This window comes from Neoarius graeffei, chromosome 14, assembly GCF_027579695.1.
Source record: "Neoarius graeffei isolate fNeoGra1 chromosome 14, fNeoGra1.pri, whole genome shotgun sequence".
Taxonomy (NCBI): Eukaryota; Metazoa; Chordata; class Actinopteri; order Siluriformes; family Ariidae; genus Neoarius; species Neoarius graeffei.
In genome coordinates this window covers 3,553,049-3,625,137 of record NC_083582.1, presented here as the reverse complement: position 1 = coordinate 3,625,137, position 72,089 = coordinate 3,553,049, and the positions used below count along the sequence as shown (strand labels likewise).

General features: G+C 42.6%; 1 protein-coding gene across 1 annotated transcript; it reads right to left on the bottom strand.

The window, feature by feature from the left end:
• Positions 1-18,362: 18,362 nt before the first annotated feature.
• On the bottom strand, positions 18,363-62,924 carry LOC132898652 (lim and transglutaminase domain protein ltd-1-like). Its single transcript, XM_060940369.1, has 7 exons — positions 62,563-62,924; positions 38,796-39,240; positions 38,561-38,675; positions 33,507-33,624; positions 30,262-30,453; positions 23,046-23,236; positions 18,363-19,666 (listed from the first exon to the last, which is right to left on the bottom strand). The coding sequence occupies exons 1-7, from the start codon at positions 62,922-62,924 to the stop codon at positions 18,363-18,365; spliced, it is 2,727 nt and encodes a 908-aa protein (XP_060796352.1).
• Positions 62,925-72,089: the final 9,165 nt, after the last annotated feature.

Sequence of the window (72,089 nt, the reverse complement as noted above, 5' to 3'; positions counted from 1 at the left end):
TGCAGAATGTGTTCATGGAAATTGGACCAAAATGCACACAGCTTGTGTGATTTCTGAAAAACAAACTCTCACTTTAAACCTTGATTAAAAAAACATGTGAATTTGAGGCTATGTGGTGAAGCTAAATTTACCATTCGCCATTTATGGTGAAGTTCCTTTAGATAGCCCATACTGTCATGTTGACAAAATGCATGTTTTAAATGCTTTTAATGGTTTATACAAATGCTTGAGAATGAAGGATACAATGTGAAACACGTTATTTTAGAGTGATGTTTGCACTTTACATCTTTCTTTTATCTCAGACCTCCTAATTCAGACCATACAGGGCCTTTTTCATACTTTACATGTTCAGCCTGTGTGCACTGTATTTAGGCTCTGAAGGCCCATGTTCTAAGTGAACCTCTGTATTGAGGGTTGGAAGGGCCATGTTCTAAGTAGAAAATGACTGACTATATATATATATATATATATATATATATATATATATATATATATATATATATATACACACACACACTTATTATTCTATTTTGGAGGCATAACTGTATATTGTACCACTTTTTCTTTCTTTTGAGAAATGGCTCACAGGGAAATAAAGTCTGACATTTGCAAAATTGTACATCATGGATTAATTTGAGTATTTAAGTTTTGTAATTATGTAGGACATTGTGAAAATGTATGTATAATGAGAAATTGGAATACCCTCAATTAGCTTTCTGTAGTTATGTGAACAACACCATTTACTGAACAAACAAATCTACATTAGCTGAATAAGGAATTGAAAGTAATGATAATTGACCTAACTAAGAATTCTTAATTGAGACAACAGTGTTATCATAGTTGGGTTATCATGTGGCTAATCATTGACAATATTTAAAATTCTTAGTGCGTAATGTTGCCTTGATTTTTTTTGAGTATTCTCAGCTGTTCTTTTTTTTTACAGTGCATAGCATATCATACTCTTTCTCTATATCAAAGAATGTTGCTAAAACTGATTCTTTATTGACTTGTGCTTTCCTTATTTCATTTTCTAAACATACAATAGGGTCCATTGTAGTACGTCCACTATGGAACCCGCTCTGGTGTGGGGAGACAAGATCTCTTTTTTCAATTTCATACACTAGCCTTCTAATGATCATTCTTTCCATAATCTTACATAAATTAGATGTTAATGCTATTGGCCTATAACTTTTAACTTCAGTTTTATCCTTCCCTGGTTTTCCAGTCGGAACCACTACAGAATGTTTCCAACACAAAGGCAATCTACCTTGCTCCCAAATCTTATTAAAAAAAGACTTAAAATTACATATTTAGCCACGTCATTGACTTCATTTATCATTTTATAACATATACCAGCTTTCCCTGGTGAAGTGTTCCTAACCCTATTTAACGCTCTCCTAAGCTCAAATAATGTAAAACCTTTATCAAGTACTCACTTATTGCCTGCTTTTCCAGTAACCCTTTCTTCTCATCTATTACTTTAACTCTCCAAGACAATTCTTCATCAGTTAAGTTCTGTGAACTATGAACCTTAACAAAACTTTTCGCAAGCATCTCTGCTTTCTCTTGATTAGTTACTGTCTCCACATTGTTTTAATCACAGGTAGAGAAAACTCCCTTCTAATGCCTCCCATCTTTTTAATCACGCTCCAAACATCACCCACTTTGGCTTCCGCCCGTATTTTAGAACAGAAATCACACCAATATTTCCTTTTAACTTCTCTTATAATTCTTTCAACCTTTGAGTGTGATTTTTTGTATTCCATTAAGTTGGTATAGGAATGGTTTGAGTTAACAATTTTGAAAGCTTTATTTCTAGCTTTAATTGCTTCCTTACAATCATCTGACCACCAAGGTACCATTCTCTTTTTCCTCATCCCAGAAGATTTGCCAAGAACCTCTTCTGCTGACTCACATAATATATTTGTAATAATTGAGTTTAACTCATCACTCATATCTGACATTATTCCCATCAGCCTACCGCTTGCCTTCATGATATACTGTATAACCCCCAATTTGCTTCTCTCATTTTCCATCTTGGAAACCAATTCTCTTCAAAGCACACATTTTGATTTATAATACTTAACCAAATATAGTGATTGCTACCAAGAGAGTTTTCGTTAACCTCCCACGCACTTACCCCTGCTATCTGATCAGATACTACTGTAAGATCTATTGCTGATTCTGTTCCATGAGATGCATCAAACCTAGTGTTCCTTCCATCATTTAAACAAACCAACTTATAATCATCCATAAACTCCTCAATAGTGCTCCCATTTTAATCCACCTTAGTTCCTCCCACAGAGTGTTATGTGCATTAAAATCTCCACACAATACTAACTTTCCATTCCCCCCCCCCCCCCCCCCCACACACACATACCATCTAGCATCTCTCTCAAAATTCTTTTACCAGGGTTATAAAAGTTGACAATTTTAATCTTAGTTTTACCGACCCAAATCTCAACCAGAATTGCTTCAACCTCTATCTATATTTAAAGCTCTGTAATTAATCCCCTGCTGAATAAACGTGGCCACTCCACCTCCTGCAGTATCCCTGTCTTTACACACTGCTGTGTATCCATATATTATAAAATCAAGTGATGGTTTTAACCAGGTTTCCTGTATACAGATGTTTGGTTTAACAACTTGTTCTTCAATAAAGTGCTTTAGCTCCTGACCATTCGCAATTAACCTTACTGAACATCCTAGGATTACCATGGTTAACACAGCACAACCCCCACCTTAACTGGGCCAACAACACCATCCTAGGCTGGAGCCATTCCTGCCTAGCTTCCTGCCTGAACTCCGCTCTGCCTCCCACCAAACCACCACAGCCTTCAGCCAGCGAGTCTCCCAACCTCTCTCACGTGCCTCCGGAGTATCTGGACTCGAGTCATGATATTTTTTAACCATATTAACATGCCATTGTTGTGTATTATGCCTGATGTCAAGACTCTCGTCTCTGCGAGCCTACCACACAGATTTAATACTTGTGTCATTTTTAGGGCATACCTAACAACCTGTGTTTTCTCTCCCCCCCCCCCCCCCCCCCCCCCCCCCATCTGTCCCTCTGAGTTACATGTTGATCCTGGGATTGAGATGCTGAGCCTCTTCTGCCCCTCGGACCTGCCTGATCCATCCTGGTGCCCTGTGTCTGGTCAGAGTTTTATCGCATCGCTCCTGTGGAGGACGGCCCCATGAGGACAGTTGAAAGTCACACCTGGAGGACGCTCTGGACTCTTACAGTAATGCTTTTATGGCTGAGGACTACAGTTGACTTGCTAACTTTAGGACTGCAGTTGTCATGAACAGTTTTGCACTCAAGTTTCCATCAATGAAGAGTTTATAACATCAACGAAACTGACTTCATGTTAAAACTGTTAATGTTTTTTTGTGAAGAACTTTTTATTAAACCACTGCAAGTGAACATACAATGACATCCATACAACTTTTATAACATAATCCCGTCCCCCCACCCCCCTCCCCGGTAGCATCCCTCCCTCCCCTCTTGGGTCTCCCCTGGACCAGCCAATCAAGTGTCAAGTGATAGCAGTATATTGTGGTGGGTGGTGTTCCTCTGTTCACAATACAAGTTTGTTCTTTATCAGCGCAGCCGCGCCCGACCACGCCTCCAGTGTGGGGGCTTTGGCATTGTTAATCCGTGCAGTAGACAACTCCAGTAATACTATATCATGAAAGTGGATCAGCCATTTCCTAGTACTAAGATCGTGAGGTGGCAGCCATCTTTGCACTAAGAGTTTTTTGGCAGCTGTGAGGCCGCTCAGCAACAGTTTGCGCTGTTTCTCGCTTAAATGCAGTTGGGAATCATCGTTAAGAAGAAGTAAGATTGGATTGCATGTTACGGTGGTGCCTAGTAATTCAGACAAGACTTTGGCTACCTGGCCCCAAAAGACCTGAACAGAGGGACACTCCCACATCATGTGTCTGTAATCTCCTATAGCATTAAGTTGGCATATAGTACAGTTTGGACTTGTATCAGTTTCATGCGGAACCTAGTAACAGGTGTATAGTAAAGCCTATGACACACTTTAAAATGAATGAGTTGGTGGTTTGGATTCTTGGAGGCATGAAAGATGTTCTCCTAGACCTTGCTCCAGGAAATGTCATCTTCTTTCAGGTCAAAGTCTCTCTGCTATGCTCTGAGCGTTGATAGTCTCTCGTTGTTCGGATAGTTTGGAGTAGACTTTTGATACAAAGCTCCTGCGGGGAAGGAAGTTTATCCAGTCTATCAGGGGGTGTACAGGAAGCTTAGCCCCTACTGGCACACCATGTGCTTTGAGTGCTGATCTCACTTGCAGATAATAAAAAAGGGAAGAGTCCTGTAGATTGAAGCGGGTCTTCAAATCCTGATAGCTAAGCATGCCATTGTCATCATATAGGTCCCCAATAACATTAATACCTTTCAAAGACCATGGTTTAAAGTCAAGTGGTTTGTTTCCAATCTGTATGTTATTATTATGCCACAAGGGGGCATCATTGTGCCACCTAAAGTTCACCTTCAAGTCTTTCTCAACGACCCTGAAATTCCTAATTGTGTTGGCAATAATAGGGCGACAGTGTAACATACAGTGTTTATCTTTTATACCCGAAAATATGATGTCCTCCAATCTCCGGGGGTGAACTAGGTTCTTCTCTAAAGATTTCCATGAGACAGATGAGCGGCCGTCGAGCCAAGCCATGACAGGTCGTAGCTGGAAGGACTGATGATACATTTTGAAATTTGGAAGGGCAAGTCCGCCCTGATCTTTAGACCTCTGTAGCACTGAAAACTTAAGTTTTGGATGGCCGTTGTTCCAAATATACCAACGTAATAATTTATCAATTTTGACCCAGTAGTCTGGATATGGAGAGAGCGGAATCATCATGCTCAAGAAGTTAATGCGAGGCAAAATGTTCATTTTAATTACAGATATGCGCGTCTGCAACGAGGCAGGTAACTTAGTCCAGTTTGTAAGATCACGTTCTGCTTCCTTAAAAATTTTTCCATAGTTGCTCTTCACTGTTTTCTGAAGCGAAGGATATATTTGTATGCCCAAGTATCTAATTTGGTTTACTAAGGGAATCTGGCTTGATATTTTGACATTTTTGGCGGCTTCATTTAGCAACATCAGAGCTGATTTTGACCAATTGATTTTAAATCCTGACAGCTTCCTATGTCTGTCATATATATGAGGATGTCATCCGCAAAAGCCGACAGGGTATGCAAAGTCTGTCTGACTCGGATAGGGGACATGACTGAATTTTGCCTAAGGTGTTGAGCAAATGGTTCGAGAGAAAGAATGAACAGGCTTGGAGAGAGACCGCAGCCCTGTCTCGTACCATGGAAAATGGGAAAGGGTTTGGAATTCAATCCGTTTGTGCTGACCATGGCCGAGGGGTTTACATACAAAACCTGAACCATTCTGATGTAAGCTTCACCTAGTTGAAATTTTTGCAATACAGCCCACAAATAGTCCCATTCTACTCTGTCAAAAGCTTTGGCAGCGTCAAGTGACAGAATGGCGCACGGCACACGAAGCTCTTTGGATTCTTCTATTACATGCATTAAATGCCTGATGTTATCCGCGGCTAGGCGGCCCTTCAAAAACCCAGCTTGGTCAGGGTGAATTAATTTATCCATATAACGTTCCAGCCGTAATGCCAGCAACTTGGAGTAGATTTTCAAATCTGCATTTATCAAAGATATGGATCTGTAGTTAAAGCATTGTGACAGATCCTTGTCCTTCTTTGGTAACAATGAAATTAAAGCTACATTGGTATATTCATGAAATGCACCTTTCTCTAAAGCAGTCTGGATGGAGCTCAGAAAGAATGGTCCAAGAATGTCCCAGAAGTGCAAGAGCACTTCAGGTGGTATCCCATCAGGACCGGGAGATTTCCCTCTTGTCATCTTACTCAGTGCAGCTTTTAATTCTTGCAAAGTTACCGGGCGTCCCAAGTCCGCTGCCTCTTCTCCTTGTAGGGTGGGAAGGTCCACCCCTTGTAAAAAACTGTTACACGCTTCTGGGTCGAAGCTGCCAGACGACGTATATAAGTTCTCATAGTATGTCTGGAAGGTGTTATTTATCTCTGCTGGATTAGAAACCAGACCTTTAGTAGGGTGATGTATTGAATCAATGGATGCCTTTGATTCACACTGTTAATTTTAGAGCCAGAAGTCTGCTGGGTTTGCTTCCGTTACAATAATTTTGCCTGGTTCTGTGTATGATGAATTCCGCTCGTCTCCGTAGTAAATCATTCAGCTCTTGTCTAACAACCTGCAGCTCATCACTGACTGTGTTAGAATAGTTCCTCTTAAGAGCCCTCTCCAAACTAGTCTGGCTAACGTGACTGCAAAGCTCTACGAGGCCCTCGTGTTGCGTCACGCTTAGGATGGGCGGGCCCAGGCTATCTCCAAACATGAACATTTCTCCTCTAATTTTTCGATCTTAAGATTCCTAACCTTTTTCATATGTGATGCATACGATGTTGTAAAATCGCGTATAAAGCCTTTTGTCGCCATCCACACCAATCTAGCGTCCTCAACGGAGCCTATATTTTCTTGGAGAAATGTGGACACTTTAGTTCTAAATTTGGAGACAAATGCGTTATCATTTAGGAGTGACGTGTTGAAACGCCATCTCTGAGATTTTTTGGATTTGAAGCTAAGATCAATGCAGAGCACTAATGGGTTATGGTCGGCCAATGTGGCTGGGAGGAATTTAATGGGTGTTACACAAACCTCCAACCCACGTGACAACAGAAAATAATCAATCCTTGAGAACGACTTATGATATGCGGAGAAGCAAGTATAATCTCGACTGCCTGGATTTTGTGACCTCCAAACATCAAAGAGGTCTAAGCTGTCTATCATTGTATTCAGAGCCGTAGATGCTGACTGTGTGTAAATGAACTTGTAGATCTGTCTAAATCGAGGTTACAGACCGCATTCATGTCTCCTCCCAGAACTAATTCATAATCTGCGAGATTCAGTAATTCCTTTGTGAGGTCAGGATAGAAATTGTCCTCAAAAACCGCTGGTGCATAAACCAATATAAATGCTACCTTTACACCAGTGGCGGCTGCTGGTTTTTAAAACAGGGGAAGCCCATTTTACGTATTCATCGTAAAACCTGTAGGCCGGATATCAAAGCATAGAAAGGTGTGCCCCATTAGCATAGTGAACTAGACAACCCCACCTAGTGGCAGAAAGTATTTTTGCTTGTACATTTCATGTTATAGTCTGGCTTGCCAGGCTAGTGCCTCATATCCTTAATCAAAAATATCAAACATCCAAAAATCACTGGCTATTCAACGAAGAGCCTTGAACAATCATACCCTGATATGCAACACAGAGTCTTTAACACAACACCCAGCTGTGCAACACATCCTTGAACATCTTCTGCAACACAGTCTGGAAATTCATAACCAGGTAGGCTATGCAACACACAGAACCTTGAATATTATACCCAGGCATAACCTATAACACAGAGCCCACACTGCAAAAACCTGGCTTACAAAAACAAGAAAAAAAAGTAATAAAATTAGGAATATTTTACTTAAAATAAGCAAAATTATCTGCCAACAGAACAAGAAATTTTGACTTGGCAAGATTTAAAAAAAAACAAGTAAATATATCTAGCTTTAGAAACCCCACAGATGTCTTAAAACTAGTGTATTTATACTAAAAACAAGTAAAGTTGTACTACTCATTTTAACATGCTGGATACTTTGTCCCCCAACCAACAGTTTGACTATTTCATCTGGGCATATTGGTGTGCTCTGTTTAAGTAAGTGTTTATACCAACTGAGACCGCCAAATAAGTCAAAATCAAAACAACAAACCAATCCATTTTGTAGCCTATTTTTGTTGCCAGATTGACAATACAACAATTCATTTAATTTAGTTATCTGTTATGTGTTAAGAGATTAAAAGAAAGGATAAGATGCTTGAAATAAGAAATTCTGACTTTGACAAACTTGTCATGGTTAATATAACACCGATGAAATTATGGTAATTCTCATTTTAAGACAGAACTTACTCATAACCAGTAATAAAATCTCAATAACAAGTTATAATACCTTATTAAGATAATTGAGGGAAAAAATGCTTAAAGTAAGTGAAATACTCTTACACAAAACCTGCCTGGAAAGGAGAATTATCTTGGCAGACAAATAACAAGCATATTTTGTCTTGATTTAAGATATTTAATCTTGGTTAGATTTTACTTTTTGCAGTGCACCATTCTCTTAACATTACTGAACAATATACACACTTCAGATTCATGAACATGAACACTATTTATGCACAAATTCTGCCCTCCGCTCCTTTTCCAGAAAATGGTCTGTGACCCTGTCATACCAGCTGGTTGTGCTTTCCAGAGACTTCACCAATTTCTGTTAGCAGCTAGCACTGCAGATCCCAATAAGGCTCAAGCTAGCCTACAACCAGATTGAACTACAAATGAAATAAACGAGTGAATTCACGAATGATCAAACTGATAGAATGGATGAAAGTTAACAGAGCACAATGAGTAATATTTACATTTATTTACAGAGTAATGTACAGAGACATCAATGAGAAGAAACGTTTATATGAAAAGAAAGTCGGACAGCACTTTGGCACACGACTACACTTTCTCGACATCCGCTAGGGACTGACTGATCATACTTCCGTGTTCCTCGCCGACGCCGAAGTACAGAGGCCGCCCTCCTCACTACCTCCAATAATCCTTCATCAGCCCGGCTTCTTGCCCCTCCCACTGTCTCGTTTAGTCCCAGAGAAGCCCGGCTTCCCTGGAAGTGACGATTTTGTCGATTTTAACCAATAACAACTAGCCGAAATTGGCTGTTCAGAGCCCTCTCATAGACTGCAACGGAAACCCGGCTGCCAGCCATAGAGCCCATTGAAATAAGAAAGGTTACAGCCAGTGTTGCCAGATTGGGCGGTTTTAAGTGCATTTTAGCGGGTTTTGAACATATTTTGGCTGGAAAACGTCAGCAGTATCTGGCAACGCTGGTTACAGCCTGGCAGCAAAGGTGATTCTCGTAGCGAACTGCAAGTTCGTCAGACATCACTTAAATAAGTTACAGGATAGTTATGAACGTAAATACAATCTTGGGCATATATTATGTTATGCAAGTTATTGTTTTAATGAGAATTCAACGTCATAGATGCCGCAGTTTGGGGAGAGAATTTTAGGGGAAGCTCGGCTTCCCTTGTTGTCTCTGAGAAATCGCCCCTGCTTTACACCATAAATTGATGTACACACATATGCTACTCGCCCAGATGCATCATTACTAGTCCTATCAATTTTCACAGGTAAATTCCTCTTGAACATAATCGTCACACCTTTAGAGCTAGACCCACTGCTCAAGGAGGAGACCACCATGTATTGTTTATTTTGCATCTTCTGGGCGTCACCTTGTTTTAGGTGGGATTCCTGAATTAATACTATGTCTGCCTTTGCTAAGCGCATCAGCTCTTGGCATTTAACCCTCTTAATATTAATGTTTAAGTCCCGAACATTCATACTCAGGACAGTCAACTTAACCATTATCGAAGGTCATTGTGATTGTATTCCAATTATACACTTGACTGTAAACCATGTATTCAAGCATATAGTCCAGTAAGAGACCCACCCTATTGCTGCCATGCCCATATCCCAAAACACGTATTTCTGTGTCACTTGACCACTGCATAGCATGGCTCATTGAGACTCCAAAACTCGGTTGTATCCCACTTCTAAGCTTAACTGACCTGACAGGTACATTAACAGCTGAAACATGTGAACATTAAGGCCCACTGTCAACAAAGTCAGGCTACATCGTATAAAAATAACTGAAATTGTCCTTCTGAAACATAAATATTACTGTGTGGCAGGGTCAATGATGGCCTTGAAACAGTAACCAGCAGTGTAGCCTGAGAAAGGACTAACAGTCCTCAGTGTCATAGTTAGCATGGAACAGCTAGTTGACCTTAACAAACAGAAAAGATCTTACGATGAAACCTGGACCATGAAAACTCTTCGCCTTATCTTCAGGTGTCGGTACTCTCCTCCCACACCATCTCACGCTCCTGCTCCATCATCTCCATTTGTTGGCGAGCTGCCGCCCGCGTTGTCGAAACGCCTCATTGAGAACCTCGTAGAAACTCCTCTGCGTCCTCCGGAGTAGAAAAGCTGCGTTGTTCGCCGTCCAGGGTAATCTTCAAAGTGGTGGGATAAATGATGAAAGATGAGATGCCCTTTTCCCACAGGGACTTCTGTACGCCCGCAAATGCTTTCCGACGTTGACTTGTGTGGGCTCTGTAGTCAACATAGAACCGCAGCAACCTGCCGGCATCTTGTATTGGAGCGTGCTTCGTTGCCTCCCTGGCGCCGTTTAGTATGGCATTGCGGTCTCTGTGCCGGAGCAGCCGTAGTATCATGGTCTGTGGGGTATTCCCCTTCGCGTGCGGGCCGTAAATACGATAAGCTCTCTCTATTTCAATAATTTTGTTACCAAGCGAGGGTATCCACTTAGGGAGCATTTCTTGGAGAAAGGTGACCGCGTTGTTGCCCTCTCTGCCCGTAGTGATTCCTGTGATCCAGACATTGTTCCTCCGGTTGTGGTCCTCTAACAGAGCGAGTTTTTGTTGAAACTTCTCGAAGCTGGTGGTGTTGTCTAATACTTGGCGTTTCATGGTCCATGTGTTGGCTTGTACCCTTTCAACTTTGGACATCAGGCCCCGAACAACATCCATGTGGGCGTCTAAGTCTCTGAAGTTTCTTGACGGAGTCGTTAACACTCCCCACGGCGCTGGTAATAGAGCGGGTGACGACCATCTCCAACTGGTCGCGCTGTTTGGCTAGCGCTAGCGAAATAGTTTCTTCCATGTTAGCATCTGTAGCCGATGTGCTGTTAGCATCTTGTTGTTTACGCTTCGCCGGGGGAATTTTCATCGGTGAGCCAAGTAGTTTCTTCTGGCTTGACATCCTATATGATTCACACTACCAAATATGACACTGTTGAGGTCTTACAGAGCAAATTATCAGTAAAAGTGGGGATATCACACGGGAGCTCTAGAGTCTTCCGACCATCACGCCTGCCGGTCACGTGACCCCCCCCCCCAACTGTTAATGTTATGGTCATGCTGTCTGTTGTTGCCCAAATGAGGATGGGTTCCCTTTTGAGTCTGGTTCCTCTCGAGGTTTCTTCCTCGTGTTGTCTGAGGGAGTTTTTCCTTGCCACCGTCGCCACAGGCTTCATCATTGGGGATAGATTAGGGATAAAATTAGCTCATGTTTTAAGTCGTTCAAATTCTGTAAAGCTGCTTTGCGACAATGTTTATTGTTAAAAGTGCGATACAAATAAACTTGATTTGACTCAAGACTCATTCGCTCCACACTCGCATCCAAGAGGCAGGCCGACAAACGTCGCTCCAAGGCATCCACCTACTGAGTAGGTCAACGAGTTATGCTCTCCACACGCCACCTGCCACTTAAGACCGTCTCTCACAAGCTTAAACCTCTGGTCTCTAGTTCTTTGCTCCAACCCTCATCACTGACTTCCACCGGCAACACCCCGACACTCTTCCTAAAGCGCCTGGAGGCGCTCGTTAAAGGGGGGGGTACTGTCATGCTCCGCCACGGACATCCACTTCGGAGATTACGGATCTCTCATGCCAGTGCCGATCCGGAATGGCAATTCCATATCACCTGCATTCACTTCCTGGTTTTCACCGCTGCTATATATAGGCTGTTCTCAGACTCAAGACTTTGCCAGAACATCTCGTTTGCTTCTCTAGCCATTTCTGTGCCTTCATTGTGTTTCATGTTTTTTTTCTCTTCAGCATTTTTTTTTATTGTTCATGTTTTTTGCACTAGCGTTTTTTCTCCTTGCTCACTCTGATGTTTGAAGTGAAAATTAACTGAAGCTCTTGATTTGTATCTGTGTGATTTTATGCATTCCGTTGCTGTCAAGGGATCGGCTGATTACAGAACTGTATAAAACAGCAAGTGGATGGGTGTTCCTAATAAAGTGGCCAGTGAGTGCACATTCACGAAGGTTACCACCAAACTGACAACTAAAGGCAAATAATCAGTCTTTTTTTCCCTCTCAACTGATGAATGAACAAACTTGTGTTATATTGTCATTGTCCTGTTAAATGCTGCCTATATATATATATATATATATATATATAATATGGGGATAGCGTCAGAGGTTTTTTTTTTAAGATTTAGTTGGTGTAGATATTTTTGCTCAGACCTGGCAACTCTGGCATTCATCAGCATAAGATGCCCCCTTGTTATCAGCCCCTCACACAGAGAGACAGGAATGATGCTAATCAGCCAAGAAAGAGTGTCAAGAAAAGAACAACAGAGCTAATGTTGATGTCTTAGCCAAACATAAACCTGGCTGTGCAGTCTTTGTTTAGGCCCTCTGAAATTACAATCGTTATTGTTCTTGTCAGTGTAAAAATAGCGTGTGCATCTAAGACGGTGAGAACAGCCTTGCATATACTGCCTTGCATAAGTGGTTCAGTTCATATGTTGCTGTACAGTGATATATAGTGTGTGTGAGAGCGTAGCCTTGTCGCTGTACGGTGATATATGGTGTGTATGAGAGCGTGGCCTTGTCGCTGTACGGTGATATATGGTGTGTATGAGAGCGTGGCCTTGTCGCTGTACGGTGATATATGGTGTGTATGAGAGCGTGGCCTTGTCGCTGTACGGTGATATATGGTGTGTATGAGAGCGTGGCCTTGTCGCTGTACGGTGATATATGGTGTGTATGAGAGCGTGGCCTTGTCGCTGTACTGTGATATATGGTGTGTATGAGAGCGTGGCCTTGTCGCTGTACGGTGATATATGGTGTGTATGAGAGCGTGGCCTTGTCGCTGTACGGTGATATACGGTGTGTATGAGAGCGTGGCCTTGTCGCTGTACGGTGATATACGGTGTGTGTGAGAGCGTGGCCTTGTCGCTGTACGGTGATATACGGTGTGTGTGAGAGCGTGGCCTTGTCGCTGTACGGTGATATACGGTGTGTGTGAGAGCGTGGCCTTGTCGCTGTACGGTGATATACGGTGTGTGTGAGAGCGTGGCCTTGTCGCTGTACGGTGATGTATGGTGTGTGTGAGAGCGTGGCCTTGTCGCTGTACGGTGATGTATGGTGTGTGTGAGAGCGTGGCCTTGTCGCTGTACGGTGATATACGGTGTGTGTGAGAGCGTGGCCTTGTCGCTGTACGGTGATATACGGTGTGTGTGAGAGCGTGGCCTTGTCGCTGTACGGTGATATATGGTGTGTATGAGAGCGTGGCCTTGTCGCTGTACGGTGATATATGGTGTGTATGAGAGCGTGGCCTTGTTGCTGTACGGTGATATATGGTGTGTATGAGAGCGTGGCCTTGTCGCTGTACTGTGATATATGGTGTGTATGAGAGCGTGGCCTTGTCGCTGTACGGTGATATATGGTGTGTATGAGAGCGTGGCCTTGTCGCTGTACGGTGATATATGGTGTGTATGAGAGCGTGGCCTTGTCGCTGTACGGTGATATACGGTGTGTATGAGAGCGTGGCCTTGTCGCTGTACAGTGATATACGGTGTGTATGAGAGCGTGGCCTTGTCGCTGTACGGTGATATACGGTGTGTATGAGAGCGTGGCCTTGTCGCTGTACGGTGATATATGGTGTGTATGAGAGCGTGGCCTTTTCGCTGTACGGTGATATACGGTGTGTATGAGAGCGTGGCCTTGTCGCTGTACGGTGATATACGGTGTGTGTGAGAGCGTGGCCTTGTCGCTGTACGGTGATATACGGTGTGTGTGAGAGCGTGGCCTTGTCGCTGTACGGTGATATATGGTGTGTGTGAGAGCATGGCCTTGTCGCTGTACGGTGATGTATGGTGTGTGTGAGAGCGTGGCCTTGTCGCTGTACGGTGATATATGGTGTGTATGAGAGCGTGGCCTTGTCGCTGTACGGTGATATATGGTGTGTATGAGAGCGTGGCCTTGTCGCTGTACTGTGATATATGGTGTGTATGAGAGCGTGGCCTTGTCGCTGTACGGTGATATATGGTGTGTATGAGAGCGTGGCCTTGTCGCTGTACGGTGATATATGGTGTGTATGAGAGCGTGGCCTTGTCGCTGTACGGTGATATACGGTGTGTATGAGAGCGTGGCCTTGTCGCTGTACAGTGATATACGGTGTGTATGAGAGCGTGGCCTTGTCGCTGTACGGTGATATACGGTGTGTATGAGAGCGTGGCCTTGTCGCTGTACGGTGATATATGGTGTGTATGAGAGCGTGGCCTTTTCGCTGTACGGTGATATACGGTGTGTATGAGAGCGTGGCCTTGTCGCTGTACGGTGATATACGGTGTGTGTGAGAGCGTGGCCTTGTCGCTGTACGGTGATATACGGTGTGTGTGAGAGCGTGGCCTTGTCGCTGTACGGTGATATATGGTGTGTGTGAGAGCGTGGCCTTGTCGCTGTACGGTGATGTATGGTGTGTGTGAGAGCGTGGCCTTGTCGCTGTACGGTGATATATGGTGTGTATGAGAGCGTGGCCTTGTCGCTGTACGGTGATATATGGTGTGTATGAGAGCGTGGCCTTGTCGCTGTACTGTGATATATGGTGTGTATGAGAGCGTGGCCTTGTCGCTGTACTGTGATATATGGTGTGTATGAGAGCGTGGCCTTGTCGCTGTACGGTGATATATGGTGTGTATGAGAGCGTGGCCTTGTCGCTGTACGGTGATATATGGTGTGTATGAGAGCGTGGCCTTGTCGCTGTACGGTGATATATGGTGTGTATGAGAGCGTGGCCTTGTCGCTGTACGGTGATATATGGTGTGTATGAGAACGTGGCCTTGTTGCTGTACTGTGGCTCTTAAACTGATTACCAGACCAACTCAGAGCTGATTTGCAGACTTTGCTGATGCAGAGTTTTTTTTTTTTTTTGTATTTATATGCATAAACCTTGATGGTAAAATGAAAAAAAAATGTAAAACTATAATTCTATGTACTATACTATCTGGTCTCGAACTGAAGCATAGATTGGTGCATGGTTTTTCCATTATACACAATAAATACTTAGCTGGTAAAGCACTTTATTTTAAAACAGAACACAAGTAAAACAAGATGATGATACTTGAAATACTTGAAATACTTGCTCATTTTTTAGAGTTTTTAACAATGAATAGTTTTTTTTAAGATTAATCTTTACTCCAGTCTAAAAAACATACATTTTACATGATTTCCTTTCGAATGGCATGAAATATTCAGACTTATAATCAGTAGAAACCTATTATAATTATCATTGTGCTAATCCTGAATAAACACATTTAATGAAATGTACAGCTGGTCCAAAAGTATTTGGACTGACAGTTTTTGTACTTTTGCCTCTGTACACTAAACGATAGATTTTAAATGAAGCAATCAAGATGTGTTTTATGGTCAGTTATGGCTATGATTATTTCATGACAAATTAAGTTCTGGAGTAAAAATAAAAGTTCTGGAGTTGATTCCAAGTATCGAATTTGCATTTGGTAGCTGTTCCTGGGAACTCTCAATATGCAGTCCAAACAGGTGTCAATGCAAGTGAAGGAGGCCATCATTCATCATTTATAAAATACAATAATAAATTGTTTAAAAAAACGGGCGGCACGGTGGTGTAGTGGTTAGCGCTGTCACCTCACAGCAAGAAGGTCCGGGTTCGAGCCCCGTGGCCGGCGAGGGCCTTTCTGTGCGGAGTTTGCATGTTCTCCCCGTGTCCGCGTGGGTTTCCTCCGGGTGCTCCGGTTTCCCCCACAGTCCAAAGACATGCAGGTTAGGTTAACTGGTGACTCTAAATTGACCGTAGGTGTGAATGTGAGTGTGAATGGTTGTCTGTGTCTATGTGTCAGCCCTGTGATAATCTGGTGACTTGTCCAGAGTGAACCCCGCCTTTCGCCCATAGTCAGCTGGGATAGGCTCCAGCTCGTCCACAACCCTGTACAGGATAAGCGGCTACAGATAATGGATGGATCTGAGAGAAAAAAAACAGGGCAAAGCAAACTTCCTGAAATGACATGAGGAAGATACCTTGAGGGGAGCAAAACTCAAAAGAGAACTCATCTCATCTTGGTGACACTGAATAGTGTGATTATACTCATTTCTATAACCATGTGCTTTATGGCCAAAATGTAACTGTAACCAGGAAATTCATCATAGTTTTAACATGAAGTTTATTTTGTTGAAGTTATCAACTGTTCGCTGAGGGACAGAGTCTTCCCCCACCCCAATTTTGTCAGACAATAGCTACCAACCAGGAAGGTGCTTCCTCCAAGGCTCACGATACCAGCCAACTGCCCATACAACATTAGGGGGCAGCGTAACACGCTCCGAGGAAAGTGCTATCTGTGCCAAGTTTCTCAAAAGCATTGTAGCCCAAAGATCATCGTTAAATGGTTAAGTGAGCAGCACAATAAACACACTCACTCACTCTCTCCTAGTTAAGATGCCCTTCGTGTTAAGAGGCTTTTGCGAAACTCACCCCTGACCATTTCCATATGCAGGAGCTCACAGTTGTTAGTGTTACTGTAAAGCCTCGGTCACAACCGGCCGTACGTGCTCCTACGGCCGGTCTACGTGCAAAAAACACAAGTAATGCACGGAGGGCGCGCGTGTGACGTGCTGATTTTCGAGTTGTAGACTGGCTGCAGACCGGCCGCAGAGGTTCTTTGTCATGTCAAACAAGCTCTACGGGCGCTTACATTTTTTTCAGGTTGTAAGACAAACTTACGACCAACATGCGTCTTTCTCCATGAACAAAAAAAACGCAGCGATTTGGGAAACGCCAAAAATCGCACAGCCAAAAAATCGTACATCCGGTTGTGACCTAGGCTTATGTGACAGGGGAGAGAGTAGGCTCTCTTAGGATGGCTGTGACATCGTTGGGATTTGAACTTGCAATCTCTGGGAGCTCATCCAGATACTCTTTAACCTCTTTCTCCATGTCTGATAGAAATTTGTAAGCAACACTCCAAACAAAGCCTTCAGGATTTTTAGTTAATATCACCACATGTCCACGGGGACCTCTGCGATGATCTGTGCTTCCCTCTGAGAATTGGTGACTGAAACCTTTGATAAAACCGATGCACTTCTCAAATGGAAAGCCAACTTTCCAAATGTCTCTCAAGACTTCCCCAAACTTGGTACTTCCCTCTAAAAACAGCGCAAATGACCTGAGATTATAATCAGTTCATTATTTCAAATTAAAACTAGTCTATCAGATGCATCACTATGGCATGGGCATGTATGGCTGCCAGTAGAACTGGGTTACTGGTGTTTATTGATGACAAGACTGCTGATAGAAGTAGCAGGACTAATCCTGAAGTGTATAGAACTATACTTTCTGCTCAGATCCAGTTAAATTCTGCAAAACTGATAGGACAGTGCTTCACAGATGGATAATGACCCAAAACATACTGCAAAGCCAACCTAAGAGCTTCTAAAGGCAAGCAAATTATCTTAAATGTCTGGGTCAGTTACCTGACCTCAACCCAATTGAGCATGCTTTTCACTTACTGAAGACAAAACTGAAGGCAGAAAGACCAACAAACAAGCCGCAACTGAAGGTGGCTGCAGTAAAAGCCTGGCAAAGCATCTCAAGGGATGAAACTCAGCACTTGATGATGTCTATGGGTTCCAGACTTCAGGTGGTCATTGACTGCAAAGGATTTGTATCCAAGTATTAAAAATAATCCTTATATCCATAGTTCTTGACTTGTTCGATACCTTTTGAGCTTGTGAAAATGGAGGGATTATGTGAAAAAATATGGCTGTAATCACTAAATAGTTAATACAATAATTTTGTTAAATCCTTGAAATAAAGCTGAAAGCCTATATGCCAACATCTTGATTGCTTCATTTCCACAGTCCATTGTGGTGATATACAGTGGCAAAATATCAAAAAAATTGTGACTGTTCAAATATTTATGGACCTGGCTATATCTCTTTAGCACCTTGAAGAAAAAAATGTGATACAAAGACAAACATAAATAATCTAGGATATGACGAAGGCTTTATGGAAATTCAAACAAGCATTACAGCTACTGTTACAAATTATGTTCACAGTGATCAGTCATGTTTAATTAAGCATTTCTTTTCACCCTGATTTGAATTTCAAGATGCAGAAATTGCATCCAGACAGGATTCATTCATCTTCAATAATTATTTCATCCTGGTCAGGGTTGGTCCAAGCCTATCCCAGGAATCTGGGAGTGAGGTGCGATCTGGATGGGAGACCAGTCCATCTAAGGATACCCAGTTAGGGTTGAACTGGGGACTCTGGACACGCTGCACCATGTCTGGACTGTCCTACTTCCCCAGTTCTTTTTTTACATCTCATTTTGTGGCTTCAGCACATCAAAACGCATCAGGAAATTCATCCGATTGGATGTTTCCTCTTGGATGGCTGCGAGTTTGATCTGTTCCACGTTCCCTGTGAACACTTCTCCTTCCCAAATGTGACTCTTATTGATTTGCAGATCCACCCTCTGCTCAGCCAGCACAGTGACTCTGTGAGCCCCAGGGACACAGACACGGAACTGAACCCAACACAGTGGCTCAAGTAAGCCTGAGCGTGGCTCAAACAGCACACTGCCCTTCCGCCAATCCGCGTAGGTGTATGGGAATGGGGGCCACGAGCTCTCTGAGCTGTTCTGAAGGATGAAATCACACAGCAGGTTATATTTCTGGTTGGATGGAGTCTTTCCATAAAGACTCAGTTTGTAAACTCCCGGCTCAGGCAGAGCCACACTGAGAGTGACCTTATCGCCATTGTGGGTGAAGAAGACATACTGAGAAAGGGAATGTCCAGATTCTTCTTTGCCATGTTTTAAAATGGCATAGAGGTCCAGATCCCTTGGGTTCTGGAAGGTGATGTTGCATTTTCCCTGCTGTGTGCTCACTATTGCTGCTGTGTGGCTGAACTTTGATAGGCCAGCATCATCAGTTCTGATTCCAGGCCCACAAAAGTGGCTGAGATCTGGAGGAAAAAGCTGATTCAAGTTGACTGGATTGGCAATGCAGTGAAGAAGAAAGTTCCCCACATTCTGGAAGCTGTTTCTGTCACTCTCATAGTCCATGACAAATACAGACAGTCTGTAATAACCAATGTATGGACAAAGAATGTGACAGGTAAGTTTTTCTGCTTCAATTTGGGTGGCTAGACATCTCTTAGACAGGGTGTCATCCAAATCCTTATGGCTTATTTCACACAGCATCTCGAGTGGCCTGCTAGTCTGCAGTACAAGTTCATATGACCCCGATTTGAGTAAAAAAGCCTCACCATCATATACGCATGATTTCACTCCCAGATCTTCAGCATTTGGTGTCAATCCCCAGTACAGGTAAGGGTTCTCAGGGAAATTCTCTGAAGTCTTAGGCTCATAGCACTCCAGTAGAAAGGAACACACCCAGCTGAGACTTCCGGAAGCATGTCCTGGTCGTGCAAACAGCTCGATTTCAAATGTTCCTGAGGATGGCGGCATTAGACGGAGCTTCATGCTGTTCTGCGTGGCAGTGAGTTGACCCATAGAGGTACTCAGCTCCTTCTGTCCACTACTGTGGTGCTGAGAAATCTTATATGTGAAGTCCACAGGCTGAGAGAATCCCAGTGATATGGAAGCCTCACCATCCTCTGAACACAAAAATAGGATAATAATTGTAATAAAGTGCAATATTTTGCTAGTTTAAAAAAAAAACCCACCTTGCTTAATTTCTTATTGAGAATGGGTCTATTGGTGTTTAAGAGTCCACTCATTCATCATTCAACATTAATATCCATAATATATTCAGCATGTTTAATTGTACCAGTGGAATATTTGTCTATTAACATAAACATGATTAGTATATATGATTCACTTTCTATTTTCTTGTAGACTAGAGAGGAATGAAAGATGAATACAGATGTGCATATCCATTAGGTCCATTGAATCAACAAAGCAACAGATGTTTGCCATAACACCAGCATCAGAAACACGAGTCACTACTAAGACACCTTTGAATCCCATTAGAAAATCATACATTTTTTAATGGTTATTAATGATGTTTAGGTTAAAAGGTGACCCATTTATGGATTGTAGACAGATGTATTTAATGTGTATCTACTGGCTTCAAAATTGTCCTCCAAGAGTCTGGTGGTGTCTGATGATCAATACATGTCAGTGAGCTGTTTTCATGGTTATTTATATCACAGCACTATTAAATTCTCAATTCTGATTAATCAGAATGTGTTGATTAATTGGTGATAGCATCAGCTCAGGTGGTATTTCAGGCTGCAAGACAAATCACAAGTTGATATTAATGTACTTTCTCATTAACATCAGGGCTGCTATGATGCAAGTTGTTGTGATGACATTCAACAAAATCAAATGTACAGTGGTGCTTGAAAGTTTGTGAATCCTTTAGAATTTTCTATATTTCTGCATAAATATGACCTAAAACATCATCAGATTTTCACACAAGTCCTAAAAGTAGATAAAAAGAACCCAGTTAAACAAATGAGACAAAAATATTATACTTGCTCATTTATTTATTGAGGAAAATGATCCAATATTACATATCTGTGAGTGGCAAAAGTATGTGAACCTTTGCTTTCAGTATCTGGTGTGACCCCCTTGTGCAGCAATAACTGCAACTAAACGTTTGTGGTAACTGTTGATCAGTTCTGCACACCGGCTTGGAGGAATTTTAGCCCGTTCCTCCGTACAGAACAGCTTCAACTCTGGGATGTTGGTGGGTTTCCTCACATGAACTGCTCGCTTCAGGTCCTTCCACAACATTTCCATTGGATTAAGGTCAGGACTTTGACTTGGCCATTCCAAAACATTCACTTTATTCTTCTTTAACCATTCTTTGGTGGAACGACTTGTGTGCTTAGGGTCATTGTTTTGCTGCATGACCCACCTTCTCTTGAGATTCAGTTCATGGACAGATGTCCTGACATTTTCCTTTAGAATTTGCTGGTATAATTCAGAATTCATTGTTCCTTCAATGATGGCAAGCCGTCCTGGCCCAGATGCAGCAAAACTAGCCCAAACCATGATACTACCACCACCATGTTTCACAGATGGGAAAAGGTTCTTCTGCTGGAATGCAGTGTTTTCCTTTCTCCAAACATAACGCTTCTCATTTAAACCAAAAAGTTCTATTTTGGTCTCATCCATCCACAGAAAATTTTTCCAATAGCCTTCTGGCTTGTCCACGTGATCTTTAGCAAACTGCAGATGAGCAGCAGTGTTCTTTTTGGAGAGCAGTGGCTTTCTCCTTGGAACCCTGCCATGCACACCATTGTTGTTCAGTGTTCTCCTGATGGTGGACTCATGAACATTAACATTAGCCAATGTAACAGAGGCCTTCAGTTGCTTAGCAGTTACCCTGGGGTCCTTTGTGACCTCACCGACTATTACACATCTTGCTCTTGGAGTGATCTTTGTTGGTCGACCACTCCTGGGGAGGGTAACAATCGTCTTGAAGTTCCTCCATTTGTACACAATCTGTCTGACTGTGGATTGGTGGAGTCCAAACTCTTTAGAGATGGTTTTGTAACCTTTTCCAGCCTGATGAGCATCAACAACGCTTTTTCTGAGGTCCTCAGAAATCTCCTTTGTTTGTGCCATGATACACTTCCACAAACATGTGTTGTGAAGATCAGACTTTGATAGATCCCTGTTCTTTAAATACAACTAAAACAGGGTGCCCACTCACATCTGATTTCAATCAATGGGATGACAAACACCTGACTCTAATTTCATCTTCAAATTAACTGCTAATCCTAGAGGTTCACATACTTTTGCCACTCACAGATATGTAATATTGGATTATTGTCCTCAATAAATAAATGACCAAGTATAATGTTTTTGTCTCATTTGTTTAACTGGGTTCTCTTTATCTACTTTTAGGACTTGTGTGAAAATCTGATGATGTTTTAGGTCATATTTATGCAGAAATATAGAAAATTCTAAAGGGTTCACAAACTTTCAAGCACCACTGTAATTATAAAACGGTTAAACGAATATTGTGATCATTGGCAAATTGTGGTAAGAAAGAGCAACAGAACACTAGAAGATGTGGAATATAATCATCTTCAGGGTAGGAATAGTAACTACTTCATAACAAGCTGCTATCGTATTAATATTTGAGAACGGTCTTGTCTGAAGACCACTTTTTGAAGATCTCGTCTCGTCTCAGAATTGACCGCATTTTTACTCAGCCTTGTCTTGGTCTCAGGCATAGAGGACTCAGGATTTTATTTCAATACCGGTTAAGACCACAACTGTGGGGATTTCACTAAATTGCCTTTGCATTGTCTGATTTATTTGTTAACAGTATTACTGTGATTGGATGTAAAACTTCCTGCTTCAAATGTAACCAATGACGTGACTCATTACTAATTTGAAATTTTTGTTACTGTTAACGGCCATCACCCCTTCCCTGCCCCTGCCCTCCTTCACACCCACTGGTCTGGTCCTGATCTTGACTCAGTCTTGTGCTGCCTTGGTCTTGGTCTTGACTTGGACTCAATCCCTCAAATCTTGGTCTTGTCTCGGTCTTGATATATTTTGGTCTTGGTCATGTCTTGGTTTAGGTGGTCTTGACTACAACACTGCAAGCTACATCACACCTCTCTGTCCTTCCTGTAACAGCACACCCTGTCAGGTTCTAAACTTAATAGCTCTAATGGCATTTAATAGAATTTGTCTGCAAGGAAACAAATAAATATTAATATAAAACAGGCAATAATATTTAGAACTGGTAATATTCCAGTTATTAATAACACACTAAATACAACCTACATCTGTAACTGATTTTTTTTTCTTCCAGGCAGGATTATCAATCAGTTTGTAAAACTGTAGAAGTCTGTAATGGATTCATGCTTTCCATGTTTTTTGTATGGTTTTCCAATAGGGATCATGTTATGGAATCAAATTCTTTTTTCTGCACAATTTTTAATACATCACAGGATAAAACTCAATCGTTGAGGCACATTGAAATCTGTACAAGAGTCAGGGACTAACCTGTAACAAGTAAGAATTGTTTGGGGTGGATAAGATTTAACCCAAGCTTGTAAAACTCGGTGTCTTTCGGCACACTCTTCTCAAACTCCTCCAGCGTAATGGGGCTGTCCAGCAGCTGCCACTCCTCCTCATCGGGCCAGTGTGAATCAATGAAGTCCTCTGGATCAGTTAGGAAGTAGAATTCATTATATCTAACATAGAGAACGAAGAATCATTAATTTTTTTGACAATGCTGACAATATTTGAGTGTCCGTACTCAACTTTCAAATGTTGACTTTTTTTTTTTTGTTGGCTTAGTTCTGGAATAAACTTAATGCTTAATAATGACCAACTAAAAAGCATGCCCCCAACTTGTCAGATACATGTCTGGTAGAATTCTACACTGAATTTATCTACTGTTGTTGACATAACTTTAATTAAAAACTTACAGTAAATCTCAAATTAGTAAAAAGGGGCTTTGAAAGTCTGACTGCAATGGTGGATTTTTGGAACTCACACCCTTTATTGTGTCACACAGCCCATGTACACAGCAGGTGTACACAGCAGGTGTGTTCATTTCTGACTCTGAAAATAGAATTGAAGTAAGATACAGGGAAATGAAATGGCTTAGGCCAACCAAATTAGTATTAAACAACTAACTTTAGGGCTGCAGTGGACTTGCTGACTTTAGGGCTGCAGTGGACTTGCTGACTTTAGGGCTGCAGTGGACTTGCTGACTTTAGGGCTGCAGTGGACTTGCTGACTTTAGGGCTGCAGTGGACTTGCTGACTTTAGGGCTGCAGTGGACTTGCTGACTTTAGGGCTGCAGTGGACTTGCTGACTTTAGGGCTGCAGTGGACTTGCTGACTTTAGGACTGCAGTGGACTTGCTGACTTTAGGGCTGCAGTTGACTTGCTGACTTTAAGGCTGCAGTTGACTTGCTGACTTTAGGGCTGCAGTGCACTTGCTGACTTTAGGGCTGCAGTTGACTTGCTGGCTTTAGGGCTGCAGTTGACTTGCTGACTTTAAGGCTGCAGTTGACTTGCTGACTTTAGGGCTGCAGTGGACTTGCTGACTTTAGGGCTGCAGTGGACTTGCTGACTTTAGGACTGCAGTGGACTTGCTGACTTTAAGGCTGCAGTTGACTTGCTGACTTTAGGGCTGCAGTGCACTTGCTGACTTTAGGGCTGCAGTTGACTTGCTAGCTTTAGGGCTGCAGTTGACTTGCTGACTTTAAGGCTGCAGTTGACTTGCTGACTTTAGGGCTGCAGTTGACTTGCTGACTTTAGGGTTGCAGTTGACTTGCTGACATTAGGGCTGCAGTTGACTTGCTGACTTTAGGGCTGCAGTTGACTTGCTGACTTTAGGGCTGCAGTGGACTTGCTGACTTTAGGGCTGCAGTTGACTTGCTGGCTTTAGGGCTGCAGTGGACTTGCTGACTTTAGGGCTGCAGTGGACTTGCTGACTTTAGGGCTGCAGTTGACTTGCTGACTTGAGGGCTGCAGTGCACTTGCTGACTTTAGGGCTGCAGTTGACTTGCTGACTTTAAGGCTGCAGTTGACTTGCTGACTTTAAGGCTGCAGTTGACTTGCTGACTTTAGGGCTGCAGTGGACTTGCTGACTTTAAGGCTGCAGTTGACTTGCTGGCTTTAGGGCTGCAGTGGACTTGCTGACTTTAGGGCTGCAGTGGACTTGCTGACTTTAGGGCTGCAGTTGACTTGCTGACTTTAAGGCTGCAGTTGACTTGATGACTTTAGGGCTGCAGTTGACTTGCTGACTTTAGGGCTGCAGTTGACTTGCTACACTTTAGGGCTGCAGTTGACTTGCTGACTTTAAGGCTGCAGTGGACTTGCTGACTTTAGGGCTGCAGTGGACTTGCTGACTTTAGGACTGCAGTTGACTTGCTGACTTTAGGGCTGCAGTGGACTTGCTGACTTTAGGGCTGCAGTTGACTTGCTGACTTTAGGGCTGCAGTGGACTTGCTGACTTTAGGGCTGCAGTGGACTTGCTGACTTTAGGGCTGCAGTTGATTTGCTGACTTGAGGGCTGCAGTGCACTTGCTGACTTTAGGGCTGCAGTTGACTTGCTGACTTTAAGGCTGCAGTTGACTTGCTGACTTTAAGGCTGCAGTGGACTTGCTGACTTTAGGACTGCAGTTGACTTGCTGACTTTAAGGCTGCAGTTGACTTGCTGACTTTAGGGCTGCAGTTGACTTGCTGACTTTAGGGCTGCAGTGGACTTGCTGACTTTAGGGCTGCAGTGGACTTGCTGGCTTTAGGGCTGCAGTGGACTTGCTGACTTTAGGGCTGCAGTGGACTTGCTGACTTTAGGGCTGCAGTGGACTTGCTGACTTTAGGGCTGCAGTTGACTTGCTGACTTTAGGGCTGCAGTTGACTTGCTGACTTTAGGGCTGCAGTGGACTTGCTGACTTTAGGGCTGCAGTTGACTTGCTGGCTTTAGGGCTGCAGTGGACTTGCTGACTTTAGGGCTGCAGTTGACTTGCTGACTTGAGGGCTGCAGTGCACTTGCTAACTTGAGGGCTGCAGTGCACTTGCTGACTTTAGGGCTGCAGTTGACTTGCTGACTTTAAGGCTGCAGTTGACTTGCTGACTTTAAGGCTGCAGTTGACTTGCTGACTTTAGGGCTGCAGTGGACTTGCTGACTTTAAGGCTGCAGTTGACTTGCTGGCTTTAGGGCTGCAGTGGACTTGCTGACTTTAGGGCTGCAGTGGACTTGCTGACTTTAGGGCTGCAGTTGACTTGCTGACTTTAAGGCTGCAGTTGACTTGCTGACTTTAGGGCTGCAGTTGACTTGCTGACTTTAGGGCTGCAGTTGACTTGCTACACTTTAGGGCTGCAGTTGACTTGCTGACTTTAAGGCTGCAGTGGACTTGCTGACTTTAGGGCTGCAGTGGACTTGCTGACTTTAGGACTGCAGTTGACTTGCTGACTTTAGGGCTGCAGTGGACTTGCTGACTTTAGGGCTGCAGTTGACTTGCTGACTTTAGGGCTGCAGTGGACTTGCTGACTTTAGGGCTGCAGTGGACTTGCTGACTTTAGGGCTGCAGTTGATTTGCTGACTTGAGGGCTGCAGTGCACTTGCTGACTTTAGGGCTGCAGTTGACTTGCTGACTTTAAGGCTGCAGTTGACTTGCTGACTTTAAGGCTGCAGTGGACTTGCTGACTTTAGGACTGCAGTTGACTTGCTGACTTTAAGGCTGCAGTTGACTTGCTGACTTTAGGGCTGCAGTTGACTTGCTGACTTTAGGGCTGCAGTGGACTTGCTGACTTTAGGGCTGCAGTGGACTTGCTGGCTTTAGGGCTGCAGTGGACTTGCTGACTTTAGGGCTGCAGTGGACTTGCTGACTTTAGGGCTGCAGTTGACTTGCTGGCTTTAGGGCTGCAGTTGACTTGCTGACTTTAGGGATGCAGTTGACTTGCTGGCTTTAGGGCTGCAGTTGACTTGCTGACTATAGGGCTGCAGTTGACTTGCTGGCTTCAGGGCTGCAGTGGACTTGCTGACTTTAGGGCTGCAGTTGACTTGCTGACTTTAGGACTGCAGTGGACTTGCTGACTTTAGGGCTGCAGTTGACTTGCTGACTTGAGGGCTGCAGTGCACTTGCTGACTTTAAGGCTGCAGTTGACTTGCTGACTTTAGGACTGCAGTGGACTTGCTGACTTTAGGGCTGCAGTGGACTTGCTGACTTTAGGGCTGCAGTTGACTTGCTGACTTTAGGACTGCAGTGGACTTGCTGACTTTAGGGCTGCAGTTGACTTGCTGACTTGAGGGCTGCAGTGCACTTGCTGACTTTAAGGCTGCAGTTGACTTGCTGACTTTAGGACTGCAGTGGACTTGCTGACTTTAGGGCTGCAGTGGACTTGCTGACTTTAGGGCTGCAGTTGACTTGCTGACTTGAGGGCTGCAGTGCACTTGCTGACTTTAGGGCTGCAGTTGACTTGCTGGCTTTAGGGCTGTAGTTGACTTGCTGACTTTAAGGCTGCAGTTGACTTGCTGACTTTAGGGCTGGAGTGGACTTGCTGACTTTAAGGCTGCAGTTGACTTGCTGACTTTAGGGCTGCAGTGGACTTGCTGACTTTAGGACTGCAGTGGACTTGCTGACTTTAAGGCTGCAGTTGACTTGCTGACTTTAAGGCTGCAGTTGACTTGATGACTTTAGGGCTGCAGTTGACTTGCTGACTTTAGGGCTGCAGTTGACTTGCTACACTTTAGGGCTGCAGTTGACTTGCTGACTTTAGGGCTGCAGTGGACTTGCTGACTTTAGGACTGCAGTTGACTTGCTGACTTTAGGGCTGCAGTGGACTTGCTGACTTTAGGGCTGCAGTTGACTTGCTGACTTTAGGGCTGCAGTGGACTTGCTGACTTTAGGGCTGCAGTGGACTTGCTGACTTTAGGGCTGCAGTTGATTTGCTGACTTGAGGGCTGCAGTGCACTTGCTGACTTTAGGGCTGCAGTTGACTTGCTGACTTTAAGGCTGCAGTTGACTTGCTGACTTTAAGGCTGCAGTGGACTTGCTGACTTTAGGACTGCAGTTGACTTGCTGACTTTAGGGCTGCAGTTGACTTGCTGACTTTAGGGCTGCAGTTGACTTGCTGACTTTAGGGCTGCAGTGGACTTGCTGACTTTAGGGCTGCAGTGGACTTGCTGACTTTAGGGCTGCAGTGGACTTGCTGACTTTAGGGCTGTAGTGGACTTGCTGACTTTAGGGCTGCAGTGGACTTGCTGACCTTAGGGCTGCAGTGCACTTGCTGACTTGAGGGCTGCAGTGCACTTGCTGACTTGAGGGCTGCAGTGCACTTGCTGACCTTAGGGCTGCAGTTGACTTGCTGACTTTAAGGCTGCAGTTGACTTGCTGACTTTAAGGCTGCAGTTGACTTGCTGACTTTAGGACTGCAGTGGACTTGCTGACTTTAGGGCTGCAGTTGACTTGCTGACTTTAGGGCTGCAGTTGACTTGCTGACTTTAGGGCTGCAGTTGACTTGCTGACTTTAGGGCTGCAGTTGACTTGCTGACTTTAGGGCTGCAGTGGACTTGCTGACTTTAGGACTGCAGTGGACTTGCTGACTTTAGGGCTGCAGTTGACTTGCTGACTAGGGCTGCAATTGACTTGCTGACTTTAGGGCTGCAGTTGACTTGCTGACTTTAGGGCTGCAGTGGACTTGCTGACTTTAGGGCTGCAGTGGACTTGCTGACTTTAGGGCTGTGGTTGACTTGCTGACTTTAGGGCTGCAGTGGACTTGCTGACTTTAGGGCTGCAGTTGACTTGCTGACTTTAGGGCTGTGGCTGTCGTGAACGGTTTTGCGGTCGGGTTTCCATCAGTGTGGGGTTTATAGCATCAATGAAGCTGACTTTATTTTGGACTGTTAATGTTAGTCATGTTGTCTGTTGTTGCCCAAATGAGGTTGGGTTCCCTTTTGAGTCTGGTTCCTCTCGAGGTTTCTTCCTCATGTCGTCTGAGGGAGTTTTTCCTTGCCACCGTCGCCACAGGCTTGCTCATTGGGGATAGCTTAGGGATAAAATTAGCTCATAATTTAAGTCGTTCAAATTCTTCTAAAGCTGCTTTGCGATAATGTTTATTGTTAAAAGTGCTATAGAAATAAACTTGACTTGACTTGACTAACAAATACATCTGTTAGTTTCTTCTTGTAGCATTAAGGTTTCCCTTCACTGGAAATAACTGTAACTAGAATGCCGATGTTCTGACGATTTGTGCTGCCCTATTGAAAAATGCTACCATATCGCCAGTCGACAGCAGAGTCCATTGATTTATGCTACTTTGTCAAAAAGTGCTACTGTTGATTATTGGTACAATTTTTGTATATCTCCCAAAGATATAACTTGCAACAAGTTACATTACATATTTATTTAGATTACAAACGAGGTCACGTGTACTGTCAGAGCTTGGCTTGCATGTTTTGATTATGACATTTTTAAAGTAGCACATTTTGATATACCAATATTCTCCATCAAATAATGCTCCCAGCAGATACACATTCTATTTTACACCTCCAGTCACTCCAAGGGCCCTGTCAGAGCATGGGGAACATGTTTTTATACTCTATTTTCATATTCTGAAATATGCATTTAAAGGTAGCGTATTTTGATGGGCATTTGAAGGAAAGTTTAAAGGAAATGTTTCTTCTGCTTTTATGTCTGATGCCACTAACCTTTACGCTCAAACAGTGCACAAACTACCTGCATTCGAGCCTCTGCAACTGCTTGTGCAGATGTTTGTGTTCTGCTGATGTTTCCTGTCTTAAAGTCTTCAGCAAACTGCAAAAATGGCAGTTTAGTTACTAACAATATATTCACAGTTTCTGCTTAAGCCCGTATCTCACTGGGCTGCGACAGCTTGCGACAAATTGCTAACGTCATTCGCGAGAGATTTTCAAAAGTGTCTTGAAACATTCGCGGGGCTTCTCAATTTCCTCGCATGAGTCACTCCATCGTTGTAGAAATTTTGAACATGTCCAAAAAATTCGTGCAACAAAATTTCTCTCAAAATAGCCGCAAATGCATCACTGGTGTCGCAAAGCCATTGCAAACCCTTCTCAAGTCAGTTTCCGTGAGGCTTCCTCTACTTCCCTGCCTGCCGAGGGAAAGCCGGGCTGCGACAGCGCGCAACTAGTTGGAGACACAACACTTGCAGTAAAATATGCAAATATCAACTCAGTGTGAGTCCAAGTGAAAATTTTCGCATTTTATCGCAATTGTTGTGTCTCCAACTAGTCATGCGCTGTCGGAGCCCAGTGAGATACTACCTTTAAGGTTAGTAAACCTTTTAGGACTATTTTCCTTCTTAAATATGACCAAAAAACATTGCAAGGTAGTATGAAATGATGGGCGTGGAAACAGAGCTAAAAAAAAATGGGTCTGCACATGTGCAAAGAAGCAGGTTAGCATATCTTGATAGGTAGCACAGTTTGCTAGCACACCGGCTGTACATGAGACCTTTTTGTTTGACACCAATGCTTGTCTTTACTAATGCTCTTCTGGCTGAATGGGCATGAATCCCACATCCACATTCTCAAATTTATTAGAAAGCTTTCCCAGAAGAGTGGAGGAGGGCCAAATCCATATCAATGCCAATGGTTGTGGAACTGGATATTCAACAAGCACATACTGTGTGGGTATGACGGTCAGATGTGCATATACTTTTGGCCTTAGTGTACATATGGGCATGGTATAACTGTACATGATTGTGTGTGTGTGGGGTACCTCTTTATAAAAGTTTTGTTCTCCATATCGACTACCCCAGCTCCCCAGCAGGCATCCAGCAGATACCAGTGATCCTCCAAACGCACTGCATTCCACGAATGATTTGACTTGGTGCTCTGGTAGCTCTGGCCCAATTTGTATCCAACACCTTTGCCATGGCCATTCACCTTCTTGCACTCAATGCCAACCTCCCTGTAGAGACAGCAGAGACCATGTATATCTTCTTTATATATGAAGCAGCAAAGTTTGTTTGTTTGTTTGTTTGTTTGTTTGTTTGTCTTGAGCTAACGTCGTCATTTCTTGATGGATTTTCACCAAATTTGGCAGGTAGGTCCAGGGATGACCCAGAATTTTGCAGATATAAACAAAATTCATGTATAGGCCCCAGAGAGGTTTCTGGGGGGCACAACATCCACCCACCCCCTCCCTCAATGCCTTTTAAGTTACATTTATCAACACAAACTCTCAACAGATCGTCACTAAACTTGGCACATAGATACAGGAGATAGCCACAATTTGGCAGAACTCAGAAATCCCATATTTGGGCCCCAGGGGGTCCCTGGTGGGCCCCTGAGTGGTGGATGTTTTGGATTTTTGTTTGTCTTGGGTTAACATTACCATTTCTCAATGGCTCTTCACCAAATTTGACATGGTAGTCTGGGGGCAACCCAGAATTTTGGTAACCTGCAAGTGTGTGTGTGTGTGTGTGTGTGTGTGTGTGTGTGTGTGTGTGTATATTCAGAATATACTGTAGGTTTGCCATTAATTATTATACATACAGGACACCTTTTTGATGGAATAAAAACGTGTTCTATTCCCTTCAAGTGGGTTTCATTCATTTGGTTTGATAGCATGCAGTATTGTTAGCATATCACTTATCCTGTCACTCTACCTAATGGAGAATGAGCGTTGAATATGGTTTACAATATTGCATTGTTGTCAAGACAATATGACGTCACATGTCGGAACTGATAGGATTATTCAGTGAGAGAGTTTTCTGCTGCGCATGCACAGAAGCATTTCTTTGTTCACCAGGAAAGAGAAAGAAGTGTTGAACACCCAAAAGGCCACCAAAACTTCATGAGATATTCTTCACGCATTTTTACAAGAGAAAAACATACCAACAGACATCAAAAAATGGAAAAGAGAGTATGTATATCAGTGGCAAACTGTTACTATTAGAGTTGGGACTTAAGCTCAGCCAAAACTTAGCCAGACGCACCATAAAAGCAACAGGTCAAAGGATTTTGCAAGGGATTAGCGGCAGGCTGCCAGGTCGCTCTGTTGTGTGTAGTTGTCGATGTTGATTTTAAAAGTAACTAAGTAAATTACACAGGGACATGAATACTTAAGTCAGTGAAAAATACTGTAGTGAGTGTGCGTGGAAGAGGAGTCTGGAGACAAAAATCTTAATTTCTTGGTAGTTAGCCTGTGTTACTTGCTCTCCATAGCGCTGGATTGACTGCTTTATTCGCTAACACTACTGATGAACGCTACACCGGCTGGAAGGTGACTTCACTGCTGCGCTGACAGCGCCGACTCACAGTTAAGCTCACGTTGGCCTTTGAGAAGGCCGAGGGTGATAAATCTTTGGTCCCTCCCACTATAAATCAAAGTCTAATTGGTTAATTCATCTGTCACTCCTATATAAACATACACTGCCATGGCCTTCTGTCCCGGCAATGAAGTCTTAACCAATGAGTGAGCCAGCTCTAAACTCTTCTCAGCCTAGACACAACAAACAAAAAATTTCATTGGATAACTTGATTTTACTGTTTTCAGGACAGTAACCCTTTCATTTCTGAAGCAAATTTGATAGAAAATGAGGCCAAATTAGAATTAGAAGAGAATAATTGTAATGAAATTATGAAAGAAATTAAAGAATGAAAGAAATCAAGTATAACATTTGAAATGCTGATATGCTTGGGCCTTCTATGAAGGCCTAGAAGGCGCTGACAGTTCCCCTCTGGTATAATAATAATAATAATAATAATAATAATAATAATAATAATAATAATAATAATAATAATAATTATTATTATTATTATTATTATGATAATAATAATAATAATAATAATAATAATAATAATAATAGCTTGTTTTGGAGTATATCAGATATATTCTGTTTAGCTAGCATGATACTGAACTCGTCTTTGACTCATTCAGTATCATACTAGCTGAATGGAATATATCTGATATACTGCTCAACACCAGCCAATATTTTTTAAATGTTGCATGTTTATTAATGGCAGCATTGTCCCTAATCTAACATACAGGAATGTTTAACACTTAAACTGACCTTATTTAATATCTTACCTAACCAAATTGCAGCACATTAATACACAGAAAAAGACTAGTAAAACCCTTGCCAGTAATATACATTGTAAATATAAAATCACTGAATTCTCTAAGCAATATTTTAAATAAACGCAACCAATGTAATTCTTGAAAGATCTATATTAATCATTTGTTCTCAATTCCCAGGAACTGTCTGTTTTTGCCTTTAACCACGTCCTGTTTCCCTGCAGTATCAGCATGAGCGGCATACATGTAAAATCCACTTGTCATTTATTACCATCAGAAAACCAAACAACTTTAAGCATGAAAATTGTTGTTTATCTGCACAAATCACGTATAATAAAGATTTTTCCAGCATAGTGGTGAATATTATTTATTTTTCTTCCATTTAAAGATTCTAGCACATCTCCAGAGACCTCTTTCAAGCAGATATTTTACTGAAAACTGCCACAATGTTAGGAAATATGTGAGAAAAAACGGGAAGCCATGGCTTTGTGGTTAGCGAATTAGTTTTGGGACCAAAAGGTTGTCGGTTTGATCCCCTGGACCAGCAGGAATGGCTGAAGTGCCCTTGAACAGGGTACCTATCCCCCAACTGCTCCTCAGGCTGCTCTGGATAAGATTCTCTGCTAAATGCCTGTAATGTCATGAGATATATAAAAATTCGGTCTAATTTGAATTTCTATTGAACAAAAGTCTTATTTTATTACCCGTCACATTTTTCCATCACTTATTTACAAATCAAACATAAATTATTGTCCATTTCTGCAAGTATTGCTCATATTACTAATTATTGTAGATACTTAGAGATAGATAGTAAGCATTTTTATGCTGCGTTGTTGTGGAATCAACAGTGTTCAAAACTGTATCAAGATTAAAGGAATATATTCACCAGATAATAATCTAAGTTCACAATCAAAGGCCAAAGAAAGATGTAATGCTCTTACTTGCACAGTTGTAAGCAGAGGCTGGAGTATCCACTGCAAACTCCTCGTCCTGTTTCGATAGTCCGCTCAGGAGAACACACTTTCTCAGTCAGACCCAGGTACCCATTCACATCATACTCTATACAGAACAACACTGTTATCAGTACAAGCATATATTTTAGTTCCTGTCCATCAGAGACGCGTTGGTAATTAGGTACAGATTACCCAGTGCATATGTTGTTGTTGTTGTGCAAAAGTTTGAGATTTGGCCATCAGAACAGTCAAATTGCACACCACACATCTGTATTAGGTGATATGTTTTAAGAAACACATTAGTGACACTTTACAGTGGTGCTTGAAAGTTTGTGAACCCTTTAGAATTTTCTATATTTCTGCATAAATATGACCTAAAACAGCATCAGATTTTCACACAAGTCCTAAAAGTAGATAAAGAGAACCCAGTTAAACAAATGAGACAAAAATATTATACTTGGTCATTTATTTATTGAGGAAAATGATCCAATATTACATATCTGTGAGTGGCAAAAGTATGTGAACCTTTGCTTTCAGTATCTGGTGTGACCCCCTTGTGCAGCAATAACTGCAACTAAACGTTTGCGGTAACTGTTGATCAGTCCTGCACACCGGCTTGGAGGAATTTTAGCCCGTTCCTCCGTACAGAACAGCTTCAACTCTGGGATGTTGGTGGGTTTCCTCACATGAACTGCTCACTTAAGGTCCTTCCACAACATTTCCATTGGATTAAGGTCAGGACTTTGACTTGGCCATTCCAAAACATTCACTTTATTCTTCTTTAACCATTCTTTGGTAGAACGACTTGTGTGCTTAGGGTCGTTGTCTTGCTGCATGACCCACCTTCTCTTGAGATTCAGTTCATGGACAGACGTCCTGACATTTTCCTTTAGAATTCACTGGTATAATTCAGAATTCATTGTTCCATCAATGGCGGCAAGCCGTCCTGGCCCAGATGCAGCAAAACAGGCCCAAACCATGATACTACCACCACCATGTTTCACAGATGGGATAAGGTTCTTATGCTGGAATGCAGTGTTTTCCTTTCTCCAAACATAACGCTTCTCATTTAAACCAAAAAGTTCTATTTTGGTCTCATCCATCCACAAAACATTTTTCCAATAGCCTTCTGGCTTGTCCACGTGATCTTTAGCAAACTGCAGACGAGCAGCAATGTTCTTTTTGGAGAGCAGTGGCTTTCTCCTTGGAACCCTGCCATGCACACCATTGTTGTTCAGTGTTCTCCTGATGGTGGACTCATGAACATTAACATAAGCCAATGTGAGAGAGGCCTTCAGTTGCTTAGAAGTTACCCTGGGGTCTTTTGTGACCTCGCTGACTATTAAGACGCCTTGCTCTTGGAGTGATCTTTGTTGGTCGGCCACTCCTGGGGAGGGTAACAATGGTCTTGAATTTCCTCCATTTGTACACAATCTGTCTGACTGTGGATTGGTGGAGTCCAAACTCTTTAGAGATGGTTTTGTAACCTTTTCCAGCCTGATGAGCATCAACAACGCTTTTTCTGAGGTCCTCAGAAATCTCCTTTGTTCGTGCCATGATACACTTCCACAAACATGTGTTGTGAAGATCAGACTTTGATAGATCCCTGTTCTTTAAATAAAACAGGGTGCCCACTCACACCTGATTGTCATCCCATTGATTGAAAACACCTGACTCTAATTTCACCTTCAAATTAACTGCTAATCCTAGAGGTTCACATACTTTTGCCACTCACAGAAATGTAATATTGGATCATTTTCCTCAATAAATAAATGACCAAGTATAATATTTTTGTCTCATTTATTTAACTGGGTTCTCTTTATCTACTTTTAGGACTTGTGTGAAAATCTGATGATGTTTTAGGTCATATTTATGCAGAAATATAGAAAATTCTAAAGGGTTCACAAACTTTCAAGCACCACTGTATATAACGAAAGAATAAATCGCATATATGTGGTTATCTGAACTGACAGAAGAAAATCTGACTCCACTCCAGAGAGAGAGCGAGACACACACACACACACACACACACACACACACTCCCTCAAGCCAGGTTTTAAAAAGAAGCTGTAAACTGATACAAATAATTTTCAAACCAAGGACTAAACATATCTAATGTCTGACAGTCCAGAACTGCAAATGCAAGCACCGTAATGTTCTATAAGTCATAGAACTGCACAGGTAAACATTATAATTAATTTAATATTGCCCAAGGCACAATCAGATAATACCTGTTTATCAGTCTCATCGATTCTGATTGGTCAAAATGTAACTGCAAGGCAAATCGCAGATTTATTTTATTGTACTCGTTGTGCTATGTATTCGTATCTATTGTAACGACTTATACAGGGGCTTGGGAAACGTGTGGTGGACACTCCACATAAATGCATTTTTAAAAATACTTGTTGATATAGACCCCGTCCACACGTAGCCGGGTATCTGCTAAATCGAAGATATTTTTCTACGTTTTGGCCTGTCATCCACATGAAAACACATCAAAAACGATTATTTAAAAAAACTCCAGGCAAAGTGAAGATTTTTGAAAACTCCGTGTATGCCTTTTCGTGTAGACAGAGATAACTGGAGTTTTGCGTTTTAGAACGTCACAATCTGCGCCGGGCGGCACGGTGGTGTAGTGGTTAGCGCTGTCGCCTCACAGCAAGAAGGTCCTGGGTTCGAGCCCCGGGGCCGGCGAGGGCCTTTCTGTGTGGAGTTTGCATGTTCTCCCCGTGTCCGCGTGGGTTTCCTCCGGGTGCTCCGGTTTCCCCCACAGTCCAAAGACATGCAGGTTAGGTTAACTGGTGACTCTAAATTGAGCGTAGGTGTGAATGTGAGTGTGAATGGTTGTCTGTGTCTATGTGTCAGCCCTGTGATGACCTGGCGACTTGTCCAGGGTGTACCCCGCCTTTCGCCCGTAGTCAGCTGGGATAGGCTCCAGCTTGCCTGCGACCCTGTAGAAGGATAAAGCGGCTAGAGATAATGTGATGTGTGTGATGTGACAATCTGCGCCAAAAAATGACGACAAATCTGCCCTGACGTCAAACGTGCGACCTTTGTTTACTGCAGAAGCCAGATTAAGCATGGACTTAAGCTAGCCGCACACCACGGCGATCCACGCGGTACCGAACCGACCCATTTCAGATCCAACTCCCGACAGGGCACGCACATATCCCCCGACTGTTGACGAGTGCAGTTGCGATTGAAGCGACACGTGACAACTTAATAGCTTTGTGATTGGCTATTGGATATAGTTACTGTTAAATCCAACACTTGAAGATGCTACAGGCTGAATTACAAATGACACAACATGGAATATGTAGCGCACTATCTAGGCTGCATGAGCTATTATTTCCAACCTTAAATAGTGCACTTATATAGGGGAGTTAAAGCGATTTGGAATTCAGCCACACAACTTGAGCAGAGTGGCTTTCCAGCCCACTGTGTCTATGGATAAAGCTTCAGTCTATGGAATTACAGTATATACCTGCATTAGGTGCTACCAACACGTATTTCTCGCGCTAGAAATTGTTTAATGATGTCACGTGTTATATGCGAAAGATATGATTGGCTATTGCTAGCGACTCTCGCCGATCAGTCTGGCTCCCGATTAGTTTTTCAAATCGGCTGTGAGATGAGTCGGTACCATTGAAAACTAGTCTTTACGCCTGACTCGCGACTTCAGTTGGCTCGGTACGCTGAAAATCGGCGTAGTGTGCGGCTAGCTAAAGAGTAATGGATCGGAGTATTGCCTTGAAAGCGTTAATTATTGTGCAGGTGCTATTTACATGTTTAATTTTAGAAGTCCAACTACTGCTCCAAGAGCACAGGCGATGTGATTAGGCGGTAGGATTTGGGGAAATAGCCATCTACAGGTTTGGAATGCTTATGAATGTGATTGAAAACGCAGATGTTTGGTTATGTGTGGAAGGGATTTTTTTTGAAGACGAGGTGGTGTGGATAAAACATTTTTATAAACGGAGGGGGGGAAAATGTTCGGTTTTAAAAATACCCGGCTACGTGTGTACATGGCAATAGTTAACAGTTATTCCACGAAATCGAGTCGTACATGAGCTGATGGCCAACGAGGTGTGTCAAGCCGAGTTGTCTATAATCCATGTACGATGTGATTGAGTGGAATAACTGTTTTATTCTATTCACATTCACTGGATTTCGAGAAACAGAGCATTTTTATTTTTTGCAAATTTGATAAATAAAAACTTTATACAATATGTCCAACAAAATAATTTCTGCTTAGAATGTAAACAAACCGATGAAATGACAGTAGCAATTTGTGAAAAATGCTAAAATAATAATTCTTGAAAAATTAAAAAAGATATGTTCTTACCATCAAATAATTTCATTCCATTTTTTTTGTATTTTTGCAGTTTTGTTTTCAAGTCGAGTTTTTATTTTGTCCTCGGTTGGTTGAGGAACATGCTCTGCCATTTTGTTTTTCTCTACTCATGGTATATGAGCTGATATCCTAGTAGTAGAGTAGCCAATCAGAGTGCAAGATAGCTCATATCCAGTGAATGTGGAGAGAATAATGAAGTTTTCTTTGAGAAGATATTTATTTAGCATTTTTGGATTTTATTATGGTGGTGTAGTGGTTAGCACTGTCGCCTCACAACAAGAAGGTTCTGGGTTCGAGCCCAGCAGCCGGCAAGGGCCTTTCTGTGTGGAGTTTGCATGTTCTCCCCGTGTCTGTGTGGGTTTCTTCCGGATGCTCCGGTTTCCCCCACAGTCCAAAGACATGCAGTTAGGTTAATTGGTGAATTTAAATTGACCATAGGTGTGAATGTGATTGTGAATGATTATTTGTCTCTATGTGTCAGTCCTGTGATGACCTAGCAACTTGTGTACCCCACCTCTCGCCCATAGTCAGCTGGGATAGGTTCCAGCTTGCCCATGACCCTGCACAGGATAAGCAGTTATGGATAATGGATGGATGGATAGATGGATTTTTTTATGCTTAATAATGGTCAGAAAATTCATAGAGATATTGTTTATGTTGCGAAAGAGAGAATGTGAAAGAAACTGACCAATGTTATGGCAGAGCCAGATCCAGATTGCACGCAGCTTTTCTAAATCAGTAGACGTTCCCTTGGTGATGGTTCTGGCAATAGTCTGCACTGAGAAGATCTTCTTACTCTTTAGCTGCACAACATCCATGATCACATTGCTGATTAAATAAGCAGCACCTTTAATTTCTTTGCAAGCACATGAACATATCAATTACTTTCCACCTTGAATAGCTTCATATTAGGTATATCTCACCTCTTGGCCAGCCCTGATTGCATGTGTGTCCACTCTGTAGAAATCATCAGTGCTGGAGATCAGCTCCTTCAGCTTCCTTCTGGACCCATGCTGGTTCAAGATAATCTGATCATTCCTCTTGTCCTGCTGAATAGCTCTACTCTGCACCTTCTCTCTTGTTTGATCTTTGTCGTTCACCAGAGACGAGTTCTTCTCAGCTCTGCAAGTGAAAGATTTGTTGATTTCTGAAAACTGCTTCTTGACAAGAGGTTTCTGATTGGCCTTATCCATGGTAGCCCACTTTTCAAACACAGAACTCTTAGTGGAAATGTCAGGCTTTGGTGTTGTCTGGTATGTCCGATTCTTATTCGTTGAGTTTTTAGGAAACACTGGTGAGCTACATGGATGTCTTTGGGAGGTTTTCGTTTCATCTCCTTTACCCTGAGTCTTGGAACTCCTCTCACTTCTGTGTTCATGAATATATTCTTGTTCTTGGCTCTGAGTCACTATACTGGTAGAAAGCCCTGCTATCACTACATTATTGATATTGTTGTTGTCCTCATTTTTACAGCACATTTGATTGGCATTACAGGGGGGATGACAGAGCTCTTGTCAAATATGTGAAATGTTTAGGTCAGCAGCCGTCATGGTTACTTATAGTTGTGAAACCTGTAGGGAGAATCCAAACAGTAGACAATCCAAACAACATCTGAGAAATTATGTGCAGTTTTCTCCTGTACCTACAAATTCCCATCAACCAGCCAGCTTTCCCAAATCATATACGACAACTACCAACTAGGGACGATGAAGGCAAACACATCTATTTCTAACTGCTTCAAAGGGCAGCAAAACACACTCAGAGGAACACACTATCTGTCTTCCCCGAAAGAATGTTGTTTTTTTCTTGTTTTATTTTTGCTAGTGTTGCTCTGACTGACAGGGGAGAGGGACAGAATGACAGCCCTCCCAACCAGAGAGCACAGTCAGGTTTGCTCCCTTAGCTCCCGGCCTTGGATGGCTATGACATCATCAAGATTTGAACTCACAGTCTACCGGTCATAGGATCAATACTAAAGTGTGAACTATCTTTGAAAGGCCAGAGACAATTTTAGGGAAAAGCTTGCCATCCTTTGCTCCAGATGTGTCGATCAAGAAAACATTTACCCCCCCCCCCCCCCCCCCCCCCCACACACACACACACACTCAAAAAAAAAAATAAAGGGTATTTGTTCAAGACACTCTGAAATACGTTTTTTTCCCATTTATACCATGTACTCTTTTTTTCTTCATGGACTCTCATTCTTTAAAAACTGAGCTTTTGTATGTTCTGCTTAGTCATAACTGATTGCTGACATGAAAATATAAAACACATTTGACACTGTCTAGCCTACTTTTCTTGGAGAAGAGTGTTTTTCTATCTACATGTAGAGAGTGATTCAGATGGAGTGTCTGTCATGGCACTTTGGTGTGAACTCTGATGCTTTCCATTCCCCCAGCTTTGTGATGTCTAAATTAATTTAAATTAATATTAATTATTTATTAATTAATTTATAATTAATTATTTTATTAATTTATTACATTTTTCCCCCTCCTAGAACTGCCACCTTATTGTGGTGGAGGGGTTTGTGTGCTTGAATGATCCTAGGAGCTATATTGTCGGGGGCATTATGCCCCTGTGAGGGTCTCCCAAGGCAGACAGGTCCTAGGTGACAGGCCAGACCAAGAGCAGTTCACCAAAACCCTTATGGAGAATAATCGATCAAGGACCGTGACATTGCCTGGTATGGCGCAGCCGGGGCCCCACCCTGGAGCCAGGCCCGGGGTTGGGGCTCGTATGCGAGCACTTGGTGGCCAGGCCTTTGCCCACGGGGCCCGGCCGGGCTCAGCCCGAAACGGTGATGTGGGCCCAACCTTCTGTGGGTTCACGACCCACAGAGGTAGCCATAGGGGGCTGGTGCAGTGTGGATTGGGTGGCAGTCGAAGGCAAGGGCCTCGACGACCTGATCCCTGAACACAGTGGCTAGCTGTTGGGACATGGAATGTCACTTTGCTGGGGGGGGGAAGAGCCTGAGCTTGTGCGGGAGGTTGAGAGGTACCAGCTAGAGATAGTCGGGCTCACCTCCACGCACAGCTTGGGCTCTGGAACCCAGCTCCTCGAGAGGGTCTGGACTCTCCACTTCTCTGGAGTCGCCCATGGTGAGCAGCGGCGGGCTGGTGTGGGCTTATTTATAGCTCCCCAGCTCAGCCACCATGTGTTGGAGTTTACCCCAGTGAATGAGAGGGTCGCCTCTCTGTGCCTTCGGATTGGGGAGAGGGCTCTTGCTGTTGTTTGTGCCTACGGGCCGAATAGCAGTATAGAGTATCTGGCCTTCTTGGAGTCCCTGGGAGAGGTACTGAGAGGTGCTCAGACTGGGGACTCCATTGTTCTATTGGGGGACTTCAATGCTCATGTGGGCGATGACAGTGACACCTGGAGGGGTGTGGTTGGGAGGAACGGCCTCCCCGATCTGAACCCGAGTGGTGTTTTGTTATTGGACTTCTGTGCTAGTCACGGTTTGTCCATAACGAACACCATGTTCGAGCATAGGGGTGTCCATAAGTGCACGTGGCACCAGGACACCTTAGGTCGGAGGTCGATGATCAACTTTGTTGTCGTTTCATCTGATCTCCGGCCCTATGTCTTGGACACTCGGGTGAAGAGGGGGCTGAGCTGTCAACTGATCACCACCTGGTGCTGAGTTGCATCCGCTGGCAGAGGAGGAAGCCGGACAGACCTGGCAGGCCCAAACATATGGTGAGGGTCTGCTGGGAACGTCTGGCCGAGCACTCTGCCAGGGAGGTCTTTAACTCCCACCTCCGGGAGAGCTTCTCCCAGCTTCCGAGGGAGGCGGGGGACATTGAGTCTGAGTGGACCATGTTCTCTACCTCCATTGTAGACGCAGCTGTTCGGAGCTGTGGCCGCAAGGTCTCCGGTGCCTGTCGTGGTGGCAATCCCCAAACTCGGTGGTGGACGCTGGAAGTAAGGGGTGCCGTCAAGCTGAAGAAGGAGTCCTATCGGGCCATGTTGACCTCCGTGACTCCTGAGGCAGCTGACGGGTATCGGCAGGCCAGGTGTGCTGCAGCTCAGGCAGTTGCGGAGGCAAAAACTCGGAACTGGGAGGAGTTCGGGGAGGCCATGGAGGAGGACTATCAGTCGGCCTCAAAGAAATTCTGGCAAACCGTCTGGCGCCTCAGGAGGGGGAAGCAGTACTCTGCCAACACTGTTTACAGTGCGGGTGGGGAGCTGTTGACCTTGACTGGGGACATTGTCGGGCAGTGGAAGGAATACTTTGAGGATCTCCTCAATCCCAACATCATGTCTTCCATTGAGGAGGCGGAGGCTGATGACTCAGAGGTGGACTCGTCCATTACCCAAGCCGAAGTCACTGAGGTGGTTTGTAAGCTCCTCGGTGGCAAGACACCGGGGGTGGATGAGATCTGCCCTGAGTATCTCAAGTCTCTGGATGTTGTGGGGCTGTCTTGGCTGACACACCTCTGCAACATCGCGTGGCGGTCGGGGACAGTGCCTCTGGAGTGACAGACTGGGGTGGCGGTCCCTCTTTTTAAGAAAGGGGACCGGAGAGTGTGCTCCAATTATAGGGGAATCACACTTCTCAGCCTCCCAGGGAAGGTTTACTCCAGGGTACTGGAGAGGAGAATTCGGTCAATAGTCGAACCTCGGATCCAGGAGGAACAATGCGGTTTTTGTCCTGGTTGCGGAACACTGGACCAGCTCTATACCCTTCATAGGGTGCTTGAGGGTTCATGGGAGTTTGCCAAACCAGTCCACATGTGCTTTGTGGATCTGGAGAAGGCATTTGACCATGTCCCTTGTGGTATTCTGGGGGGGTGCTTCGGGAGTATGGGGTTCAGGGCTCTTTGCTAAGGGCTGTCCGGTCCCTGTACGAATGGAGCAGGAGTCTGGTTCGCATTGCCGGCAGTAGGTCAGACCTGTTCCCAGTGCATGTTGGACTCTGGCAGGGCTGCCCTTTGTTACCGGTTCTGTTCATAATTTTTATGGACAGAATTTCTAGGCGCAGCCAGGGGCCAGAAGGAATCCTGTTTGGGAACCACAGGATTTCATCTCTGCTTTTTGCGGATGATGTTGTCCTGTTGGCTTCTTCAAACCAGGACCTTCAGCATGCACTGGGGTGGTTTGCAGCCGAGTGTGAAGCGGCTGGGATGAGAATCAGCACCTCCAATTCTGAGGCCATGGTTCTCGACCAGAAAAGGGTGGCTTGCCCTCTCCAGGTTGGTGGAGAAGTCCTGCCTCAAGTGGAGGAGTTTAAGTATCTTGGGATCTTGTTCACGAGTGAGGGAAGGATGGAGCGTGAGGTCGACAGATGGATCGGTTCAGCCTCCGCAGTGATGCAGTCGCTTTACCGGTCCGTTGTGGTGAAGAAGGAGCTGAGCCAAAAGGCGAAGCTCTCGATTTACCAGTCAATCTACGTTCCGACTCTCACCTATGGTCATGAGCTTTGAGAAATGACCGAAAGAACAAGATCGCGGATACAAGCGGCCGAAATGAGTTTCCTTCGCAGGGTGGCTGGGCGCTCCCTTAGAGATAGGGTGAGAAGCACAGTTACTCAGGAGGAGTTCGGAGTAGAGCCGCTGCTCCTCCACATCGAGAGGAATCAGCTGAGGTGGCTTGGGCATCTCTTTCGGATGCCTCCTGGACGCCTCCCTGGGGAGGTGTTCCAGGCATGTCCCCCCGGGAGGAGGCCCCGGGGAAGACCCAGGACATGCTGGAGGGACTATGTCTCTCGGCTGGCCTGGGAACGCCTCGGTGTTCTTCCCGAGGAGCTGGCCGAGGTGTCTGGGGAGAGGGAAGTTTGGGCTTCCATGCTCAGACTGCTGCCTCCATGACCCGGCCCCGGATAAGCGGAAGAAAAGGAGACGAGACGAGACGAGATGAGATTAATTTATTTTCCTTACTGTTGATTAGCAGTAACCAAACTCAAACTTCAACCTATTTATGATCACTGGCATATAAACATTCCAGTTTTTCTTATATAGGATGAAGTGTGTTGTTTTATTCCTGTGATTTTTATTTTTTGAACTGGATCTACACTAATGGTGTTTTAAGAAATGAATGCACATGGAAATGAATTAATGCACACACCTGACAGCCAATTGTAATCAAGTATTTAAAAATTTCAGGTATAAGTTTAATTAGCATAAGAGTCTTAAAGCTCGACAACATTCACAGAAGATCATTTTTCAAATGTGCCATTAATTTTCTGGCTGTGCTTCAATTGAGAAGCCTGAAAAAAATGAGTGCATATACAGCCTCGATCCAACATTTTTACCAATTACACTCATATTACTTTCTCAGTACTGGCCCATTATGGTTTTACACATGAGAATGTGGGTAATTTTATTTCAATTAGTGCTAAATAAGGTATTTACCAGGAGCCAGATGGGTAAAGGTCCTTGGCCAAAAATTGACCAAAAAAGCACTTATCCTATATTTCTACATTTATTCCATCTGTGAAGCATCATCTCATCTCATCTCATCTCATCTCATCTCATCTCATTATCTCTAGCCGCTTTATCCTGTTCTACAGGGTCGCAGGCAAGCTGGAGCCTATCCCAGCTGACTACGGGCGAAAGGCGGGGTACACCCTGGACAAGTCGCCAGGTCATCACAGGGCTGACACATAGACACAGACAACCATTCACACTCACATTCACACCTACGGTCAATTTAGAGTCACCAGTTAACCTAACCTGCATGTCTTTGGACTGTGGGGGAAACCGGAGCACCCAGAGGAAACCCACGCAGACACAGGGAGAACATGCAAACTCCGCACAGAAGGGCCCTCGCTGGCCACGGGGCTCGAACCCGGACCTTCTTGCTGTGAGGCAACAGCGCTAACCACTACACCACCGTGCCGCCCCCCTGTGAATTATTATTATTATTATTATTATTATTATTTAAGAAGCAGACATAGTTGTCTAACATCCTTCAAAACACATTTTAAGACTAATTTAATTCTTTGAATTACTTGGTTACTCGGAGTAGAGCCGCTGCTCCTCCACATCGAGAAGAATCAGCTGAGGTGGCTCAGGCATCTTTTTCGGATGCCTCCTGGACGCCTCCCTGGGGAGGTTTTCCAGGCATGTCCCCCTGGGAGGAGGCCCCGGGGAAGACCCAGGACACGCTGGAGGGACTATGTCTCTCGGCTGACCTGGGAACACCTCGGTGTTCTTCCCGAGGAGCTGGCCGAGGTGTCTGGGGAAAGGGAAGTTTGGGCTTCCATGCTTAGACTGCTGCCTCCGCGACCCGGATCCAGATAAAGCGGAAGAAGACGAGAAGAGAGACTTGGTTTTGAAAATGTCTGGAACACTCAAGGCTGACAAGTTAAGGCAAAAAAGAAAGCCAGCACATGTTTAGTATTTCTCTCAGCATTAAAAATGCAGCCAAAGAGCTAGAGGCAAAGCAGTGGAAATGCCTGACTCAGTTGTGCCACCTGTATAATTCCATGTCTTGCTTTACACAGGAGATTAAGTTCTTACCTGGTGGGCCATCCTTTTCTTTGATGGTGTACTTAGGTGTCTGTTGGTCTTATTTGTCAATAAGTTGACCATTTAGCTCCCACCTCCTTGAGACTGGCTATTATATATCCTCTATGCCCTGGGCTGGGGTGTATAGCTCTGGCACATCCAGGGAATGACAGCCCTAAAAATACTACATACTGTAGCAGATCAGGACTTTCCATCAGATATTGGCGCACAGGGGAAAGTTACAGCAGTGGGGAACACCAGGGGGCCATCATAGCTCTCCATTCAAAGCAGTGTGAATTTGTAACTCTTTTGACATAGTCATGATGCAGATTTTCTTCCCTGATTACAAGGAATAGATGCTTGAAGGAGAAACACTACTTCCAAAGCACCAATACCATGACAGGCATAGTATGGTCACCATAAGGATGTTGCGTAATGCCCTTCAAGGTTGCATTGCATTACAAGGTTGGCATGATGCTTTTTCTTTTAGGCACCAAACTAGTGGCCACATCCTTGTCCTGAGACTTGTTCAAAGCAAGTAACAAGTTTTATTGTGACAAACTTTTGGACTCAGAAACAAAAACAGACTCAAAGCACATTGAGTTCCATCCGCTCGCAATGTTTTAGTAATTAGGATGACACACTGTGTTGTATAGGAGGACCTGCAAAAAAGTAGAGAGTCACCACCACTGGATCAGTGGAAGGGTCAGTCCTGATTGTACGAGCCCCAGCAAGCAAGTCTACTGAACAAGAAAACTGAGCAAGGCACCCACAACAACTTGGTACTTTTTCATCTCTCAGCAACATGATATTTGAGGACATCCCTATTGGTCAAGGCTATAAACCTTGTTTCATTTACCAGTCTGTGTCAAATTACTACAAAGATGTGCCTCATAGCTCCACGGTACCTGGTTCGACCCCTCCCAAAAACATGCTGCAAGATGGATTGATGACTGTAAATTTCCCCCAGGCATGAAAGCATGTGTGCATGGTGTCCTGAAATGGACTGGTGTCATGCCCAGTGTTCCTGGGACAGGCTTGGGTGTCATGTAAAACATGTAGTGATATTACCAGTGTCTGTATGCATAACATTACTAATTATCCTCATAATTTAATTGGCAATGCTGTGAACGCACTGCTTCTTTGGCATAACTGAGTATCCCAAGTTCCTCAACCCCTCTTTCCCTTCAAAGCATCTGTGTTTATTATCTTGGAGTGTGTCAGCCTATATTATGGGCTTGAAAGTACACTGTGTTCATCTGGGGGATGTTTTGGTGTCCTTCAGACACCAGTCTGACTTGCCACCTTGAATGCGTTTCATGTCCCATTCTCAACGATTGCTCTGAACAATTTGTGACCTAAATGGCACCATAGTCCGTAATCGAGTATAAAGGTCAGGCAGGAGGTGAGAGATGAGACAGTATGAGCCACTGTGAATTATTTTACAGAAGTAAGATATATTTCTGCAAAACACTTATAGGGATTTGTAATAGACTTCAATTGCACAGGTTACAAGGGGTTTCAGCAGAGTTTAAGTAGGAAAAGATAACACAGCCTTACCTGCCTTTAGTGAACTACTGTATTTACCAGTATTTTATGCAGTGAAACAAAAATAGAAATAAGAAAAATAAGAAATGCTAAATGTCTAAAAGGAAAGTATAAATCATGTAGTGTGTCTTCTACATATATGCTTTAGCATTACTTGGAACAAGCATGTAGATCATGATGTTTTGACAGCGGTGAAGTGGTTAGCACTGTCACCTCACAGCAAGAAGGTTTCAGGTTCAGGCCCTGCAGCTGATCTTTCTGTGTGGAGTTTGCAAGCTGTGTGTGGAATAAGTCAACTGGCTACTCTAAATTACCCATGAGTGTGAATGGTTGGTTGTCTCTGTGTTAGCCCTGTCATAGATTGGTGCCCTGCTCAGGGTGCCCCACCTCTTACCTGAAGTTAGCTGGGATTGGCTCCAGCTTGCCCACAACCCTGCACAGGATAAGCGGTTATGGATAATGGATGGATATTCTCAATGAATATAAGGTTTGGTTTTGTTCTGTTTAATGCTGGGCAGCACAGTGGTGCAGTGGTCACCAAGAAGGCTCTGGGTTTGAACCATGCAGCCAGCTGGAGCCTTTCTATTTGGAGTTTGCATGTTCTCCCTGTGACTGCGTGGGTTTCCTCCAGGTGCTCTGGTTCCCTCCTACAGTCCAAAGACATGCAGATGAAGTCGACTGAGGCTACATCCACACGACAATGGCAACAAGATTTTTTTTTTAAATATCGCGTCCACATGGGCAACGGATCAGTAAAATTTCAGGTACATATGGCAACGCAACGCTTGCTGAAAACGATGAAATACACATGCCACACCTCTAGGTGCGCCGTAAGATGGTCCCGTCGGAGACACCAGAACAATAGAAGAAGGTTTTACGCATGCGCATAAACCCCTTCTTCTGTAGCATCAGCCACATAAAGTTTTGATTATTAATCAGTAGCGTAAAATAGTATCTATTGTCTAAGACACTTATTTATATTTCATATTAAAACGTCTATGTAAATTAATACATAGAAAGCCTGGCCAGGCGCTGAACGTTCTTCTGCCTTCACTTTAAGAGAAATTCAGGGCGAGCATGAGCCTAGCTTCTTCCGTGTCACTCATCCTGTCACTGTCATACGCACACACCTTCTGCTCGTTTTTTGAATGGAGACGCGGAAAGAGGAATGAATGGGGGTAGATGGAGAGAGAGAGGAATGAATGGGGATAGATGGAAGCCGCCAACATTCTGATATTCTCCAGAATTCTTTAATGGTCCGGAATAAATTGAATGCTACACGTTGATGGATTACTTTGTTCTTCTACGCCCTTTTTGAGGAATGTATAGAGATCTTGCAGTCACGTGACCAACATCTGAAGAGGTGAGATCGCTCCTTTTTTTTCCTTTTTATTTGTTGACAACTCACATCGAGTTCGTTACACTTCTACCCGGCGTGAAGCACTCACAGTCATGTGGTTGTGACGTCATCGTAAACAAATCCGTTCTACTCATCCAGACGACTTCACAACGGCACCGTTGCCAGATCTTTCCACTCTGGAACCCGTTCTCAAAAGATTTAGTTTTGGGGCACCCAAAACGCTGGTGCTGTGTGGACGCCAGACCGAAACGCTAAACAATTTTATCAGATTCATCTGAATCCGTTGCCGTGTGGACAGGGCCTGAGTGTGAATGGTTGTTAGTGTCTGTGTAAGCCATGTGATAGATTGGTGACCTGCCCAGACTGTACCCCACCTCTCACCTGAAGTCAGCCATGTCCAGCTTCCCTGTGACCCTGAAGAATTTATATGATGGATGAATGGATGTTTAGTGCCTTTTGAGAATCCTATTCGTAGGCTGAAGGTGAGAATGTGCTAATTTGTTGATCATTAACAAAAATACTGTAAAGAAAATCTATAATGCAACTGTGGTCTTGTTTCAGAAGCAATCAATATTGCATATTTTTGTAAACACCTCCAATGACTTCGCCCATCTTTTACTCATCAAAAAAACAGTTTTTACTGTTGCTAATTATATTCAGTCCAGTCAATTAACCTGCTCTTCTTATAAGGTCATAGTCGTTTCTAACTCAAGAAAAAAAAGTGATTTACTTTTTTCACAGCAATTCTTTTAATTTTTTCCCCTTCGCATGCTTCCCCATTCGTAGCAATCCAATTAACAATTGCACTTGGAGCATTGGAAGAAGACACTCTTAAGCTTATCATTCAGCATATAGTGTCGTGGCTGATGGGATTACATCTGAGCACTGTATTTAAACTCAGACAAAACCATCCAGAAAGAAGTCTGTGAAGATTCTCATGCCCTGTCCACACGGCAATGGATTCAGGTGACTCCGATACAATTGCTTATCGTTTAGGCCTGGCGTCCACACGGCACCGGCGTTTTGGGTGCCCAAAACACAATCTTTTTGAGAACGGGTTCCAGAGTGGAAAGATCTGGCAACGTTGCCATTGTGAAGTCGTCTGGATGAGTAGAACGGATTTGTTTACGATGACGTCACAACCACATGACTGTGAGTGCTTCATGCCAGGTAGAAGTGTAACGAATATCACCAGGATATCACCAGGAAAAAGCCTTACAGAGCACTAGTGAGAGTGAAACACGAGCTTGGATATTATTATTATTATTATTATGTTCAGTGTTAGTTCACAGTAGTAATGCAAGAAGCAGAATAGTGACAGTAATAGTGAAGCAAAAACATGCAATTGTACAAACACTGTAGCTCTACAGCAAAATATTCATTTATGAAATGGTCTGATTCTTAACACCAGTAGTGCCAATGATCTTCTCATTGCGATGCGAGTTGTCAACAAATCCTATAACTTGGTTCATGAAACGCGCTTACAAAATATTTTCACTGTGAATATTTATTGTGTAATGGTGCAAAGTGAGAGAGAGAGAGAGAGAGAGAGAATAGCCCGTAGGGCAGAGTCAATCCCGCCAGCAAAAATAGCGAAAAAAAGGAGCGATCTCACCTCTTCAGATTATGGTTTAAGTCCGACAATACATTCCTCAAAAAGGGCGTAGAGGAGCAAATTAATCCATCAACAGAGCATTCAATTTATTCAGGACCATTAAAGACGCCGCCTTCCGCGTAGAATCATGCGTCATCCTCGCCGCCATATTGGATAGGTCAAAGCGGAGAATAAAGATTAGCTGCGTTTAACTGTACCAACAGGTTTACCGTCCAAACGAGATCACATAGGATTACCTTTCACAGGTGAGAAACAACAAATTATTCCATCAACGTGTAGTATTCAATTTATTCCGGACCATTAAAGACGCCGCCTTCCGCGTAGAATCATAGGTCATCCTCGCCGCCATATTGGAAAGGTCAAAGCGGAGAATAAAGATTAGCTGCGTTTAACTGTACCAACAGGTTTGCCGTCCAAATGAGATCACATGGGATTACCTTTCACAGGTGAGACTGGAAAAATACTTTTCATTGTATTTGGTCATTATAATGTAATTTTACGAACAGATTTTCCTACCTTTGTGGCTAATATGAAGTCTCGCGCATAATAGTTTATGCGCATGCGTCCTTACTTCTTCTATTGTTCTCGTGTCTCAGAAGGGACCGTCTTACAGCGCCCCTAGAGGTGTGGCATGTGTATTGCATTGTTTTCAGCAAGCGTTGCGTTGCCATATGGACCTGATATTTTACTGATTGTTGCCCATTTGGACGCGATATATTTTTAAATAACATCTCGTTGCCGTTGTCGTGTGGATGTAGCAGTCATCCAGGTCATAGTAAACTGTGGGTGGTAAAAGAGAGCAGCTGGACATTCTTGAAGACGTTTCACCTCTCATCCGAAAGGCTTCTTCAGTTCTGTCTGACTAGTAGGGAGTATCAGGTATTTATCCTCTCATGGATGAAAAGCTCATCTAAGGTGTCGTTGAGTCATCCTGTTGGTGTGGGTCACCTGGGGGCTGGTTGTGAATGGCCTCGAGAGTCGTTAGGATGATCAATGGATTGCCCGTTAGGGTGATCAATGGAATGCTGATTCTCTCTGTCCTCCTGTGAGCCACTGAAAACAGCTGGGTTTTGGTGTGCATTCAGTTGTCTGGGAAGTGTGCCAAAGACTGCATTGTAGGTGGTGATGTCTTAGACCCCCACCTCTGTTCAGTGATGGCCGTTCCAGGTTGACAAAAATGGCTTCTTTAACTCCTCGCTCATACCAACAATCCTCTCTGGCTAAAATGCGTATGTTACAATCCTGAAATGAGTGTCCTTTGTTGTTAAGATGAATGTAGACAGCAGAGTCCTGGCCTGAGGAACTGGCTTGGATTGTGTACATCACAATCCAAGAAGGCTAGATTATTCCCACTGACATCCTCCCAAGTGAAGTTGATGTTGATATCCACTGCAGTGATGTGCTTAGAGAAGGCTTCCACCTCATGGGTTTTGATTTTAACCCAGGTGTCATCCACATATCTGAACCAGTGGCTGGGAGCAACTCCTGAAAAAGTGGTCAAAGCTTTATGTTCCACTCCCTCCATGTAAAGATTGGCCACAATAGGGGACACCGGTGATCCCATGGCGCATCCATGCTTCTGTCTGTAGAAACTTTCATTAAACTGGAAATAAGTGGTAGTCAGGCTGAGGTCAAGCAGGGTGCAAATCTGGTCCGTGGTGAGGGTCGTTCCATCCAATAAGGTGCTGTCTCGAAGGAGTCATTTTCTAACAGATTCAACTGGTTCTGTGGTGGTAATGCAGGTGAACAGAGAAGTGACGTCGTAGGAAACCATTTGTGAACTGACGTGAAAGGTATAATGTAGTACACCTTTGTTATTAGATGAAGTCTTGGACTTTGTTTTTCACCCGGTGCAGTTTATCCTAATGATGTCGTCTACTCTTTGCCTTTCTCCGTTGGCTTTTAAGTCTGGATTTAGTGTTTGGTGAACAAAAATAAGACAAATACAGGATCCTTGTGCTGGGTCTTTGTATCTTCTGCCCTCTAGTGCTGATGTGAGGTCTATCATTCTCTACTAAACGCACCAGATGTGAACGACAGCAATGCTTATGAAAGTGGTGTTCAAAGCTGCCTTGGACATATTAAAGGCATCATTGCATCATTTTTTCATTAATTGTGCGGTGGTCTCTAGTATGAATGAATGCCCTGTGAGCCGGTTTTGGTGAAAAAAATGCTGTGGTGTTCCTGTTTCAGGCTGTTCTAGTTTGGTGGAGGAGTGGGTGGGGAGAGAATGACAGGATTTCAGCTCTTACTCATTAATATTCATGACATGTAAACATATCGTTTCTGATTGGCTAACAGCACTGTGACGCTCCCTCCAGTGGGTTATGGGCGAGGCCATGACTACTAATTTTTGAAGTGACGTAAGTTCGTAGGGCTTTTTCTGATTCACTCATTTTTCCGTCTATTTTCTTTCGTAGGCTGATACAGGGAATGGGGGTAGAAGAACATTTTCTCGTGCAGCATGCATACGCAACTCAGAGTGACCTATGGGATTTCAAAAAGAGCCAGTATTAAACGGTTTGTCGTGGAATGACACCTTTAAAGTGAATTCACATCTAGCAGCAAGCCTGGAGTGTTTTATGAAAGCACCTTTTGATATTGCAAGTTTTACAAGGCATCTATATTCTCAAACAATAATTATCAGATAAGTCTTGAATGATTTATGCAGGAATTATGTGTGAAACATCTGTGATGGAGGAGGAGGAAAGTAAACAAGAGTTGCCTCAGGAGAAAAGTGGATAACAGGCGGTAGCATAATAATAGGAATTTTTAAAAAAGTACACAGTAATGTTGTGAATATAGAGAATGTTTTAGTTCCAAGATTTGCAAAGCATTTGATTCAGTAATTAGGATGAATTCTAAACGACAGTGTACATATTAGTAAAATGGATGTGGGAAGTGTGTATGGAATAAAGAGTGCATGTCTGGACCAACTGAAAACTCCTGAGAGTTTAAGGTGCTAAACTTTAGGCTTAAGGGTTGAAAAAAAAGTGAAGGAGTGTTAATGATATTGGTTATTTATGTAGTAACCTGGGCAAATTTACCTGGGCTTAACAAAACATAATCTGACCTCCACTTTAACACACACACACACACACACACACACACACACACACACACACACACACACATATATATTAACTAACATGTGAAAGTTTGTGAACCTTTTACAAAGTTAGTGAGACCAAAATGTTATCATTGGTCATTAATTTATTCAGGGAAGTGTGTGTGTGTGTGTGTGTGTGTGTGTGTGTGTGTGTGTGTGTGTGTGTGTGTGTGTGTGTGCAGGGCCGTCGACAGGGGGGGACAACCGGGTATTTTGTCCCAGGCCCAGGCATGAGGGGGGGCCCAGAACTGGTCCCTCATGAAGATATCATTAATCATTCTGTTTCATTTCAAAATGTGTTGATTTGGGGGAGAAAAATGTGCTATATTTGCATTCAATGAATGATTTCTGGTTCTTTTGCCTTTATTGTCTTCGAAAATAGATTCAAGAACCCACCTACCACCCCTAATGCAGAAATGGTTTGGTCTTTGATTAAGGCGCCAAATAACATGGCACTATTCCATCATAACGCTTCGACAATAAGCGTGCGAGCCCGTTTGCCAACATGCACAAGTCAGGAGCAAAGAAAAGAGAAAAAGAGATGAAGAAGCCAAGAGCCTCAGGGGCTCACTGCATAGATATTTTAGAAAAGATTCAGATGATGCAGCAGGTGGTGAAGGCAGTGGGGCAGCTGAGCCAGGTAAGACACAGATAACTTTTTTCCAGCCCCGTAATGTAACCCCAGCACGCGCGACGCGCCATTCATAATTATAAAGTAGGGGATAGCAGGGTACACTGAGTGAACACTGAAATGCACAGGGCATTGAATTATTTCATAAACATATCGGTTTAATAACACTGTGTTGCATATATCTCAATGAAGCAAAGAATAGCACATTGGCCCGCAATCATATCCAAATGTTTTAGGCACGCTTGCTGAGCTGCGCTGAGCTGGACTCCGGTTAGCTGAAAGCCCGTGGAACGCTGCCTCTTGTTAATTAAACCTTATTTTGTTGGAAATCATCCCGTGTAGATACGACGGCATGTGAAATTGCCAGCTAGATAGAGTTTAATGTAACGAATGGGCTATAAATGGGGTGTTTTGAGGTTAGTCTGTTGCAAAACATTAAACTTTCGCTTAGACTGGATACTCTTCAAACAATTCCCTTGCTCAAGTGAAAAATGATAGGCCTGTATGAAAAGCGCAATTAATGAAAGTAGCCTAATAAGCCCTAAATGAATAAAACAACCTCTGTTTTATTGTTGTTGCTTACACGTTAAGATTTTGAAATCTTCTCGGTCCAGTTCTATATCCAGGGAACGTTGTAATCCTTTTGGTTTATCCGTAATAAACGTGTCAGCCCCCAGGTCAGATAGGCTAATGTTACGTGGTTGGGAGGGTGTCAATTTTTTTTGTAACATTCTAAATCGAATACGGAAAGGACGTTTATGAAAAACAAGACAAAAAAATACACTGAAAAACTCACTGTACACATCACTAGTGGTGATGCTTCTATGTTCAGATTTTGGGAAAGCCATAACTCCGTTCTCATTGAGGCCCAGTTCCATCCCGTAAACAATCATTTTGGTTTATCAACTACCTGCGCTCAAACATGTCACAGGAGAGGCTCAATGGGCTGGCTATGCTCTCTACAGAGCGCGAACTTGCAAAGAAGCTGGACTTCAATGACCTTATTGACGACTTTGCCACAGCAAAAGTCCGGCGCATTGCATTTCGCACCTGAATAGTTGCAGACTAAGGAAATGTTCAAACTGTAAATATGTTGAAATGTTGAAATAAAATGGTTGACTGTTATAATGGGCTTGGAATACCTGTTATTTAAGGGTTGGAGTGAATGGAGACTGTGAAAAGAGGGGTTGGGTGTGGGTGGTTGCTGTGTGGCGATGTGCGTGCGCGCGTGTGTGTGTGTGGGGGGGGGGGGGGGGCGCTCAGATTATTTTGTCCCGGGCCCAGCCAATGCTGTCAACGGCCCTGTGTGTGTGTGTGTGTGTGTGTGTGTGTGTGTGTGTGTGTGTGTGTGTGTGTGTGTATACGATAAACCAAAGGATGATAAGAAACCACAATTACTTCTTGTAATGATTTATTATAGAGATCAAAGTTCACACACTGTAATGACTCCAATTCCAACCTGCTCTGTCTTAAAACCGAAAGTGTCCCAAACATGAGAACTCACACACACACACACACACACACACACACACACACACTACCTTAAGTGCAGTTTTGTGATGGTCATTATTAATTCCTTATAAAATCTGCACATTTATAAAGTGTGTGTCTGTGCGTGTGTGTGTGTGTGTGTGTGTGTGTGTGTGTGTGTGTGTGTGTGAGTCTTGTTGGCATATCTGTAGCTGTCCTCCTATTGGTGGAATTCACATTTTAATCACACATTTCTCACACGTGCACACGGACACAGCTCATCATGACTGAGGGAACGTTCACGATTCATCTTTATATTAATTACAGAACGTTCACGATTCATCTTTATATTAATTACAGAACGTTCACGATTCATCTTTATATTAATTACAGAACGCTCACGATTCATCTTTATATTAATTACAGAACGTTCACGATTCATCTTTATATTAATTACAGAACGCTCACGATTCATCTTTATATTAATTACAGAACGTTCACGATTTATCTTTATATTAATTACAGAACGCTCACGATTCATCTTTATATTAATTACAGAACGTTCACGATTTATCTTTATATTAATTACAGAACGCTCACGATTCATCTTTATATTAATTACAGAACGTTCACGATTCATCTTTATATTAATTACAGAACGCTCACGATTCATCTTTATATTAATTACAGAACGTTCACGATTTATCTTTATATTAATTACAGAACGCTCACGATTCATCTTTATATTAATTACAGAACGCTCAAGATTCACCTTTATATTAATTACAGAACGCTCACGATTCATCTTTATATTAATGACAGAACGCTCACGATTCATCTTTATATTAATTACAGAACGCTCACGATTCATCTTTATATTAATTACAGAACGCTCACGATTCACCTTTATATTAATTACAGAACGCTCACGATTCATCTTTATATTAATGACAGAACGCTCACGATTCATCTTTATATTAATTACAGAACGCTCACGATTCATCTTTATATTAATTACAGAACGCTCACGATTCATCTTTATATTAATTACAGAACATTCACGATTCATCTTTATATTAATGACAGAACGCTCACGATTCATCTTTATATTAATTACAGAACGCTCACGATTCATCTTTATATTAATTACAGAACGCTCACGATTCATCTTTATATTAATTACAGAACGCTCACGATTCATCTTTATATTAATGACAGAACGCTCACGATTCATCTTTATATTAATTACAGAACGCTCACGATTCATCTTTATATTAATTACAGAACGCTCACGATTCATCTTTATATTAATTACAGAACGCTCACGATTCATCTTTATATTAATTACAGAACATTCACGATTCATCTTTATATTAATGACAGAACGCTCACGATTCATCTTTATATTAATTACAGAACGCTCACGATTCATCTTTATATTAATTACAGAACGCTCACGATTTATCTTTATATTAATTACAGAACGCTCACGATTCATCTTTATATTAATTACAGAACGCTCACGATTCATCTTTATATTAATGACAGAACATTCACGATTCATCTTTATATTAATGACAGAACGTTCACGATTTATCTTTATATTAATGACAGAACGCTCGTGAGACTTGAACTTCCTCCTATAGAGCTTCTGATCACAGTGCCATTAAATCAGATGTGTTCTGAGTTCAAAGCCCACAGATCGCAGCTCACGCCCCAACAATCATTTCACTGTGTGAGATTTTCAGCTGAAAACTGCAGAGTTTCATAAAAAATACATTCATTCGCTGAGTTCCAACATGACATCAGATCAGACCTGTGTGTGTGTGTGTGTGTGTGTGTGTGTGTGTGTGCTTTAATCTGAGTTGTTCAGGTTCTTTGGTTCTGTGTTTTTGCTCCTTAATGAGTGATGGTGTAGAGTTTTAGTGTAGAATTAGAAAATACAACAAATGTTGTTAAATATCATTTCTGCTGATAGCACAAGGACATGAAGGACATTCTAACAACTTATTTATTTATTTATTAACAGTCTCCCGTAAAGCTATAATTTGGGTAACAGATTGTACATTTGAAGTCCCACTGACAGTCAGAATCACACAATTACTGAAAATAATGAAAAGTGAATTTCTAAGAGCTTACATTTTTTCTTCTTCATAAAATCTTCAGGAAATTTGGATGATCAAAATATTCCATGTGATTTGTGGAATGTTCTGGATATTTTATTAGGCCTACCTGATGTCATCATGGCTCTCCTCCTCTCCATCAGTTGGTATCTCCATGTTCATCTCAGTCTCCTCTGTATCCTCTCTCTCTTCCTCCACTACTCTGTCTTGTCTCTGTTCTTGTCCCCTAGCCCATGTCAAACAACCAGCCTTAGTTTCCTTGCAGACATATGAATTACACATTTCTGATGCAGTCTTACCATTAGTAGCCTAATCATAAGAAATCTGTTATTTACAAAGGGCCATCTTTTTTAATACAGGCTATATTTGAAAACATATTTGCAATGCAAGCTTCAAGGTTTCTAATGGTGTCAGTTATATGTATCTAAGATAAAAACTCGCAGAGATTCAGATGTGTGTTTAGAACAGTCCTCAATATCCCTGCAGAGGGAGCACTGACTTCTACAGAAGCCAGGCTACTGTATGACCTTATGTGGATACAGAAACGTCCACCGAATTCACAAATGCGTGAAAATAGTATGACCTTGCAACGGTGTCGGACTCGTGAATCCAAGATAGAAATGCTATTTATCATATCTGAATTTATTATGGAAAGAACTAATCTGACTTTCTGTTACACAAGCCAGAGTTAGCTAGCTATCCATCATGAATGGTGATTGCATAATCAGGTGCTTGTCCGACTGACATTAACGATCGTTGCATTCACGCAGGCACCACATTTCAATCAGTTTGACAAACGGGTACTAAATCCTTGCCCATAGTCTGTGTGCATCCGGCTCAGCTATGCAATATGCTAAATCGCTATACAATTTCAGCTAGCCAGGCCAGCGCAGCACTATCTAGTCTTCTGTGAACTTCATAGCCTAATCCCTGACCCTGAACACAAGATCTGTTTCCATCACAGTCCATACCCGCTACTGTCTTTCATCCACGTCAACATTTTTTGGCGCATCCCCTCACATGCCTTCTCCTTTTCTTTCTTTCTCTTCCTAACTTGGGCACCTGATAACTTTTTGCTTTCTCCATCCTGCCTTAAACAATCACCCGGTCTATGGGCGACAGCTACTGTATGGAGTGCTCAGCAGCACCCCCCTCCTCTCCTCCTCCCCCCCTTATTCTTTGGTGAGTAGCCTAAGTTGTGGAAAGTAAAGGGACATTGGACGTTTCTTTACTATTTTAAGCAGAATATTTTGAGCATAGCCAAGAGTTAAAAGCACAAGAGTAGTTTTAAAACATAGCATGATAATTTTTTGTCCCTCCCTTGTTTTGGCCCCCCCCCCCCGGCTGAGCGCCCATATGCACCGCATATAGAGCATACCCCGTTTTTGTGCCACTGTGGATATTTCACAGGGCTGAATGAGATAACAGAGTGGATTGAATGTGGATTTTTCATGCCCTGTAATGAAGGACTCATGGAAAAGGATGTTTCATGAGCATGAGTTGTGAAGTAGATTTTCATATTCTGGAAATAAATAATACGATTCCAATCTGCACTAATTTACTGAGGATTAGGGTTTAGGGTTAGGGTTAATGGTTTAGGGTTGCGGTGAGGTGAGGTTTCGTGGGCTGGGACAGGGTTTAGGGTTAGGGTTTATGGCTTAGGGTTAGGATTTAGGGATAGGATTTAGGGTTAGGATTTAGGGTTTAGGGTTGCGGTGAGGTGAGGTTTCGTGGGCTGGGACAGGGTTTATGGTTAGGGTTTATGGTTAGGGTTTAGGGTTTATGGTTTAGGGTTGCAGTGAGGTGAGGTTTCACAGGTTGGGAGAGGGTTTAGGGTTAGGCTTTAGGGTTTATGGCTTAGGGTTAGGATTTAGGGATATGATTTAGGGTTAGGATTTAGGGTTTAGGGTTGCGGTGAGGTGAGGTTTCATGGCTGGGACAGGGTTTATGGTTAGGGTTTATGGTTAGGGTTTAGGGTTCATGGTTATGGTTTATGGTTATGGTTTATGTGGGTGGTAAAAGAGAGCAACTGGACTTGCTTGAAGATTCTTGAAGACGTTTCACCTCTCATCCGAAAGGCTTCTTCAGTTCTGTCTGTCTAGTAGGGAGTATCAGGTATTTATCCTCTCATGGATGAAAAGCTCATCTAAGGTGTCATTGAGTCATCCTGTTGGTGTGGGTCAACTGGGGGCTGGTTGTGACCGGCCTCGAGAGTCGTTAGGATGATCAATGGATTGCCCATTAGGATGATCAATGGAATGCTGATTCTCTCTGTCCTCCTGTGAGTCACTGAAAACAGCTGGGTTTTGGTGTGCATTCAGTTGTCTGGGAAGTGTGCCATGAACTGCATTGTAGGTGGCTGATAAATGATGTCTTAGACCCCCACCTCTGTTCAGTGATGGCCGTTCCAGGTTGACAAAAATGGCTTCTTTAACTCCTCGCTCATACCAACAATCCTCTCTGGCTAAAATTCGTACATTGCAATCCTGAAATGAGTGTCCTTTGTTGTTAAGATGAATGTAGACAGCAGAGTCCTGGCCTGAGGAACTGGCTCTCCTGTGTTGAGCCATGCACCTGTGAAGCGATTGCTTTGTCTCCCCAATATATGAGTCCGTGCATTCCTCACTGCACTGAATGGCATACACTACGTTGTCCTGTTTGTGTCTGGGTATTTTGTCCTTAGGGTGGACCATTTTCTGCTTCAGAGTGTTACTGGGTCTGAAATGTACCGAAATGTTGTGTTTGTAGAAGATCCTCCTGAGTTTCTCAGATAGACTAGAAATGTAGGGAATGACAATGTTCTTGCATTTGTTCCTGTTATCCTCCTTGTCTGTTCTGTTCCTTTTTCTCCTCTTGAGGAAAGACCAGTTGGGATACCTGCAGTTCTGAAGTGCTTTCTTGATATGATTCTGCTCCTTCTCTTTTCCCTCTATCGTTGTAGGGATATTCTGAGCCCTGTGTTGCAAGGTCCTAATGACCCCCAATTTGTGTTCCAGTGGGTGGTGAGAGTCAAAGAGTAGGTACTGATCTGTGTGTGTGGGTTTCCGGTAGACCTCGATGCTCAGGCTTCTGTCTTGTCTAATGTGTACATCACAATCCAAGAAGGCTAGATTATTCCCACTGATGTCCTCCCGAGTGAAGCTGATGTTGATATCCACTGCATTGATGTGCTTAGAGAAGGCTTCCACCTCATGGGTTTTGATTTTAACCCAGGTGTCATCCACGTATCAGAACCAGTGGCTGGGAGCAACTCCTGAAAAAGTGGTCAAAGCTTTATGTTCCACTTCCTCCATGTAAAGATTGGCCACAATAGGGGATACTGGTGATCCCATGGTGCATCCATGCTTCTGTCTGTAGAAACTTTCATTAAACTGGAAATAAGTGGTAGTCAGGCAGAGGTCAAGCAGGGTGCAGATCTGGTCCGTGGTGAGGTTCGTTCTATCCAATAAGGTGCTGTCTCGAAGGAGTCGTTTTCTAACAGGTTCAACTGCTTCTGTGGTGGGAATGCAGGTGAACAGAGAAGTAACGTCGTAGGAAACCATGGTTTCATCTGTGTCTAGTTTGAGGTCTGCAACTTTAGTAGCAAAATCTTGGGAGTTTCTGACGTGATGTGGTGTATTCCCAACGAGAGGAGCCAGGATGGTGGCCAGGTGTTTGGCAATGTTGTAAGTAACAGAGTTTATACTGCTGATGATAGGTCTGAGGGGAGCTCATTCCTTGTGAATCTTGGGAAGTCCGTATATGAGAGAACGGCTTCCCCAGGGTACAATCTGTAGTACAGAGATCGGTTGATGGCTTGGTCCTTTTCTAGTTGTTGTGATGTTCTGGTCTCTTTGAAGCAATGTAAGAGCCCTCCTTTCTTGGATGGTGAGGTTGGAGGGGGGTGCTTTCGCACTGGACAGAGCAGCTGATATCTTCAGAACTGCGGGTATCCCAACTGCGGGTATCCCAACTGGTCTTTCCTCAAGAGCAGAAAAAGGAACAGAACGGACAAGGAGGATAACAGGAACAAATGCAAGAACATTGTCATTCCCTAGATTTGTAGTCTATCTGAGAAACTCAGGAGGATCTTCTACAAACATTCCGATACATTTCAGACCCAGTAACACTCTGAAGCAGAAACTGGTCCACCCTAAGGACAAAATGCCCAGACACAAACAGGACAACGTAGTGTATGCCATTCAGTGCAGTGAGGAATGCACGGACTCATATATTGGGGAGACAAAGCAACCGCTTCACAGGCGCATGGCTCAACACAGGAGAGCCAGTTCCTCAGGCCAGGACTCTGCTGTCTATCTTCATCTTAACAACAAAGGACACTCATTTCAGGATTGCAACGTACGAATTTTAGCCAGAGAGGATTGTTGGTATGAGCGAGGAGTTAAAGAAGCCATTTTTGTCAACCTGGAACGGCCATCACTGAACAGAGGTGGGGGTCTAAGACATCATTTATCAGCCACCTACAATGCAGTCTTTGGCACACTTCCCAGACAACTGAATGCACACCAAAACCCAGCTGTTTTCAGTGGCTCATAGGAGGACAGAGAGAATCAGCATTCCATTGATCATCCTAATGGGCAATCCATTGATCATCCTAACAACTCTCGAGGCCATTCACAACCAGCCCCCAGTGACCCACACCAACAGGATGACTCAATGACACCTTAGATGAGCTTTTCATCCATGAGAGGATAAATACCTGATGCTCCCTACCAGTCAGACAGAACTGAAGAAGCCTTTCGGATGAGAGGTGAAACGTCTTCAAGAATCTTCAAGCAAGTCCAGTTGCTCTCTTTTACCACCCACAGTTTACCATGACCTGGATGACTGAGAATCTTCACAGACATGTTATGGTTTATGGTTAGGGTTTAGGGTTAGAGTTTAGGGTTGCAGTGAGTTGAGGTTTCACAGGCTGGGACAGGGTTTAGGGTTAGCGTTTAAGGTTTAGGGTTACTGTGAGGTGAGGTTTCGCAGGCTGGGACAGGTCTCAATAATGATGATTTAGATCAATGTCGTGTTTTAAGTTATTTATGTGAAATAAACTGGCTGTTTGTGTTTAAAATGTGCTTCAGATTTCTGACAGAAGCTCGAAGTTGGATTGGTCAGCGTTCAGGTTCTGAACATTAAATGATGTTTAAACTAATTCCAGCACATCCCCATCACAGTTCCACCTCAGGGACAGTTTGGTCCCTTTATTTCTGAGAGTTTGTGGAGTGAAGAACATGTTCTAGGGCACAGCATCACGGTGTAGAACCCATTACAGCTCACTGATACATTCCTGGGTTGTGACCATTACAGTACTGAGAAGAACATCATCACAGAGAACTTTACAGAATTTCAGCCTTCTGCTTGTGAATAATAATAATAATAATAATAATAATAATACCTCTCCTCGTGCAGGCTCTCAAGCGGAACCACGCTACTGGATGGTATGTAGCCCTGACTGTGGGTGGAAGTTCCGGTCAGCAATCGCGCAATCCACCAGTCCGGACTGCTCTGGTCCAGAACCTGCAGCTGGTCCCCCGCGCGGAAGCTCAGGTGCTCGGCGGTGCGCGCAGTGTAATCCCTCACAGCCGTGTAGAGGCGCGCAGTGGGCGGAGGGGGTGACACCGGACTCACCGGAACACTCTGCTGGGTTCCGATCACCTGCACATCCCGGACCGGTTCGGGCTTCTCCTGGAACCACGGACACGTCCTCAGGCAGCACGCGACTATCCGCTCCATCAGCTCCCTCAGCTGGGCTGACATCTTTACTGGAAATCACGGCAGCGCGATCACACACTCATTCATTAAAGAATACAGACAGACAGACAGACAGACAGACAGGTGATTAAAGCGAGCCGTTCCTGGAGAGCACACGCTGCTGTGGCTCGTATCCTCTGGGATGAATGGTGAGTGCGAGCGGCTCCGGCTGAAGAGCACAAGACTTTACTGCTTCCCGTTAAAATGGTGGAGTTTCCGGATGAGTCCGAGACAAGAAGGTAAAACTCCAACACCGGGCTGCACGTGCTCAGGTCTCTCACACACAACTTGCATGTGACGTCACAAATGAGGACTTTGGCCACATTTCACTCCAACGCCATGCGGCTGAATTCTGAACGATCATGAGCTGCTGAACTCTGAACGATCATGAGCTGCTGAACTCTGAACGATCATGAGCTGCTGTTCTTGTGTTTTACTGTAAACTGTTTCAGTGGATTAAAGAAAGAGGGATGTTATAAAAACAATCATGTATTAATCATCCATAAGATTCACTCAGATCTGTATATAATTCATTAAGCTGATATTTATAATGGAACTGTATCATGGATATTAAAATTATTGATATTATATTGATATTTATTTATCAAATCTTCTTGAATGGGATTGTTTGGTTCTGAGTGACAGCGCGGCTCGGACACTCACAGCTGAACCTGTAAGTTTATATGATCGCACTTGTTCTTATACATGATCGTTTCCATAGTAACAGCTAGTGATGTAGTACTCGAGTCCGGTCTCGAGACCGATTTCTGCTTTCTCGGATTTATTCCTTCAAAGACTCGGTCTTGACTTGGGCTCGGACCACAGTGGGAGGAGAAGGACTCGTAATTTCAGACCGGGTCTTCGAGACCAACACATTTTTAATGTTCATATAAAAAAACACACAACATATAACAACAATAATAATAAAATGCAATGTTGATGGGCATTATTTGAAAATGACATCCCATGGTGCAATGCAAAGATTCTGCCGGTGAGTGTCAGTAGGTCAGTGTCAGTGACTTCACTTCAGTTGCTGCCTGGTGTGATCACAGAGCGGCAGCAAGATGAGCAACGAGTCTGCCATCATCAAATTCGCCTTTCAGAACCATAAAACGTTTACCGGAAAAGATTTGAAGAAAAAGCACACTGCGCGTTGCAAATTCTGCAACACATCGATAACTGAAACCTATGGCACAACTTCTAACTTCCATCGCCACGTTAGAAGAAATCCAGACAGGTGAGTGCAGTAATGCATTTGTTGAGCTATGCTATGCTCGCTAACATATTCGTGCTTCACCTAACCTTGCCTGAGTAGAAAGTGTGTTTGACATAAAGCCGTTAGTTTTAGTTTTACATTATAATGGCATAGAATAGATGGTATTCTGAGTTGCTAAAACAAAAAACAAGCCATGAGCCACCCACCACTGGTGTCTTTTTCTGCCGCCCAGAGCTATCATAGCTATCTACTTGACCAAATAGTCCAACCTGAGAGCAGAGATGTGAACTGTAAGTTGTCTCATTAACACATTAGTCAGTTAGGGGAAAGGCTTAAGCAGGAGAATACCATAAACAAATTTCTCTTAGGGCCCGTCCACACGAGTACGCGGCCTCACCCAATACACTGTCGTTTTGAAAAAAATCTCCGTAAACACGGCGTCATTTCCAGAAATATGTGCGTCCACACGGATTCACTGGAAACGACCCAAAACTCTGTAGTACATATGCCAGGCCAGTATGTGGCGCTGTGACGCCGCCACACCCATGCGTAGCATGCGTATAAAGGTCACGCGCTGTTTACAAACAATGTTGTTCTCCATGTTCTTTTGTTGCTCCTCACAGTAATATAAAAGCAGAAGGTTTTGTTGTAGCAGCCGTAATAGACTGAGTTGTTTCTGCAGTACGAGCACAAGCCTGTAGTCCGCCATTGTTGTCTAGCGGCGGCGGCTGAGGTTAAAGGTTGGAGAGGCGGGGCTTATACGTCATCAGTTCTGAAAAAATCCGCATTCGCTGTCCAGATGACTCCGGGCTATCCGGCGTTTTAGGATTTTCCCACTCTGGGACCCGTTTTCAAAAAATACTGGTTTCACACCTTGAAAAAGCCAGATCCGTCTGGACGTGAGGCTGAAACGATAAAGTATTTATGCGGATTCGACAAAAATGTACTTGTGTGGACGGGCCCTTAGATGGTGTCAGGGACATTCTATTTTATCAGTGTGAAGTGTTGAATGTTTAACGTCAAGTGCCCATTTAGCTACTCAGTTAGTTCGTTTGTGAATGCTAACTGTTAGCATCTATATGGATTTCTCCATAGACGTTAGCTTTAAGCTAACCAATCAGTTTCTATTCATTTTTAATGTACAGTGTCTCGTAAATGCACTCAGGAAACGAATACCAAGATATATTTTGTATGTCTGCTTTACAGTTTTACAGTGAGTCTTAAGTAAAGCTTTGAAGAGAATTTCAGCGTCCTGCTTTTCTTGGGAAACGTTATCTATCTGCCGAGCTTGTAGCCACACACACACAAGAGCAGGGGCAGAATACATTTAGTTGTTCGTCTGAGCTCCACACTTGGTAGTTGTCTTGATTAGGGCACTCAGTGTCGTGTCGAGTTGAATATTACTTGAATTATATATTAGGCTACATAGGGAGGTTATTTTAGTGCTTGTGTGTAAGACAACAAGAGAGACTCTGCTTCCTCTAATGTCCCCATACAGTCTGTTGATAAAAATTAGTCAACATCTACAACATCTGCATCTTGTGTAATTGTTAATCTACATTAATATTGTTACATAAAGCCTTCGTTACAACATTCAGCAGTGTGTAAACATAGGCTAATAATTTCGGGTAGGTAGCCTAATGTGATTTCCATCATTAAGACTGCTCTGCAGTGAAAGGAGTAGTGGGCTGGCTAGGTGGCCGAACTTTTTACTATGTGAAATTTAAGATTTTGCTGTAGAGGTTACAATTTTTTTTATATTAATAATAGGCTGTCCTTGGTCATTTTCTTTCACATCAGGAATGTGGAAATGACCTTGCATGTATTAGGCCTAGGTTATTTTGGATTAGAAAAGAAGGTGACCTAGTTCCAACAGACAGTAAGAGAGCTTATGCCTTTAAAACTCATAAATGATCTCAAATATATCTGTGAAGATTCTCAGTCATCCAGGTACATAGTAATCTGTGGTTGGTAGAAGAGAGCAACTGGACTTGCTTGAAGATTCTTGAAAATGTTTCACCTCTCATTTGAAAGGCTTCCTCAGTTCTGTCTGACTAATAGGGAGTATCCAGTATTTATCCTCTCATGGATCATCATAGAATCCGAATCAGAATGCTGATGGCTGCATTGTAGGTGGCTGATGACACCCAACTCTGTTCAGTGATGGTTGTTCCAGGTTGACAAAAATGAACGATCCTCTCTGGCTAAGATGTCTGCCAGTTTTCAGGAAGTCCTCTCATACTCCTGCACCAGTCGAAGGGATCTCATCCCAAAGTGTGTAGAAACATATCTGTGAAGATACTCAGTCTTGATACTCCCTTGATACTTGATACTCCCTATTAGTCAGACAGAACTGAGGAAGCCTTTCGGATAAGAGGTGAAACGTCTTCAAGAATCTTCAAGCAAGTCCAGTTGCTCTCTTCTACCAACCACAGATTACTATGCACCTGGATGACTGAGATTTTTCACAGATATATTTCTTATCTGTCCCAGCCATGAAACCTCACCTCAGCGCAACCCTAAACCCTAACCCTAAACCCTAACCCTAAACCATAAACCCTAACTCTAAACCCTGTCCCAGCCTGCAAAACCTCACCTCACTGCAACCCTAAACCCTAACCCTAAACCTAACCCTAAACCCTGCCCCAGCCTGCAAAACCTCACCTCACTGCAACCCTAAACCATAAACCCTAAAGCCTAACCCTAAACCCTAACCATAAACCCTAACCATAAACCCTAACCCTAAATCCTAACCCTAAACCCAAACCAAAAACCTTGTCCCAGCCATGAAACCTCACCTCATCGCAACCCTAAACCCTAAATCCTAACATAAACCCTAAACCATAACCCTAAACTCTAACTCTAAAGCCTCTCCCAACCTACGAAACCTCACCTCACTGCAACCCTAAACTCTAACCCTAAACCCTAACCATAAATCCTAACCCTAAACCCTGTCCCAGCCCATGAAACCTCACCTCATTGCAACCCTAACCCTAAACCTCAGTAAACTAGTGCAGATTGGAATCGTATTATTTATTTCCAGAATATGTAAATCCATTTCACATCTCGTGCTCATGAAACATCCTTTTCCATGAGTCCTCCATTACAGGGCATGAAAAATCCATATTCAATCCACTCTGTTATCTCATTCAGCCCTGTGAAATATCCAGAACATTCCACAAATCTCATCTCATCTCATTATCTGTAGCCGCTTTATCCTGTTCTACAGGGTCGCAGGCGAGCTGGATCCTATCCCAGCTGACTACAGGCGAAAGGCGGGGTTCACCCTGGACAAGTCGCCAGGTCATCACAGGGCTGACACATAGACACAGACAACCATTCACACTCACATTCACACCTACGCTCAATTTAGAGTCACCAGTTAACCTAACCTGCATGTCTTTGGACTGTGGGGGAAACCGGAGCACCCAGAGGAAACCCACGCAGACACGGGGAGAACATGCAAACTCCACACAGAAAGGCCCTCGCTGGCCCCGGGGCTCGAACCCAGGACCTTCTTGCTGTGAGGCGACAGCGCTAACCACTACACCACCGTGCCGCCCCATTCCACAAATCGCATGGAATATTTTGATCATCCAAATTTCCTGAAGATTTTATGAAGAAGAAGAAACATAAGCTCTTAGAAATTCACTTTTCATTATTTTCAGTAATTGTGTGATTCTGACTGTCAGTGGGACTTCAAACGTACAACCTGTTACCCAAATTATCGTTTTATGGGAGACTGTTAATAAATAAATAAATATGTTGTTAGAATGTCCTTCATGTCCTTGTGCCATCAGCAGAAATGATATTTCACAACATTTGTTGTATTTTCTAATTCTACACTAAAACTCGACACCATCACTCATTAAGGAGCAAAAACACAGAACCAAAGAACCTGAACAACTCAGATTAAAGCACACACACACACACACACACACACACACACAGAGGTCTGATCTGATGTCATGTTGGAACTCAGCGAATGAATGTATTTTTTATGAAACTCTGCAGGTTTCAGCTGAAAATCTCACACAGTGAAATGATTGTTGGGGCGTGAGCTGCGATCTGTGGGCTTTGAACTCAGAACACATCTGATTTAATGGCACTGTGATCAGAAATGCAGGAAGACTGTATATCAGGAGTGCTGGAATATGAACCCATGTACATGTGGTGTGGGTTCTGCCATCAAACCCATCTTACTGTCTAATCATTACTCAGTGAACAGGGAGTGTGTGCTGATTACACTGATAATTTACCCACGCTGTAGAATATATCAAATCAGAAGCGGTTGATTAATTTTCTATAATTAACATAAATCACCAGTGTATAATAATGAGCTTGTTCTAACCTTACTGTTTCTATAGTAACAGCTCATTAACATAATCTGAGTCTAATAATAAACTAATTAAATGTGTGGTTTAATAAAGGAAAGGGTGTAATCAGCGTCGATATGAGGATTTCTGTTAGTTTATGAATATTTGTGGAAGGAGTCTCCAGTGTGAGTTTGGTGATATGGAGCTCAGCTCCTGTTGGTGATGATGGTGTAGCAGCAATAAACGCCATTCGCTCACCTCCATCCCTTTATTCTCTCACCGATAACTCACGAGACAAACAATGCAGTTTATCATGTTACTGAGAAACCAGTGAGCTTCGACTGCTCTGTAGGAGGAAGTTCAAGTCTCACGAGCGTATTGCAATTAATATAAAGATAAATCGTGAGCGTTCTGTAATTAATATAAAGATGAATCGTGAGCGTTCTGTAATTAATATAAAGATGAATCGTGAACGTTCTGTAATTAATATAAAGGTGAATCGTGAATGTTCTGTAATTAATATAAAGATGAATCGTGAGCATTCTGTAATTAATATAAAGATGAATCGTGAACGTTCTGTAATTAATATAAAGATGAATCGTGAGCGTTCTGTAATTAATATAAAGATGAATCGTGAACGTTCTGTAATTAATATAAAGATGAATCGTGAGCGTTCTGTAATTAATATAAAGATGAATCGTGAACGTTCTGTAATTAATATAAAGATGAATCGTGAGCGTTCTGTAATTAATATAAAGATGAATCGTGAACGTTCTGTAATTAATATAAAGATGAATCGTGAACGTTCTGTAATTAATATAAAGATGAATCGTGAACGTTCTGTAATTAATATAAAGATGAATCGTGAGCGTTCTGTAATTAATATAAAGATGAATCGTGAATGTTCTGTAATTAATATAAAGATGAATCGTGAGCGTTCTGTAATTAATATAAAGATGAATCGTGAGCATTCTGTAATTAATATAAAGATGAATCGTGAGCGTTCTGTAATTAATATAAAGATGAATCGTGAGCGTTCTGTAATTAATATAAAGATGAATCGTGAACGTTCTGTAATTAATATAAAGATGAATCGTGAGCGTTCTGTAATTAATATAAAGATGAATCGTGAGCGTTCTGTAATTAATATAAAGATGAATCGTGAGCGTTCTGTAATTAATATAAAGATGAATCGTGAGCATTCTGTCATTAATATAAAGATGATCGTGAACGTTCTGTCATTAATATAAAGATGAATCGTGAACGTTCTGTAATTAATATAAAGATGAATCGTGAGCGTTCTGTAATTAATATAAAGATGAATCGTGAGCGTTCTGTAATTAATATAAAGATGAATCATGAGCGTTCTGTAATTAATATAAAGATGAATCGTGAGCATTCTGTCATTAATATAAAGATGATCGTGAACGTTCTGTCATTAATATAAAGATGAATCGTGAACGTTCTGTAATTAATATAAAGATGAATCGTGAGCGTTCTGTAATTAATATAAAGATGAATCGTGAACGTTCTGTCATTAATATAAAGATGAATCGTGAGCGTTCTGTAATTAATATAAAGATGAATCGTGAACGTTCTGTCATTAATATAAAGATGAATCGTGAGCGTTCTGTAATTAATATAAAGATGAATCGTGAACGTTCTGTCATTAATATAAAGATGAATCGTGAACGTTCTGTAATTAATATAAAGGTGAATCGTGAACGTTCTGTAATTAATATAAAGATGAATCGTGAGCGTTCTGTCATTAATATAAAGATGAATCGTGAGCGTTCTGTAATTAAGATAAAGATGAATCGTGAGCGTTCTGTAATTAATATAAAGATGAATCGTGAACATTCTGTAATTAATATAAAGATGATCGTGAACGTTCTGTCATTAATATAAAGATGAATCGTGAGCGTTCTGTCATTAATATAAAGATGATCGTGAACGTTCTGTCATTAATATAAAGATGAATCGTGAACGTTCTGTAATTAATATAAAGATGAATCGTGAGCGTTCTGTAATTAATAAAAAAGATGAATCGTGAGCGTTCTGTAATTAATATAAAGATGAATCGTGAGCGTTCTGTCATTAATATAAAGATGATCGTGAACGTTCTGTCATTAATATAAAGATGAATCGTGAACGTTCTGTCATTAATATAAAGATGAATCGTGAGCGTTCTGTAATTAATAAAAAAGATGAATCGTGAGCGTTCTGTAATTAATATAAAGATGAATCGTGAACATTCTGTAATTAATATAAAGATGAATCGTGAGCGTTCTGTAATTAATAAAAAAGATGAATCGTGAGCGTTCTGTAATTAATATAAAGATGAATCGTGAACATTCTGTAATTAATATAAAGATGAATCGTGAGCGTTCTGTAATTAATATAAAGGTGAATCGTGAGCGTTCTGTAATTAATATAAAGATGAATCGTGAACATTCTGTAATTAATATAAAGATGAATCGTGAGCGTTCTGTAATTAATATAAAGATGAATCGTGAGCGTTCTGTAATTAATATAAAGATGAATCGTGAGCATTCTGTAATTAATATAAAGATGAATCGTGAACGTTCTGTAATTAATATAAAGATGAATCGTGAGCGTTCTGTCATTAATATAAAGATGAATCGTGAACATTCTGTAATTAATATAAAGATGAATCGTGAACGTTCTGTAATTAATATAAAGGTGAATCGTGAACGTTCTGTAATTAATATAAAGATGAATCGTGAACATTCTGTAATTAATATAAAGATGAATCGTGAACGTTCTGTAATTAATATAAAGATGAATCGTGAGCGTTCTGTAATTAATATAAAGATGAATCGTGAACATTCTGTAATTAATATAAAGATGAATCGTGAACATTCTGTAATTAATATAAAGATGAATCGTGAGCGTTCTGTAATTAATATAAAGATGAATCGTGAACGTTCTGTAATTAATAAAAAAGATGAATCGTGAGCGTTCTGTAATTAATATAAAGATGAATCGTGAGCGTTCTGTAATTAATATAAAGATGAATCGTGAACGTTCTGTAATTAATAAAAAAGATGAATCGTGAACGTTCTGTAATTAATATAAAGATGAATCGTGAGCGTTCTGTAATTAATATAAAGATGAATCGTGAACGTTCTGTCATTAATATAAAGATGAATCGTGAGCGTTCTGTAATTAATATAAAGATGAATCGTGAACGTTCTGTAATTAATATAAAGATGAATCGTGAACGTTCTGTCATTAATATAAAGATGAATCGTGAGCGTTCTGTAATTAATATAAAGATGAATCGTGAACGTTCTGTAATTAATATAAAGATGAATCATGAACGTTCTGTCATTAATATAAAGATGAATCGTGAGCGTTCTGTAATTAATATAAAGATGAATCGTGAATGTTCTGTAATTAATATAAAGATGAATCGTGAACGTTCTGTAATTAATATAAAGATGAATCGTGAACGTTCTGTAATTAATATTAAGATGAATCGTGAGCGTTTTGTAATTAATATAAAGGTGAATCGTGAACGTTCTGTAATTAATATAAAGATGAATCGTGAGCGTTCTGTAATTAATATAAAGATGAATCGTGAACGTTCTGTAATTAATATAAAGATGAATCGTG

Coding starts and splice junctions, on each gene's coding strand:
- LOC132898652 (XM_060940369.1), bottom strand. CDS start 62,924: ATGTCAGCCCAGCTGAGGGAGCTGATGGAGCGGATAGTCGCGTGCTGC. Junction 33,625..38,560: donor CTGGCTCTGCCATAACATTG/GTCAGTTTCTTT, acceptor TGTTCTGTATAG/AGTATGATGTGAATGGGTAC. Junction 30,454..33,506: donor CTCTGCTTACAACTGTGCAA/GTAAGAGCATTA, acceptor CTGTCTCTACAG/GGAGGTTGGCATTGAGTGCA.